This window comes from Lycorma delicatula, chromosome 3 (genome assembly GCF_047948215.1).
Source record: "Lycorma delicatula isolate Av1 chromosome 3, ASM4794821v1, whole genome shotgun sequence".
NCBI classification, from domain to species: Eukaryota; Metazoa; Arthropoda; class Insecta; order Hemiptera; family Fulgoridae; genus Lycorma; species Lycorma delicatula.
In genome coordinates this window covers 92,069,243-92,141,331 of record NC_134457.1, presented here as the reverse complement: position 1 = coordinate 92,141,331, position 72,089 = coordinate 92,069,243, and the positions used below count along the sequence as shown (strand labels likewise).

Here is a 72,089-nt window from a genome sequence, read left to right as displayed (position 1 = left end):
CTTTATCCAAAATATCTGTCCTGCATGAATTGTTAACTCAATGAATGCGTTTAGCACTATAGTAAACTTTGACTGAGATAGCGTATCCGATTTTATTTACTACGCTAGAAAATGTCATTTATGTTGAGTAAGCTTTACCAAAGCACCTTGGTGTTAACCATCTCTTGACTCAATTTCCTTTCTCAAGAAGGAAATAAGGTATTTCCTGAGCAGACTACATAGTTTTATATACATATATTATATATGGTGACCTGTGACTAGTTTTATTATAATATTAGTGTCTACTAGAATTTCAGGTTTGTCATAAACTCATAATGTGTGACTAGAATAGCATTTGAAAACATTGAATTAAAATCAACTTGCTAAGTGATTCAACAAGCTAAATTTTAAAATTCATATTATGTTGAACAAAGAGTTAAAGTAAGATTCTTTATTTATATTGGAATTATTTTTTTTAGGATTGGAAGAAGAAGATGTAGAGCTATGTGTTGACTGGATGCGTGCTTTTTGGGAAGTTCTACAGGAAGAATTTCCTGAGCAGCGTAAAAGTAAATCTTTACCTCCGGGGCCAAACAAAGGAAATGTCCTTAATGACGAACATAATCTATTAACACATTCTGTGACATTAGAAATGCTGGTTAGTTCTTTAGAAGGTTATTATTATTATTACTACTACTATTATTATTATTATCGCCAGATTGACTGTTGGGTTGTAGTAAAAATTTTAATGGTGTTTGAGAAATTATTGTAAACCAATGTAGGAGTTTCGTTTACCTAGTGCTCTTTATTTACATATGCTGTTTATTGGAAAGTTTATCATAATATCTTTTCCCAAAATTCCCTCTCAGTTTTGTGAGAAAAATTGCGATTGTCAGTTTTGTGACAAAATTGGTATAGAAACTTTTGTTGTGGGGGAGGAGGAGGGACTGAGACGTTACTTAAACTTGTTTGATTTAATTGCTTAACTGCCATTTTACTGTTTCTGATTATGCATTTTTCAAAATAGTGTGCTAGAGCACTGAGAAATAGCAAAGACTTTTGCCTAAAAGACTAAATTTATTCCCAAAGTCATTCTTAGTTGACTGTTTATAGATGGTAGCACCACTTGATTAGCAGGAACCATTTGTTTAAAATAATTGACTATTCTTTAATTAAATTTTGCAAATTCCTTTGATATTCTCAGCTATGATCCTGAAGAGATGAAATAATTTAATCTTTTCTGCCTTATAGCCGTTACATGGCAGTTTTGTATGTTCACCCTATTTAAAACAAGGAATTATCCTTGAGATGACCATTTGTACAATTATCCTAACAGAAAATTCTGTAATTACTCAGTGAAAAAATTGAGAGATCACGTGAATAGATTAAGGATACCTGTTTGATTACCAACGCATAGTATAAAGTTGTAGGTACAGCAATCTGTAATTGCAAAAACTTTATTCCAAATTTATTGTGTTTGTTAAATACTTTAAAACTAATTTTACCTTTAAAGGATATGGTACCTTCATCTATAGCAATACATGAGGATATGTTATAAAACAACTGGAATTTACTCTGAGTTTGTTCTAATAGTGGCTTTATTAGAAACATCTTACCAGATGGAGTAATTTTGTCAACATGATCCAGAATATTCATATAGAAACTCATCGCAACTAAAAACATCACAAAAAAAAGGCATACGATTCCTTTTTTTTTTAGAAAAGTAATCTGTGATGTCTGGTAGTGATACATGCCCATATTTATTATAACACCAAGGAATGCTTTAATTTCAAATAAAGATATGTCAGCTCGTTTATGTAGAATTCATTTTGGAGAGGTAATATTCAATTTTTTGTTTGTTTGTGTAAAGGTTTGTTTCTCTACATTTAAGTGACAATCTTATAAAAAAACAAAATATTTTAAAGGGCGAGTTTCATCATTAACCTGTGGGATAAGACAGGACCAGAATTGATAACATTAACAAGAATATCTGAAGGACCATCATCATGATTTGCTACATCTGCCCAGTCATCACCAAATGAAACATCACAAATTCCTTGTACTGTATCATCACTATCAGAGCAACTAAAATTATCTAGAATTATATCACTGTCTCTATCGTCTTCAGAATCATCACCTTCCAGATCATTTAGCAAAGACATTCTTGGCGTATCTCGTATAAGCTACCAGGACTCTTCATGTTTACATATCAATCAAACAGATGGCAATCAAATGCACCACTTGTAAAAATGATACTTGACAAGATAGCAAAGTGTACTAGAACACCCATAAAACAAAATTTTTCAGCTTGTTTAGAACAGAAGACGGTTGCAGTTATAACTGTAAATAGCTCGCTGAGCAAATCTGCGTTTACGGCTATAATTGTAAATAGCTGGGGAAGGGTTAATAGGGTAAGTCTAACTTATCTATTTACTATGTTTTGGTGGTTTATATATCATTTATTATTAAATTTTATTAGCACAGTAGTCAATATGCAAATGAATCATTTGAATTTTCATAAAATACATATTTATATATATATTTTACATTTTGTAATGCAGTTCTTTGAAAATGAAAAAGTGATTCATATTCTGCACCTTATCATCTGCGTTTATGTAAGATATAAATTTTTTTTCAAGATAGGAACATGAAGTTTATGTTTATGAAGAAGCAGTATGTGATGCTGTTGAGAGATTTTTTGTAACAAAAAATATCTCAACAGCACTATTAAAAGAGTAAAAGAACCATTGGTAACTAAAAGAGTTGAAAATAAAATTTCAGAAATGCAATTTTTTTATTCTTTCCAGGTATTTGAATAAAAAAAATTAATAGAGACCTTTCTTTTTTTTCTTTTATAGGAGGCAGGACAAGCTAAGTTATCATTACCTGAAAAATCTCAGCAGGAATTAAATCTTCTTACACCACCATCAAGTTCAAAAAAACAATCTCAGACAAGTCATTATACTTAGCATAGTTTTAAATATAGGTATACATAAATTAATTTGCATTCTCTTGTAGCAGTTTTATTATTAACCAATTTTTTGTTTAGTGGCTAAATTGAAAATACTGAGGTATATATTTTACTGTGGATGAAAAGAATTTAGTGACATTGTACAATTGATTGTACTGCATATATTATATTTCAGAAATATGATAAATAAGTTGCCAAAATCAATTATTTGTGTTTATTATTTACTATACATGTAAAATGTTTCAACCAGTTTGAAGTGTTTTTTTTTAATACTTACATGAAAATATATATTATTATTAATTACTTGGTTGAATTTTTTCTTCTTTATATTTGTTTTTTATTGATATAAAAAAATATGATATAACGTTTGTTAAATAACAGAAAATAGTTACTATACGCTTATTTTTATGTAAATAAAAAAATATTTTAATTTATACATAGATTATATTAATATATACATAAATGCCAGAATATAGGTAATATAAGATTTTATTTCTAAGTATGAGTAATTTTAATTAAATCTTTTAAATTAACTTTGTATCAAATGGTAATTTTAAATTGTTAAAAATTTTAAATGTTACGTGTAATAAAGTGTGTAAATATTTATTTTTTTCTTTTCCATGAGTTTTATATTATTTATAATATTCAACAATATATTCATTCAGTGCAGTAATAAATTTTAGAATAGGCTATATAATTTTATTTTTTCCAAAATTTTTATGATCAAGTAAAATCTTGATATAGTAAAAATCAGTGAAAAACATATTATTACATAAAATCAGTATTTCATGTTCATTAACACTCCCGGTGTGGCAAATTACAAGTTATTTATAAATAAATAAAAATAATTGTATTTTTTAAAAAATAATAAAATTTTTTATATAAGCTTCTTTATTTTGTTAAAAGAAACTAACACTAAATTGTATTTTTGCTGTAAAATTTAATAATGAAGTAGATGTAATGTAACCTTAACCATTTAATCAGTTTTGGACATATTGACTGGCATCCTATTGTGTTTATATTGATCAGTATTTTGTTATAATGTACACTAACTAGGAAAGAATTTAAGAGGTTCTACATCTTTACCTGTTATGGTAATGTTATATTCTTTCATTCGTAATACATTTTCAATATGACCTTTACACTTGATCATTCGTTCAGTTTATCATTAGTGATTTCATTATCCAAAAAAAATAGTTAAATGTGATAGGAAAACATTTTTGTACATTTAACAAAAAGTAAGAACAAAGCAACTAGACTGTGTTCAATATTCCACCATATGTTTATTGCATTAATCGGTATGAACATTTTTTCATAATTGGTTATAAAAATGAACTCATTTAAAATAAAATAAGTGGTTTCTATTTTCCAATAAGTTGTAGTATATTTCAAAAATATTTTTACAAATATATGATGGAACATTAAATTTCAGTTATAGTTGTATTTTTTATGACATTTAAAATTGAGTATATGTGGTCAAGTTGAATAAGAGATTTTAGTAGAAGTAAGAGCCTGCTGTTAATAGTTCAACTACTAATTTTTCTTAGTAAACTTCCAATTTCCCGGTCAGTAGAGCGATCAGTAAATTTTCTAAAAGTGTTTTTTGAACAGTGTATTAGATCTATAAGAATAGTTTGTAGGGAGTCTGTTCATGATCTAAAACAGTGTAGTTGTCCTGACTTGCTGACCACTAATTATTTATTTATAGTAAATTCTTTATTGTAATCTTTATTTACAGTAACATCTTACAGAAAACTAAGTATAAAATAAAATTAACTAAATTATTTTAAACAAATAATTAAAATAGTCATACTGGACATACAAAAATTTACTGAGAAAAAGTCTTATAAAAAATTGTTCGACATAAATGCCAACAATTCTTTTGGTCAGCTGACTGTTGGAGGAGTTAGTAGTTAATAATTAAACTCAAACCAAACCAAGGCTATATATCATATTTGACTTCCAGCTCATTCTTTATATTTATGCAAATTCATATTTGAAGTACAAAATTATATTAAAAAAAAGAGATTTATTCTGCTCTAGCCTTAAAAAGCTGATCTATCAACAAATTATTTATCATTATACAAATAATCTCTCTTACTACTCAATTCTTTGTTCATCAATCTAAAGTGACTTGTTTCATATTCATATTAATATCCTACAGACATTCTTTAATACAATTTACTTTCCATCGATATTAAAATTATTTAAATTGAATTAAATAAAAGATAGATCATACAGTTATCACAATCTCTTCCACTCTGAACCAAAATTTATCTTTACTGTTTATCCCAAAAAAAATGTTATTTTGCTATTGAAAATTTAGAGTAAATTTACTTTTGGTAACCCTTTTTCCAAAATCTTTACCTATGACAATACAGTTGTTAAATGTGCGACAAGGTATTTATAATGTTTTAACAACTTTTGTTTATTCTCATAAAGTAAGCATTTGTCATTCCATGCCGTCTTTCCATGATTCCTAAGCACAACAATTTTGAATTTATTAGGATTAACCTTTAATGATCATTTTATAATGTTTTGGAAATTATATATCATTCTCTGCAATAAGAGCTGTCTAAAGCAGGGACAATGTCATGAGCGTACACCTAAAAGTTTTAGAATTTTTCTACATGTTTTTATTTCTCCATCCAAATATTTAGCTCCATTGTTAATGAAAAGAGAGTATAACAACAAAAGCCTCAACAAACACCTTTGCTTCATTCCAGTGCATGTTTTAAGTTCTTCAAACAACACTTGAATAATCCATACTGCTTCAGATGAAAAATACAGATTTTTCAGTAGATTTATAATTTTCAACTATATTCCAAGTAAAGATAAAGCTTGAAAAACAAAGCAAGAATGATCAAAAGTTGAAGAAAAATCCATTTTTTGATGTTTCACGCTCAACCTTAACCTTATAATATTCAGAGTAAAAGATTACTTCTAATCCTGCTTGAAATTCTGTTCTTCAATGTACAATGTAATTGTACCCCTTTAACAGACCAGTGCAAAATATTTCTGTCATAATACCAAAGGAAATATCCATATAATTAATTACTTTATTGATAATTTACTTGATGGAAAATAAAATATTTTAAAACCAGCAGAAACTCCTCCTGCCCTAAATATTTTGTTATAAAATTTCATCAACTCTTCTAAAAGTACTTGTGAGGATTTATATGTTACTCATAGGGGGATTTTATTATTCCCACGTACCTTACTATATTTACAATATGTTATCCAAGTCTAAATAAAAATTCATTTTTGTCTAGAACAACATTTAACAGACATGTGGTTGTCATGACTGCTAACGTCATAGTCTTCATTGAGCAGAGTTGATGACGCGTGTTCAAATATTTGGATGCTGTGAAAAAGTATTTTCAAAAGTGACGATCATTCTTATCAGTGATGTTTAATCTACTGGTTAATTTATTTTGAATGGGCCTAAATTAACAAAACATTTTAACTAACTGACTGAAGTTCACTGCATTTAATGATTAATTTATTTTTTCCTGATGAGACCTATAGTTTTAAAAAAAGCAGTCATTGAGAGCTGATTTATGGACATGGATATTCCAAAAATTATATGGTTTTTTTTTTAATTGCCTCATCTTTGCCTTTTTTAAAAATAAATTTTACTAGTATGTTTGGCAAGCATATTCAATTAGGCCCTGCAAAGTTTGTTTAATACACCTGCATCAATTTAGTACTTCTTAAACAACTTTGTGTCACTTTAAATATTATTTAATAATATTATTTCCCCTAATCATTTTATGGGCGATTTTGATGGTTTTCAATTATGACACAGTATTTATTTTAATGTCAAATTTTAAAAATTCATATTTTTGTTTTATCGTTATGTAAGCTAATATTGTTAAAAAAACATTATTTTTCCTATCCCATAGCTTACTGATAGCTTAGTGTAATATTTTCATTTTATATTACTTAAGTACTAGAAAGTAAAATATATTAACTGTAATATGTATTTTAGTTTTTAGCTATTCTCTCATGTTTTGGTTAATGTTCTTGTAAATAATCTTGATATTCCTTTGTTAAGTATTACTATTTTAATTACTATTAATTACATTTTAAGTCCTAAAATAGTAATTTACTTAACAGTAAAATGAAAGTGACAAAAAATATTATCATAAGTAAAAAGCATACAGTTGATGATGAAATATAGCTTCCCTGATATGCTAAATATTACACATTTTTGCAATTAAATAAGGGATTTTGTTTAGAAATGTTTACATATTAAAAATAATTTGCAAGAGCCCTGGCTCGCTATATTTCTCTATAATCAATTTTTCTTAATTCTCCAAAGAATCCAATTCACCTAATGTACAAATTATAACAAATTTCATAAATATATGTTTTTCAGAGATATAAAGCAATAAGATTCAAAAATATTCAAGTGTAATTTTATTAAAGAAAAGTGCGTGTTGGTTTCTGCTATGTTGTATTTTTTAATTTTTAATTATATTTTATAATAAGCTGCTTACTTGCAAATGTATACTTTGAATTTCTGTATTTGTAGTTTAATTATAAAGAGCAGTTTCAGTTGATCGTTTGAAAAATAAACCATTAACTCTTTAATGACAATGCTAAATGTATATTAATGTAGTTGTTATATTTAATCTAGATCATTTTTACCCTCTCTGAGGTCATGCTTATTAAAAAGTACTGGGGTCATGCTTATTAAAAAGTACTAACTAGTGTTAGATTATAATTAGTCGTAACTTGAAAGTAATATCTTTTCTTAAAACTGATGACTTAAGAACAATATTTATGTACATTATGTTAAGATGCATAAAAAAATCTGTATGAATATGTTGTGTTTGTATTAAAAAAATTTTGTTCTATAATCCAAAACATTACTTATATTAGATTAGATTGTATTAGTAATTTCACTGAGTAGATACTATTATATTGCTATTAATTGATGAATTTAAACATATATTATTGTTTTTTTTTCTTTAATGATGTTTTATTGATAAAAGATTAATTTTAAATAATGTGAATGAAAAATTGTTTAATGAAACCAAAATAAAATTTGGTTTAGTGTAAATGACATATTACTTTTAAATAAGGTTTATTTATTTTTTAATAAAGATAAGAAAAATTAATGAATAGATTAATTGTATATACGTGAGCTTAAATAAATTATTTATAGAAATATTTTGTATTTTATTTATAAATTTTAATTTTTTAGTAATTACAACTAATGCAGAATTAACAAGAGATTATAACAGTAAGTTAATGACAAAATATTTCACATTATGCAAAAATTACTCTCTTTTGAAGTTTACATTACCCAAAAGAATATTTTACGTGTTTGAGACATCGATACACTGACTCATCACGTGACCCTTTAGATCGAGTGCAAGGCACTTGATCTAAATATGTGACATAGGTGACATAGGTGTCTCATGTGATCTAAAGGAATGTGACATAGAAAATGAGGCAGAAATGAGGCCACCAAGCAACAGATGACGTTTCTGCCATACACGTTGATTGTGGCAAAATGATTGATGAATGTTTTTTGTCTAAGTATTGTTTGTGCATTAAGGAACATCATGAAGAAAATTCTAAAGCTAACTACAACAAAAGTAGTGGAGGCATGGAGGTAGCTAATGTATCGGATTTTCAGACTTTCAGAACAAAAACATGATGTGCACTATGTCTGTTACTTAGGTGGTAGGAGGTAGCAACTCATAAATCAGTACTTGATAGTAAACCTTATAGCGATGTAACTGTCAAAAGGCTGGAGTGTTGCGCCACATGCAGAAGGTTATGGTGGCTAGATTATGAAGGAAAAAAATTAGAACAAAGGACATTTACAGAGGGATAATTTGCCTATGGGAGGAAAAATAGATCGACTGATGCTGAAATTGACAAGTTCCAAAATATACATTTTTCAATAGTACACGTCAAAGAATTAGAAATTTAACTAATGAGATCTATTGGAGTTTTATCTTTTTTTAGGATTGGAACAATATATGCTTTGTTTGGTGAATCTATTAGATCGTCTTCAGATTAACAGCATAATATGGAAACAAAGTTTGTAGGCTCGCAGATTACCTAAACTATCTTCCAAATGTCTGCTGTAGTAGTATTTACATTAGGGTACAACAAGTATTGTTGTCAGGGTCGTTTTCTAAGTCTTATAAATCTGAGAGTTAAATAAAACATTGGTTAAAGCATCGACATCATCAATAACTTCAGTTGTTTCAGGGAGTGAAGCTCATCCAATCTGCATTATCACACAGTTGCCTTTGGAGATGGAATACACTTTCATTGAAACTGTTTAAATTTTCACCAGAATGTGGTCAGTTCGATGGAAATTTCTAAAACCTTGAAAGTGTGTTTTGGTGTCACTGATGCAGTTGTAAATGTTAAATTTAACAGGAACATCAATCCGTATCTGGCATTTAAATTTTAAAAGGAACCTTTCCAATACTCCCAAATAAGGTTGTGTGCATTAAAGCCATCCATTAGTAGTATGTGTGGGGAAGCTGGTTAATTAATGGCATTATGTCAACCTCCTAATCAAAATTCGACAGATATGCTGCAGATAGTAATATGTAGCATTTAATCATACGTTAACGTTGTTTAAAATCTATAGTAATCGGATTAACGATGCCCCTGATGTATTAAGTGAATGTTTGTCTTATTTGTAAAGACTTACATGGAATAGGCAGCACCTTATATCTCGGAATGGATATTTGTGATACTAGGTGGCTTCAAACAACCACTATCTTGTCCTGGTGAGGGCATAACTGAATAAGACTGCATTAATTTATTTTAGTACAGCTAACTGAGTTGCACATATCTCTTGATTCATTATATATAACTACTTGATTTGATACAACAAATATCATTTTCCTTAAAATATTAATTGTAAATTTTAACCCATATCCTATTCGCTTTCTGTAGGTGTGGGGAAGGAGTAATAAACAAACAAACACGCAGTATTAACAGAAATACATTTATTGACAGTTAATACATTTATAAAATTACAGGTAATTTCTAATGTTCTCTTTAATAAACTACAAAACAGAAAATTAGTCACATTCAACAGATAACATTTCATACAGTATTAGATCAATTTACGCATCGGTACTTCCCGTTGCAGGAAGAGCTCCAAATCTCCGTGGTTTATAGCGAATAAGGCACCGCCAAGAACACCACCGTCAATTACATTTTAACACCATATTTTAGTATAATCTTTAATAATTTTCTCATTCATGAAATTATATCGCGCATCATATCGCAAGTGCATTTCGTTTTGAGCTGTAAACTATCGGGAACATCGAACGATCTGTAGTGCAAGGTATATACAACAAAATATTTTCTCAGTAGGAGTCTGAACGAAGCTTTGTCTAGCGACGAGTCGACGATCGATTTGAAACAATTAAGGGTTTGATGCATTCATCGTTTACACATCGAATATTGAAGGTCCCCTCTAAATCCCCCCTCTCTCTAGGGGATATTTCTCCCCTCTAAACTCTGTTATTGGATAGAGGTAGTACTTATCAACAAAATGTCTCAAGAAGACGTTGTTGTATCACGTTGTACCACCGCAACCGGAAGTGAACGTGGTTTTCCTGCCGAGCCTTGACATCGTCGTAGCAGTTTTCATTCTTGAAAAAATAGAACATCTCATTATTGATTTAACATCCCATAGCTTCCTTCACGTCTGCTCATATTCCGAAAAACAGGTTGGATATGAGGCCCGTCCTGGCCGTCGCGAAGATGCATTCGTTTACAGATTCGTAGTCCTCGTTACGGATGGGATAGTCTACCCGATGTACGTGCTTACGACCCGTTGATCTTAAAGGGTTGAGCGATGTTAAAGTGGGGACTCGCGTTCTTCGAAAAACCTCCGTACGTACAATCTTTTGCCCGCAAATATCAGATGTCTCCGTCGGGCAGCTGGCACAACGCGCCCGTTTCCCCAAACGGGCCAGCGAGAAATTTCAACCGGTCAGTGATCACCAGTGGTTTATTGTACTTTTTGTGACGTGATTTTTGTCGATCACTCGCAATGTCGATCACTCACAACAGTTTCTTGTAGACCACGCAGCTTCCCGTTGACCAGCAGATAGTGGACCTTACCCGCCTTCTTACTAGATTAGCATAGTCACGGATTTGACAATCTCTTAAAAAATTTTATTAATACTCATAGCTTTATCAGTATTCACATAGCCAGTTTTTGAATCAAACAGTCGGTTTCTCTACCTGCGTATTCGTTTTTATTCCAAGCGAACATCCTCTGATTGTACAGCGTACAGAACATGTTTCGATGAAAGTCAACAAATTTAAACGATAAATCTTAAACGATAAATTTCAAACGATAAATCTTATTAGGTTACCAAAACTATAAAATATAGTGCAAAAAAATTCAAATACGAAGACAAAATTGCAATGATAAAAAATAATTTTAGCCAGTGAAAATTCGTAACTTTTACACGAAGATTCGTCCTATCTAAAGACTGGATAGTCCATTTGGATCTGTAGTATGTGTTCGTGTATGCATTTACGATAACCTAGCAGTTTCGGTGAAAATCCATATAAAAATTCCAAAATTTGTTTTATTTTTTGTTCATATTTGAACAAAAGTTTATCAAATGTATTCTTACATTCACACATCGGCACACATAAAACTTTAGTATTTCAATTTTTGTAATTAAGGACTGAAAAATATCTCAGATTACAAAAGTATCGAAGGAATATATATATATATATATATATATATATATTTTTTATAAAGAGCAACGGGCGTACTAGAAATTCTTAAAAGTTGAATGAATGAGGTACTTGGATATAAATTCAAAAATGTGTTATATTTCATTGAGTTAATACGAGTGCACAATATGCACCTATTATGAGACTAATCTTATTAGTATGCGCCTAATGGCATCCTAGTTATTGGAGGATGCAGTGCACTCCCTTCGCCAAGGAAGTCGTACGTGCTAGCGATAAGCGGAAATAAGAATGGTCGTGAATTTAGGTTTTATCGACTCTTCTTCGCTCTCGCCATTTTCTTCGTTTTTCATCAGTCGCGTTAATATTCTTAAATTTTTAACAAAGTTTCTATAGCGTTTTTAGGTGCATTTTTCAGTTGTAGATAATATTGAAAATCATCTAAAAATTAAAATTTATTTTCAATTTATCTCAAAAATTAATGATGGTGTAAACTTTTACGAAGTGATGAAAAATGTGTCCAATAAAAGTGAATAGAAAAATACATTATTTAAAAAAATATATTTTTTCTGTGTGTAACATTTTTTTAAATAAATGATAGGGTCCGCATTTATAATTTTAAAATCTTCTTTCAATAGTAGTTACATCGACTGGATATTTATTATACGTAATCTTAACGTGAATAGTTAATAATCAATTCTAGATTTTTAGAAATTCGACCTTCAGATTGGTGAAGAAAGATAAAAAAAAATTGCAATTGCCTCCGGTTATTTGACTAAAAAATACAAATAAACTAAAAAACATTTTTTAAAATGAGAAACAAACAAACGAGAAACCTTCTGCTGATGTTTTTCGGGTTACGCAATGAACCGATAAAATACATTTCTACCCGTACGAAGGAGAGTATCCAGCTATAAGTAATGGTTTTAAGATGAAAGCGGACTATTTTGAAACCCGCATTATTAAGTTCACTCAAAGTTTCGGGTCCTGTACTAACCAAATTGTTGCTCAATAGAAATTAATATACACCGAGTTTTAATATTTGAGCATTTATTAAACCTTGACAAGTAATAATTTTTTACCAGATTGATGATTAAAAGTTTAAATGAAAAACAGTTTTTTTTTGTCCTCAGTCATTTGATTGATTTGATGCAGCTCTCCAAGATTCCCATCTAGTGTCAACCGTTTCACTTCGGTATACCACCGACATCCCTAAAAATTTGTTTTACATATAACAAACGTTGCCTGCCTGCACTATTTTTCCCTTCTACCTGTCCATCCAATATCAAAGCGACTATTCCAGGATGCCGTAAGATATGGCCAATTAAGTCTGTCTTTTAGCTATATTTTTCGAAATGTTTCTTCCTTCATCAATTTGCCGCAACACCTCTTCATTTGTCACTTTATCCACCCACCTGATTTTTAACATTCTCCTAAAGCACCTCATTTCAAAAGCTTCTAATCTTTTCTTCTCAGGTACTCTGATCGTCCAAGTTTCACTTCCATCTAAAGCTACGCTCCAAACATACTCTCAAAAATGCTTTCCTGACGTTTAAATTAACTTTTGATGAAAGCAAACTATATTTCTCACTGAATGCTCATTTCGCCTGTGCTATTCGTTATTTTATATCGCTCCTGCTTCGTCTATCTTTAGTAGTTCTACTTCTCAAATAACAAAATTCTACCTCCATAGTCTTTTCTCTTCCTATTTTTAAATTCAGTGATCCATCTACTTTATTTCTACTATGTTTCATTACTTTTATTTTGTTCTTGTTTTTTTTTTTTTTCATGTGGTAGTTCTTCAAAAGACTTTCTCCATGCCATTAATATATCAACAGAAAATTGTTACTATATCATCAGCAAATTTTAGTATTTTTATCTTTTCACCTTGCACTGTTAGTCTGGATCTAAATTGTTCTTTAACATCATTCAGGTAGTTTTATGTAAGAATTAAAAAATAGCGTGGATAGGGAACATCTTTGTCAGACTCCCTTTTATATTATTGATTTTTTCTTATATTCTTCGATTATTACTGTGCAGTTTGGTTCCTGTAAATGTTAGCATTAGTTCTATTCCTATACTTGAACCCTAAACGTTTTAAAATGCTAACATTTTATTCCAGTTTACATTATCAAATGCCTTTTCTAAGTCTATAAATGCCACGTATGTCGGTTTGTTTTTCGTTAATCTTCCTTTTACTATTAATCTGATCGCTAAAATTGCTTCCTTGTCCCTATTCTTTTCCTGATACCAAATCGGTCTTCTCCTAACAACAGTTCTTCCACTCTCCTCTCAATTCTTCTGTACAGAATTCTAGTTAGATATTTGATGCGTGAATAGTTCTACAAGATAATTGTTCTACATTCTTCACATTTTTCTGCACCTGCTTTCTTTGGTATCATGACAATAACACTCTTTTTGAAGTGTGATGGAACTTCCCCTTTTTTGTAAATATTGCACACAAATTGTATGAGTACAACATATTTGTCGCTTCCTCACCTATACTGCGCAGTAATTCTGCAGTATCCTGTTTACCGAAGGAGGCTTTCTTCCATTCAAATGTTTTACGCTCTATTAAATTCAGATCTCAGTATTTTAATTCCCTTTTCATCCTCTTCTTGCTGTATAATACCAGTTTCTAATTCATTTCCTCCGTATAACTCTTCATTATATTCCGCCTACCTATCAACCTTCTCTTTCATATTATAAATCGGTTTACGATCTCTATTTAACACTTTAGATTTTAACTTATGTACCACAAAATTCTACTTAATTTTCCTGTATGCTCCGTCTATTTTACCTATGATCATTTCTCTTTCCACATCTGAACACTTTTCTTCATTTCACTTTTCTTTCGCTAATTTGCACTTCCTGTTTATAATATTTCATAACTGTCGATAGTTCCTTCCATCATAACCAGCATTCTTATCCATTCGTTCATCCATTAGCTGCAATATATCCTCTGATATCCAAGGTTTTCTACCAGTTCTCTTTGTTCCGCCTAGGTTCGATTTTGCTGATTTAAGAATTTCCTTTTTTACATTCTCCCATTCTTCCATATTTTCTACCTCATCTTTTTTACTTAGACCTCTCGCGATGTCCTTCTCAAAAATCTTCTTTACCTCCTCTTCCTCAAACTTCTCTAAATTTCACCGATTCATCTGACACATTTTCTTTAGGATTTTAAATCTCAATCAACATTTCATTATCACTAAATTATGGTTGCTATCAATGTCTGATCCTGGATATGCTTTCTTTAAATTGGGTGTTGGCAATTAGTAAATTATACTTCGTGCAAAACTGAATCAGTCGGTCTCCTCCTTTATTCCTTTTGCCCATTCCGTATTCACCCACAATATTTTCATTCCTTGTCTTTTCCAATGCTTGCATTCAAATCTCCAACTATTACTAAATTTTAATTTCATTCTATGTGTTTAATTTCCTCGTCAATTTCTTCGTATACACACTACTTATTATTATGGGCAATTGTAGGCATGTAGATATTAATAATCGTTGTCGGCTTAGGTTATGATTTTATCCTGATTAGAATGATTCTATTGCTAAGCTTTTTGAAATACTCTGCTCTCTTCCCTATGTTCCTGTTCATTACAAAACCTACTTCTGTCTGCCCTTTATTTGACGCTGAGTTAATTATTCTAAAATAACCTGGCCATAAGTCGTTTCCTCTTCACACCGAAACTCGCTAATATATATAAAAGTTAATGTAGATATATTACATCTATGTCAATATAAATATGAATATAGATATATTTATAAAAGTTGTAAAAGGGGAAATATTACAGCAAAATACTAATGACATATAACAATTGTTTAGCATTTGAATACTCAAAACTTGATATCAAAGTTTTGATATTTCATAAAAAAACGATATTAAACATTTTAATATTTTTTTTTATAATATTTTTATTTTTTCAGGCTATAATTAAAAATAAAGTGTAAAATATATTTTACGTATAGAAATTTAAACTAAAACGGAAAGAGATTTGATTAAATCAGGTTCTTCTTTTTATATCTGTACTCTAATATTTTTTTATGTCCACATTTTGTTTTAATTTATTAAATGTGTCGAGGGTTCATACATATATAAATAAATAATATACGATATATATACATATATGAATGTTAAAATACCATCGAAACTTAACTGCAACGCTTCTTTTTTATTTACGTTTGTTCAATAAACTAAATACCATTTTTTTCTTAAGTCTATGATATGATATGATATATAAACCAGATATGATATATAGGTAATTTTTCACACCCAATGTGAAATTATTATTTACATATATACGGTATATGTAGAGACACATAATGATATCTAAAATGGAAACGATAAAGCGTTTCAACATTTAACTTTTCATTTGAATTTTTCCTTTTGTAACATGTTCATGAAAAATAGTACATTAATAACATTACTTTTTCCAAAATCAGTTGTTTTTGTTTTTCAGGCACTAATGATATTCTGTGTGATAAGCATAAATTAATTGAGACTGATTTGACTTAAGATTTATTTTAAAGTTGATATTTAAAAAACAAATCACTCTTAACTGAAGACAAACAAAGAAATATGCCAAATAATAATTAATTTTTTTTTGTAAAGTAGCTTATGACAGACAACCAACGTATCAACGATTATTATTATTTTTTATTAATATTTTTATTATTATTATTATTACAGTATACTGCTTTTAGAGCGAATTAGGCTTTGTCCATCATTTCCAAATACACACATATACTACCATTAATACCTGAAAAAACTAAAAGAAGTGATTTTGGTAAAATTAAGGCAACAACATGATGTTGCCAAGTTTTAAAGTTGTACCAACATATTAGATAGAAATATTTCTTTAAGAGATGAAATTAAAAGATATATTCAATATTAAAGATAATCAATTCAAGATATATATATATATTATTAATCATAATAATAATAATAACAATAAAAATTATATATTAATTATATATATATATATAGATTGCAAATAAGTGTTACGTACGAAGAATTTTGAGATCCTCGTAGGCTGAGTATGGAGACTTGACTGGACAGTTTCGCCACCAATCTTCATCCAGAACAATACCTCACCTAACGCGCACCGACCGATACCACACCTAACGTCCTTCCATCCAGAGGCCCTCATAGCGCCCGTCGGATGTGTACATCCATCATCCCAACGAAACTATCCCGTTCGACAGCGTTCCCCTCTCCATACCGCACATCTAGCAAACATTGGATGAGCCGCTTCCCCCACCCAACGCACCCCGACCGATACCTCTCCTAACACCCCCCCCCCCCCCGACTAATACCTCACCCAACGCCCTTACACCCAGCGGCCGCCTGGCGCCCGTCGGTTGTGTACATCCTTCATCCCAACGAAACTATCCCGCTCGAAAGCGTTCCCCTCTCACTACCCACATCTAGCACACTTTGGATGAGCCGTTTCTCCCACCCAACGCGCTCCGACCGATACCTCACCTAACACGCCCCGAATAACATCACACCCAACGCCCTTCCACCCAGTGGCCCTCCTGGCGCCCGTCGGATGTGTACATCCCTCATCCCAACGAAACTCCCCTATCCCTACCGCACATCTAGCACACTTTGGATGAGCCGCTTCCCCCACCCAACGCGCCCCGACCGATACACCACCTAACACCCCCCGACCAATACCACACCCAACGCCCTTCCCCCCAGCGGCCGCCTGGCGCCCGTCGGATGTGTACATACTTCATCCCAACAAAACTATCCCGTTCGACAGCGTTCCCCTCTCCCTACCACACATCTAGCACGTTTTGGAAGAGCCGCTTCCCCCATCCAACGCACCCCTTCCGATACCCCACGCAACGTGCCACGACCCATATACGACTCAAACCCTTCCACACAGCGACCCTCCTGGCGTCTGTCGGATGTGCACTATCTCCATCCCAACAACTCTCCAACCCGTTCCGTAAAGTTTCATCTCCGCTTACAGAACACGCTGATCTCCACTCCCTTTAGCGGCGTGTCATCTTCGCTGATAGAACTCGCTCAACTCTTTTCTTCGGCGTTTCCGCTGTTCTAATACAACTTCCTGAAAATAAACCATAAAAATACATGAAAGCTTTATATTCCGTTATCACAGGTACAAAAATTTTATCATATATTATTTTCAATTTTATCTTAAGTTTAAAATATAAAAGATTCGATGGTATTTTACATTTTCATATTTCATCTAATTACATTTTATTACACATATGTATATAATTATCGTTTGAAAAAGTTACGAAAAGTAGGTTTAAGAAAATGATTAATTTGTAATATAAAATAAAAATAAATATTCCTGTAAATTATTAATAATTGATTTCCAATTGTTATATGACAAGATTTTGCTGTAATATTTTATACCATTTCAACTATTATTAATGTTATATATATATTACAATAGATAATAAGAAATATTATATAATTATGTAATGATAATAAAATAATAATAATAATAATAATAATTATAATAAATAATATGGTTTTACAAATATAACATGACCAATGAAGTCAAACTGAATGAATTTTACGGCGTTGTATAAGGGTAAACTTGATAGTTTTTGTTTTTTTCTGAAAAAAATTGAATAAACCACCAGGTCCAAGAACTGTATTTTGTGAGGTTTCACATCCAACGTAAAACGAACATTCGGTGAAGAAAGACACTTTTTTAGGTTTAAGTGCAGCTTTGTTAAATGAGTAAAGTTTGTCACCATAACTTGTAGAGAATTCAATTATGAGAAAACTGTTGCAATAAAACCTGTGAAAAACAAAAAAGTCATCTTTTATTATTAAAAACAAAACCTAGCAGAAAAATGTTAACAAATGTTTAACAAATTCTTAACATGCTTAACAAATGTTAGCAGAAAAATTAAAAATAGTCGTTTTTTGTACTATAAATTTTGACCTTCGAAAAATTAAGTACTTTCAATCTACTGTTCAATACACATTGTGGTTTATACTGCATTAATTAACAATAAATGTTCGAAGATTCCACCATTGACAATCAATGCACTTTTCAATGCATTTCCTTACATTCTCTAATGTTTATGAATAACAATTAAACCGCTAACGTTTAATATTAAGTAATCATAATTTATAACAATGAATAATTTTCAAATTAATTTCAAAGCATACAATTATTTATAAAGTATATTTTTAAGCACATAAAACACACACACATGTACATTAGAATATATTATTTAGCAAATGCAAGCTTTATTACTGGTATGTATTCCTGGATTAGTAGTAATTCTAAGAAATGTTATGTTGAAAACATTGTATGTACATTATTTTATTCAGTTGCTTAAAACGTACTGTTAGCTGTACACCTAACATACTTCATTAGAGTCTTATATTTGGAAGATATATCCAATATAATAACTAAAGAATATCTGTATGTGAAATAATTATTTATATGTATAATAAAATATTTTTTTTAAAAATATTTATCGCTAAGAAATAACTGACGCAGTCGGTAGGACGTCTTCAAGGAGTTAATGGACATAATTTTTCATCGCTTTCCATAGTTCGTGAAATCAACAAACACAACGAGAATAAAATCATATTATTCTAAGGAGTGTAATGAATAAGTGTATATTATTCAAAATAATTTTATTTTTTTGTATGTTATATTTTTTATAAAGTAAATTTATTAAAAGGTGAAGGAAAAAATTAAATCGGTGTGAATCAGTAAAAATTGAAGTAGTAAAAAATAGTACACGATCGCAAAATAATTTTACGGTAAGTAGAAAACTAATATTACATTTAAATTCTATTATCAGTCGCTTTTAATTTGTGTAATTTTTATGCGAAAGAAGTCTTATTCAGATCAAATGACGAGAACAGTGTCGAGAAAGCCAATTTTTTGACGTGATTCCTGAATCCTAAGGAGATCCGACTTTATTAAATCGATTTATTATTTTTTGCAACAAATCTGTAACAAAATTTTATGTAAACGGTAAACACAGATTTTCAGAATGAACATTTGTTTTCAACAATTTGTCCAAAATAAAATCGCCTGTTTTAAAATTAGTTGAAATAGATACAAACGGGTCGATGTTAGAGACAAGTGATATTGGATGGTTGTTTAGGTAAACGTATTGTTTCAGATTAAATTTAGAAATGGCAAAATTAAAACAGGAAACGAACAAAACGCCTTTTAATTTTTATGAAAAGATCTAAAAATGATTAAATTTTCAAACAGAGAACCTGTAATAGCAAATGTTTTATGGGAATATGTTAAAAAAGTTAGCTTTAAGAGTCTTGAGGCATGTCAAACCTCATGAATAAAAAAAATAATAAAGCTAACATTGTATCTTGTATGTAACTTATATTCAATTGCATTAGATTTAATATAAGTAACGTTTTTTAACATTGTAACTTGTATTCAATTGTTTTAGATGTAATATAAGTAACTTTTTTTTTTTGACATTGTGTTAGTGTTTAAATGTTGACGTTCTCGGGCATGCGAGCTGGAACATAATAAGCTTTGTTGGAAGGGGAAGGTAATTATATTTTTTTCACCGGCCGGCTAGTAAGCGAGTATAAAGGGCACAAACTCTCTCGCTCAGGACTCGGAAGGAGACGGTCCAGCACTCTCTCTCTGGACTTGGAAGGAGCAGGATCCAGCCATTAAGATCGGCGACCGGTGATGCTGTGAACGGCGGAAGAGGAACAACGCAGTAGAAAGTCTAATACGTATAAAGATGACTACCCTTCATGATGTAGAGAGCGTCCGGCCGGCATCAAAGCGTGAATGAATCCCAAGATTAAAATTTTTATTTTTAAGGCAAATTACATTAATAAAATTGAAATCTATTCAAACATTCAAATTTCTTGCCGTATTTCAATTCATTTAATAAGATCCTTTAGAAAACCTAACAAAATTAAATTTCAGTAATCATTTTTACAAAGCATTTTCATTTTTCATTTTTTTTGTGTCGTTCTTGGCACGTCATCGGAGCAGGGGGAAGCGAGATAGGCCGATAACGGCGCAGTCTTTTATTAAGAGGTTTGCAGAACCGGTAGGTTCACTTATACTTATTGAAAATCGCAATTCACTTGAAGATGCTTTAAGAATGTTAACGAATGTTTTCCAATTTAAAATAAGTAAATGTAATTTTAATAACAATAATAATAATAATTTGTAAGAAAACGTACTCCAATCTGAAACCAAAATAATTTTAGATTTAACCGATGCCGAATCCCACAACATTTTAATTCAAATCAAATTACATTTCAAAAATTTCAATACCCAGAAATTACCTTATAGAAATCCCAATTCCTCTGCAAGATCGCAGTTTAAAAATTACAACCAAATTTCAATGGACGATTATTCTTTCAAAATACAACCCGAACCACAGACCTCAGGAAAAAAAGGACTCAGGACTCAGGAAATACCCATGAGTATTACAAAACCTAAATTATATCAAATGCCAGGAAATAATATTAATAACGCATGAGCAACGAATCTGCATCAAGCAGCGGAACAATATGCTGACCTTTTCCGAGAAATAATCAAAATGTACAAAAAAAGTTTAAAAAATAATAAAACAGTAGAAGAATTAGAAACCGATAATTTTTTTTTAGTAAATGAACTCAGGAACCGTTTTTCAATTGTGAATTTACATTCGGAAATTAATGATTGCCATAACATCGGTGCTCGAACTATATTTAGGCTATATAAATTTGTTCGTTTCAGAGAGTCTAGGTAAAGTCCCTTTCGAAGTAACCACGGCCATGGTTTGTCGAAAGAATAATTTTTTACTCTTATCATTAAGAAGTAACCGATAAATATAAATTTATAAATATTACTTTATAAATAAGTAATTAATAAATATTATTTTTATTTGATTTTCATAAAAATTTTGATTTGCTATTAGGACTAGATGATTTGAAGGAAATTAATATCAGTTTAAATTTTGTAAATAATAAATTAACGTGTAGAAAGATAGTAATGCCTATATATGTCTTATAGAAATATAAATGAACTTGAAATACCACAATGTATAATTATGATCAAGGACAACGTAGCCTACTATACAATAATAAATCCACGTTAGTAAACAAAAAATTAATATATTTAACCGATTTTAGCAGAACCGTTAAGTAACTATAATTGTGTACCGATAATAAATGAAAATTATAAATTTTAGGCTAATAATAAAAAGAGTAATAATTTTAATAAGATTAGTCGCGAAACGAAAAAAATAATTTTATCGACGATTAGAATCGATCATATGAATTCTGAAAAGAAGCAATATTAATTTTATAAAAAAAATTGATTGTATTTCACGTTTAAGGAAACAAATCAACGTTTACGAGCCAAATAAAACACAATTCGTACAACAGATGAGATACCAGTTTACACGCGAAATTACCGCTATGAAATGAACCCGAAAACCATAATTCAAAATATATCAAAAAATTATTCGATCCTCATATTCGCTCAGGAACTCTCCAGTTTGGATAGTTCTGAAAAACATTGTCTTGTGAAAACAAAAATTTAGATTAGCGACTGATTTTATAGAATTAAATTCATAAACAGTAGATGATAAATTTCCGCTTCCGAATATAACAAACATTTTAGACGAGCTAGGTAGTAAAAACCCAACATTTTAGTACGTTGGAACTCGCCACAGGATTTCATCAGGTAGAGGTGGATCCCAGTAGCATAGAGAAAACTGCGTACTCCACAAAAACAAGACACTATGAATTTTTAAGGATGCCATTTGAATTAAAAAATAGCTCACCAACCTTCCAACAAATTATGACTAATGTACTATGCGGAATTAAAAATTAAATTTGCCTTGTTTATCTTGATGGTATTATTTATTCGACTAGTTCAAAGGAACAAAAAATGTTTTTCTTAGATTTAGATAGACTAATTTCAAAATTCAATTGGATAAAACAGAAATTTTACGAAAAGCGGTGCCTATTTAGGACATCTTATGACAGCAGATGAAAATCAAATCCGGATGAGGTCAATATAATTAAACGTTATCCGATACCAAGGACCGCTAAAGAAATTAAAAAGGATTTTTAGGTTTATTAGGATATTATAGAAAATTTATAAAAAATTCTGCTAATATAACAAAATCACTTACTAAATGTTTAAAAAAGAACGTAAAATGTATATTGAGAATCCAAATTATATAAAATGTTTTGAAATGTCTAAAAATATTTTGTCAAATGAGCCGATATTTCAATGTATTTTATTAACCTCACCAGAGATGCCAACAATTTTGCTATCAGAACTGTTAATTAAGCCATAAAGACGGCACAGATCTATCCATCGCATATGCAAGTCGGACCCTCAGTGAAACTGAAATAAATTATTCCACAATAGAAAAGGAATACCGTAGTGTGGGCGACGAAATATTTTCCTCCACTTCTTTAAAATGTTAAATATTTACCAATCATAAATAGCAACGACTATTTTCTATTAAGGAACCAAAATCCAAACTTTTAAGGTGACGATTAAAATTAGAAGAATTTAACCAAAAAGTAGTTTACAAAAAAGGAAAGAAAAATCAAATTGCCAATTTACCAAGAATACAATTATTAATGAACTGTTAGTTTACATTTTCCAAAACTATGTGCAGATGACCGGTCGATGATTGTAAATGTAGATGACGGCGAAAATCACGCAGAAATTCAACCGATTGAAAATAGTCAGAAGAGTAAGGTCAAGTCGAGGAAGATAATGACCAGATAATGCGTTCAAATAACGAATATAACACGTGTGAAAATACCAATAATTAATTGATGAACCACTCAATTTTGGAAAAAATCACGTAACATTAAAATTAACAACATAACCCGCGTAAAATTAAAGTACAAAAATCGTTTGATAATAATAAATAACTAGATATACAGTGCTAGATACAGTACTAGATAAACAGTTATATTCTAGATTAACAGTGGAAATATCTGAAAATAAATTTGCTGGCGATATTATTTTTCTAGAATATCTGGTTCCTAGTATAAAATATAGTTTGTATTTTGAAAATTATTTTTACGAATGATTTGTACCGGTTTTCATTGAATATTTTGAGTTTCCAATATTACAATTAATAATATGTACAAATAAAATTTTAATATCTGTAATGAAGAAGAATTATAAGAAATAAATAATTATGTATGTAAAACTAATCGCAGACGAATACAAGTAACCTATCGACAAGTTAAACGAAAATATTATATTATACCTGGAATTTAAAGTACATATCCAAAATTATATAAATGTGAAATTCGTTTAAAACCAAAATATGAAAGAATCCCTTTAAATTTAGAGATTAATTTGACTCCTGCACCATCTAATCTACTGCAAATAGTCATATCGCAGTGCCTTTTTTGAAAAACATAAAGTTTTGTCAATTGTAGATAGTTTTTCTACGTATGCACTATCGTATACAGGATCGCAAGCGATCGAAGTAGCCGATAAATTATTAAATTAATTTACATATCGCAGAATCCTTGAAACAATTATTTCTAATAACGGTACCGAATTTAATAATACTATAATTAAAGTATTAATGCAGACATACAAAATTAAAATACATTTTACAAGCATACAACATCACCGTCTAATGGAACATGTGAAAGATTTCATTCTACACAAATAGAACATATTAGACTTTTTAATAACCAACCAGAATTTAAAAATATTATTAACATAGGCAGTTATCAGATACAACAGCAACATTCATTCCGTTATCAAAGATTAACACCGTTTGAATTTTTTTATGGACATATTAACCCAAATTCATTATTAGAAGCTCATATGTAGCAGTAGGTAATAAACGATTACGTTAATAATAAAGAAAAAGGTGAAAAAATTGTACGAACATGTAAAGGAAACTAATGAAAAATCAAAATTAAAAAGTCAAGAAAAAATAAAGCAGATTTACTGGAAATACCACCAGATGTTTATATCAGACTGTCCATAAACAAAGTAGAAAAAATAATAAATACGATAAAAAACGTCAGTTCAGTAAATAATGAAAAACAGCAGAAATAGAAGCGAGATCTATTACAAAAAGTAAAATACATTTGTCAAAAATGAAATGACCTCGAAAAATTAAACGGATATAAAAGAAAAAACCTTCCTCCATTACAGAAACTAAACCTTCATTTAAATTTTGTCTTTCCTGTTCCTAAAAGGAATTCATCCTGGAGCAGCTAAAATAAATAACTATTAATTAGGAAACAGTCCCGATATAGTTAGGTTCTGCCAAATTGGAAGCCTCTTACCGTACTTTTATTCATTATTACAGTTTAGATAAGTATTTAATCGTTTATAAAATTTTAATAATATTTATGAATATGTATTAAATCGTTTTAATAATTATAATTATACGATCGTATAATGTCAGTAAAAATGAAGATTTTGTGACATAATAGTCATTACTCTAGAGATGGAAGAAATTATTTTAAATTTATTAATCAAAAGAAAATGTTAATAAACGAAAAGTTAGAAGAAATAGTCTTGTTAAGTAATAAAGTAAAAAATAAAAGTGTAATTGTTAATGGCCTCGGTTCAGTTGTTAAATTCTTTACTAGTAATTTAGATGCACCTGATGGAGACAAACAAGAAAAATTGTTAGATAAAAAAAAAAAAATATTAACAAGAAGATATTGTAAATCAGATTAACGAACAGTACTCTGTTAGTACAAATATTATAAATGAGTTTCATAAAACGGTTAATATACATGAAGATAATTTTAAGAAATTACGCAGGAAGTTAATAATAAATAAAAATGTTAAAGATTTTTTTTTTTAATTAGAAAAATTAAGAGATTTCTTTAACGAGTTAAATATTTTGTATAATATTATTTTAAGTTTAGTTCAAGGTATTGACAATTCTATGACATTTTGTAAATTAGGAACGCTGCACCACAGCGTTATTAGAAAGTTATTTAATGAAATAGAAAAGGTTTCCGCATTACGTTAACCAACTGTGATCGGAACCAAGATTAGAAAATATAAGAGAATTCGAAAATTTATTAAAAGTTAGTTGTAAGATTGGATTTAGTGTATTTTCTTATGTTGCCGATTCGTAGTTTGTATAAAATGATTTCTGTTCGACTAAAAAACAATCACAATATATGACAATTATACCAAAAGTAGAAATTTATTACAACGAAAATTATAATTAGAAAAATACAAAAATTATAGGTTTAGATAGTAAATGCGGCGATAAAATGTACTCTAAATATTATTTATGTTTGTTTGAAATAATAACGCATCAAGAAATAAATTGTGAAAACATGTTGTTCAATCTAGTAATACAAATAATTGTAAATGTTTCTTCAGAAGTTAATGACAATTTTAATTAAACGAATACCAGCGATGCAATATTTTTTTGGCGATACCGCAGCAAAAAGAAAAAAGTAAAATTTTAAATTATAAGGAAACAGTAACGAAAATACTTCAAGGAATACACCTTATTAATCTTAACAGCAAAATTGTATATAGAAATAACCCTCTACAGTTAAGCAAGTGAATGTTGCCGGCATCCAAAATTTTTGGATAATAATGAATTAAATTTTGATGAGGCTCAACACAGAAATTTTTTGTAAACATAAAAACATTAGATTTTAATAAAAGTAATTTGAATAATTTGTCGTCTGTTTGTTACTAAAACTAACGATTGTTACAATCAGGTATCTCTCTGAATTTTATTATCGTATTTAATTTTAGTAATTATTATTGTTTATGTAATGTATTGTAAAACATTTAAACAAAGACAATCTGAGCCTGCTAATCTGCAGCCCCCGGAAGTTTTATTTGGGGAAGGAGGAGTTAGAATGTATTAGTGTATGTAAGCATTATTACTGGTATGTATTTCTGGAATAGCAGTTATTCAAAGAAATATTTTGTTGAAGTCTTTGTTTTTTATGTAATTTTTCTTTAGCCTTGGATACACTTCGTTAGAATGAAAATCTAACATTGTATTAAAGTTTTTAACTCACTCTGTTTGAACGCACATCTAACATTACTTACAATAAAGTCTTGAACTAGGTTGGTTGGATTCAAGTACTGTTGTACTCATTTTATTATGTAAAGAATATCTATATGTAAAATAATAATATATAAATAATATTTAAAATTTTTTAATTTAACACTAGATACCAGTGTTCTTTGGCGTAGGGCTTCAATTAACCATACAGCTCAGGAATGGTCGGTCTGAGGTTGTTCAAGACTATACATTTACTGGTACAGTTACACTGATAAGTTGCTGACTGCTAATTGTTGATGCGATTATAAATAAAAACAACTTAAAATATCTAAAGACAAATTTGAAAACTAAAATTAAGGGAATTTTAATATATATGTATATTTAATAAATTTAAATAAAAATATAGACAATCATGTCAAAGGTAGAATTTTTTTGTAAATTTATAAAGATTTAAATTTATATTTTCAATTTAACTTATTTTACGTCCAGTATCCAAAATATAAAATAATTATATACCTCTATCCACTGTTAACTAACTGTGTTTATTTTCAAAATTTCTCCAAATTATGTCCTCATGTCTTCTACTTTCAAAATTGTATAATTGTTAATTGAATATGAATGTTTATTTTTTAATCATAATTTCTGAATGGTTGCTATGAAACAGAAATCATTGTAAATAGTTTTAATGTTACTTTAATTTTTAACTTTGTATACTTCTTTAATTACCTATTTTTTATAATCGCCAATGATGTAATTTTTTCAAATAATGAAAATTTTGAACTAGATCAGACCCAAAAACGTTTTTAAATAACAATTTAAAAATGATTATTTTTTATATAAAAAAATGTTAAATGTCGATTTGGATACATTTTTCTAGATAAAGTACATCAAAGAAAATATCAAATTACTCTATCATTACAGAAAAGTAGATGACTATAAGTGATCTTTGATACCGAAAAAGATTTTTTTTAAAAATCTATCTCTAATGATACCTATTTTAAACAAATTCATTTGTACATATTGATTATACAATTAATGAATATACTATTAGCTTTTTTTGTGGCTAAATTACATTAAACTCTGCTATATTAACTTTTACTAAAAAATGTTAAAATTACGTATTTAATTTTTTGATCCATATTTAGTGTGATGCATATTTAATTGGATTTATTTTTCCAAAAGTGAAGAAGAAAAGTGATTAAGTAGTTTTAAAATCCGTACCGTTGTAAGGAGAATGTGAATTCATAAAAATTTACAAAATTTGTTTAATGATCGGTGTAGTGGTTAGCATGCTAGCTTGTAAATCAGTCAGTCTTAGGTTTAGTTCCTGGCCAGGGTCTGATATTTTTTCATGTATCATTTCATACATCTTATTTTTCTTATTAAAATATATGCGTTGCTTATCTTAATCATAATACAAAAAATAAATAAATAAAAATTAAAGTGCAATAAAATAACTTTTGAGGATTATTACTTAAATAGCCAAAGATGATAATGTCTATGTAGACACTTTTACTTTAAACATTTTTCAAAAATATTAATGTGTTTTCTATAAAATATATGCTTGTCGGATTACTTATTAGCTAGTTTTAGCCATTGTTCTTTTAGAAATTCATTGTTTCTATATATTTAAAGTTAATAATACCGGTTTTGGATTTAATAATCATAATATTTGACTATCAATGCCAAGAAAGTATAACAAATTTGTTGTCAGCTTTTTTCCCTCCCTCAAAACTCATATCAATTAGGTAGGAATTATTTTTGATTGATTATATTCTTTTACTTCATGTGTAACTGGTTTATGTCTTCTATTCATTGACATTACAGTTCTTCTTGGTCATATTTTATCCTCCATTATTTTTATGTATTTCTGTAATAGCTGTATTTCTGAACGTTCGGCTTTATGTAGCAGGCATTTCAGCAATTAGCCCATATTGTGATATCACTAAATATTACAGTCTACTTTACTTTTATTTACCTAAGTTTATGATTAAATTTTGTTCTTTGGGTGAAATTCTTTTTCATTATAAAAATTTTTTCAAAAAAAAATTTGCTTTTCACCAAAAAAAAATTTCAGTGTAAAAGTGTTAGTGATCTTCTTATCACCCCCCCAAAAAAAAAATTAGTTGAAAGTTGAATAGAGGCCCAAAAACCAATTGCTTGTCCTCACTAAGAGTGGGGAAATATCCTGCAAAAACAATTGTTTGACCCTTATATTTTTTGAGGGGTTTCATTAAAGATGTACCACCTTTGCCTGCTAACATTGTTGAGCTAAGCCTTCGAATTAAAGCCACAGTTGCAGAGGTAACGCCCCACCTCCAGGCCACAGTCTGGAATGAAATCGACTTTAGGTGGGATGTATATTACATTACAAATGTAAAACATATCAAATCAAAGTGAATGTTGGGTGACAAACTTGATGTGTATTTCTATGAAATGAGACCTCAACCGAATCTGTAAGTTATCTCAATAAACTTTTATATGCTTTTAAAGTTGTGAACCTTTGTGAATCACTCGATATTTTCAACGACTCTTTTGACACGGCATAAATGAAATTAAATGTGTGCTTGTCACTGTCTAAATGTTGAAACAGTAAAATATTCAGCGGTGCACTGGTGCCCGAGCACAGTTCTGGTACTGCTTTTTCACTTTTCTGCGTTTTTTGATTTCTCAGTTATTGTAAATAACTGAAATTAAAAACTGTCCTTTCACGTAAAATTTTTGTTTTAACTTATCGCGGATAAAAAATATAACCTAAATTACAAAAATCAGAGCACATGAAAATGGACCTTGCTTCTGGATATCCGTAGGTAAACGGGGACAAAATAAGTTGATAGAAATTTAATTCACGAAAAAAAATAAACATTTACCACGAAAAAGATACATTTTGGTTCTTATCAAAGTAAAAATTGAAATGAACGGGCATTTTCTTAACATTGTCATGTAGCAAGCTGCCTGTGGTTGTGGAACATATTCTTGTGTTCTGCTATAATACAAAATCAAACGTTATACCTGTGAACCAACACCGTCCTCGTACAAATCCCAAACAAAAGATTGAACCACAAGGACTTGGCTCTCCGTCAATTACCTGAACAAACCAGGTCCCTGATCGACGGCGCTTTTCAGAAAACCGGGACGTGACCCGGGTGATCAGCCCCTGCCACCAAGTGAAACATTCAAGCAAAACCTGTGTCTTCTTTGACACCAGCAGTGTTCTCCACCATAACTGAGGATTGTAAAACATCCTCAGGCCAGCCTCGAAGGATCAGACTTTCAAGGTCTCCATCATCAATATCATTGTCAATCACATGACGAAGCTCCACACCACTGATATTGGAAAATTTACAAATGTCCCCTTGACAGTCATAACAATCTGGTTTGATACGAGTACTTCACTGCAGATATACTGAGATGTGTTCGAATAGTTGGCTAAATTATCAGTTACTGCGAGGCATGTCACTATGAGGGTACAGGTTTAAGTAGACCTTTATTCGACTAAATAAAAATGCTGATGATGACATGGTGGCAGGGCAGGGACTCCAGAAGACAACTGGGAAACAGAGGTTACGTCTCCCCCCCCCCCCCCGGGTGTAGAGAAGAAATCCAAAGGTAGTAGTCGGCATTCCTTATCCCCCAGTGGCTTCTTGAATGGAGGAGGGGGATCAGGGAGTTGGTGATGGTAAGGATCTTAAGAGGTGTCTGAAATGATTGGCAAATAACACAGCGATTTTTTTACGTTACGTTAAAGAGTTGAGTTCTCTTGTTGAACCTGACCAGAAATTTGGAAATTAAAGCGTGTTCTTGTAACATGGATGGCATCAGTTGAATGGTAGATATGTTCCGGGATGCTCTTGATGTGGAGTGCCAGGAGAGGCTCTCAATGCAGCCAGAAAAGGAAAAAATATAAATTTTAAATTATAAGAAAACAATAATGAAAACACTTCAAGGAATTATCTTATCGTTTCCACTAATACTAAAATTATATATAGAAATAACCTACTACATAATTCAAGTAAAAGTCATAGGCATCCAAAATTTTTAGACATTAATGAATTAAATTTTCATAAGGCTCAATACTTAGAATTTTCTGTATACTTAAAACATCAGATTTAGGTAAAATTAACTTTAATAATGTCACCTGTTAGAAAACAAATAATTGTTAATAATCAAATATCTACATGGATTTTGTTATTGTATTTAATTTTGGTAATTGTTGTTAATTACATATTGTAAAATATTTAAAGAACCCCTGAGTCTGCTAATCGCAGCTCCCAGATGCGTTATTCAGGGAAGGAGAAGATAGAGTATAGTATTTAGGACGGCCTTGAATAATCATTAGATGGGATTTTCAGTAAAGCTTCTGTATTTAAATTTATTTTTTTCTTGAATTTTCGTTTTAATTTTTCCATTAGTTTCCTTTACATGTTCATACAATTTTTCCTTTTTTTCTTTGATTGTTAACATAATAATTTATTACCTGCTGCTGTATATCTGCTTTTAATAATGAATTTGGGTTGATATGTTGTAAAGCATTTCAAACGGTGTTAATTTTGTAATGGAATGAATAAGCATGGATAACCAATTAATTTATTTTATTTTCAATAGTTTCATTTTTGAATTCTGTTCACTAGTTAAAAATTGTAATGTGTTCAATTAGTGTAGAATGAAATCTTTCACATATTTCGTCACACGGTGGATGCGGTGTGCTAGTAAAATATATTTTAATTTTGTGTATTTGCATTAATTCTTTATTATAATATTATTAAATTCGGTAGCATTATCAAAAATAATTGTTTCAAGTATTGTGTGAAAGGTGAAAGGGACCTTTCACGACAACGCCAGGCTTTATAGCCATTAGCAATCGGGATAAGTTGGACAAAATTTACTGTGGAACCCTAAAACATCGCCTGTACGATCCAGATCTTCCTGAGATTAGTGCTTGTTTGGATTATTGAAAGAGGCACTGAGAGGACATAGATTCCCGAACAACGAAATTGAAGAGTTCGTGCGCAATTATACCGTGACACGCTCTCTAACTTCTAATGAAGAAGGGATCCACAAACTCCGCGCATGATGAATTAACACAGTATAATCTTTAATTGAAGTTTAATATCTCATTATAAAATGTTATGCGTTGTTCGATTTCATTGACAAAAAAAAAAAAGTCTGTAAGATAATATTATTATATCGTGAAATGTTTTTCACTATTTTAAGAGCAAAATCCAGTTTTCTTACTCGTTATTTATATTTTTCATTATATTGCTTTTTGAAGAATACAAAAAACTGAATATTTTTTAAAATAAAATTTTACATTGTTCTTTCAAAGATAAGTTATCTATAACTGAAGTGTTATTTTATCTTTCTCTGTGTGTGTGTGTGTGTGTGTGTGTGTGCATGTGCAAGTGCACGTGTGAGTGTATTAATTTCTTGTCATTCATGCAGAATTCGCGCACTGAATAAATTAAAATTAATAAACGCATTACTTAGGTAGAAATTTTGTCTAAAGGTAGAAGTCCCTTCTTCCTTTAGGGAGTCTCTTGACCGCTGTCCGGCCTGCGATGTGGAGGAAACGCCATACCATCTTCTGTTGTACAAGATTCCAGGATGCGCAGAGGTGCATGCTGGATGCTGCATACCCTGGGTCGGGTGGACATGTTCAGACCTGAGGATTTTCAGCAGCTAATGTTTCACGGTGTGAAGGATTGGATTATTATTGCAAATTATAATAGAAAAGTTTTAAAAAACTTAGAAACACAGGTGCTGCCTGCAAGGGAACGAGATGTCAGAGGGTGCTGGGTTGAACAGGTCTGTGGCTGCGTGCCTTGGGGGTCCTCTCGAACATGAGGGAGGGGCTTTGGTACAGTGAGGCTGTGGACACTCTGCTCCCAGTGCTTGAGGGTGTTGCTCATGTCTTTAGTGATTATGGCTGACGGTTGTGTGGGTAAGTAATAATTTGGTAAGTAATTGTGTGTATGTGTGTGTTAGATGGTGGGTGTGTGTTTGTGTACTCTGGGTGAAATTGTGGAAATTTAATTAACTGTTGAGTGTGCTTTGGTGGATAACTTATGTCTTGTGACCATGTCTTCATGATTGTTGTGCACTTGTCTTGTGTTGGCTTGATTGTATAAATGTGTTTGGTATGTCTTAGTACCTGTTAGGTGTGCTATGTTCCTGGATGTTTTCCTCCTTTAGGTATTTGTGGTGTGTAGTGTGTGCATGTAGTGGTTTGGTATGGATGATGTTTGCTTGTGGAGACCAAATGTGTGTGTGGGCGCTTACGCCCCTCCTGAAGTAATGCTTTGTTAGCGGTTTTCAGGAGGTAGAGTCGCCAGGAGTGGGGATTTAGTCGGTAGTGTGCAGGAATACAAACGCTTTTCTGTAACAGCTTGTGGAACCTATTAGCAAGTCCGACACTGCTTCGATGCCTGTAAATGGAGTTCCTCCACCTCTTAAAAAAAAAAAAGGAGAAGTCCTAAGATATAGCATGAAAACACACACTAACAAAGAAAACATTCATATTTAATAATTTCTTTCATAAATTCGATTTATGAAATAATAAGGTTTATTATTATTCTCAAATAATAATAATAATAATAATAATAATAAATACATGCCAGGTAACAGATGGCACTTATGTAGCTTGGTTATTTCAATCAACAGTTAGCTGTTAGCACAAATTTCTTGTCTTTTCATTTTCTTATATAATTTATATCCATCCATTTATATAAGTGCTACAATTTGTGATCCTGCCAAGGGTGAAGTACAAGGAGTAATCTGATTTTTGGCTGTTAACTCACAGGCAAATTTGTGATGTTTACAAGCTGAATGAGTATTTTGAATGACGTTAAAATAAGACAGTGGTAACATTCATAGGGAAATATCCTATCATTCACAGGGAAATATGCAGAACATTTCTGTCTTCTTGTAGAAAGTTTACTGTAAATATAAACTTACAAGTTCATTTAGAAACCCTTAGATGTATTATTTTTTTAAATATTCCCATCACTAGATAACAATATTCTAGTGAATTGTAAATTGTTTTTCTAATTAATTTAAAATTTGAAAATTACTATAAAAAATAACTCAAATTAACAAAATATGTAGTTTTATTTTGATTAATATTTTTTAAGATGCAGAATTGGTAAACAAGCCTCTATGAAGTACATTTTTTTGTTTTTCTTGCTGCTTTAAATCGACTCACAGGTCTTATATTTGACTGTTGTGAAGCACTTGGTACTGGAGATCGTTCAGTAACATCACCAATTGCCTGAAAACAATTAATAAATACATGAAACATTAGCATGCTATGTAAACCAGATATTAGGCATACATTTATGGAAAATGTAGAAAAGCTTTATTTTTTAAACAAAAACATATTCTAAAATATAAATTAGAAACATTAATAACCATATGAAATTGTATCTCATAGAAACCAAAAGATTCTGTTGGTACACAGGAGTTGGTAATATAGTAAAAAATTATTATAAATAGATAAATTTCAATCCAAATAAAAACAAGCCATTAAAATTATAGAATTATATCCAATTTATAATAATCAATTACTGTTTATTTATAAGTAAAGAAGAACAACAAAACCATATTTAATGCAACTGTAAATATAAAATGAGATAGGAAAAGATTAGACTAAAAAAAAAGATAGTCCATTTTCAAACAAGACAACCATAAATTTATTAAATAATTAAAATTTATTTTAATATTAAATAAAATATTTTTCCAAATTTATGTTATAATAATAAGAAGTAGTCTAGCCCTATCAGCATAAAATGCCTTTAAAAGTGATGTTCAGAATTTCTCTGGATGTACACATTACACTTTATTAACTATTATTGTCCTAAAATGTGAAAAATTCTGTATTTTTATAAATGATTGAATAACAATAGGGATTTTTCAAACAATGAGTTAATATATAGCACCCCAAAATCCCCCAAAAATATAACTTTGCTTCATTTACTTCACAGAAACTACTTATATATATTTACAAAAGTATTGGTCCAAGTACTGGTTATGGAACTACATACTCTAAACATTCTTAAAATGACTTGTCACTCCATTAACTCTCACAATCCAAATCCTATAACCAGATGTGATGTGAGTTTCATAGGATACTCTCCAATAAGCCAAACAATTCAAGTTATCCTTTTATTAAAAGAGAAATATCTATATATTCAAAACTGCCCCAAAAATCCCATTTTATCTTTCTTTTGTTATTAATGAGGTGGGGGAATACCATTTATGTATGCCCCTGAAGGAGCAGTATGGGACTTGTGACAGGTTCCGTTAGATGTTAGTAAAGTGCATATGCATACTTGTGCCTTACCAAATAAACCTAACCACTTCAACAATCCCCCTCCTGAAGCGCTAAGCAATTAAGCACTCCGGAGCCCCGGGAGGTGCCTTCAAGCTCAAGGGGATCCAGAGTCCCCATGCATTGTCATCGCCACTCATCTGCGCAAGCATGGCTGGGGGTCTGTCCTTCACCCCCTCTGCTCTAAGATCAGTATCACCTTGAGGTTGAGGGCTTTTTCAAGGCTACACTTTAGAATCCTCGTATCCTTCCTTTGGCGTCCTTACATCTCAGTATTTCCCTCAAAAACTGTTCCACCACTTTCCAGTTATTGGAAGAAGCTAACAAGTGTATGATCAGGTCGCCAGATATATATAGTATCCACGATACTATATCGTGGATACCGGTGTTCTTTGGTGGTTGGGTTTCAATTAACCACACATCTCAGGTATGGTCGAACTGAGAATGTACAAGACTACACTTCATTCACATCATCCTCATTCATCCTCTGAAGAATTATCTAAACGGTAGTTACCGGAGGCTAAACAGGAAAAAGAAAGAAAGGTCGCCAGATACCATACCTATGGTGCTTGCTTTGATTCGCTGGTTGTGCCACTCTAGCCAATGGAATAAAGTATGCTCTGCAGTCTTGGGCATAGCAAAACATAGTCTGGACATCTGGAAAAGGTGGAAATTTATGTACCCATGACTTCTGTACAGCCGTACCTCCAGATCAGATCAGGTATCAGTGTTCTCGTCCATTTCCCTTTGGAATGGTTCCTTCACTGTTCTGCCAAGCATATATGGTGACCCGTCTAGTATCTGAATTCGTCATGCCGGCAAACCTATCAGATCATTCCTGGATAAGGAGGTCGATCAGGGGAACCCCAGCCAGCACGCAAACAGCCTCATATGATACAGACCTGAATGCGGAAATTATGCCCAGAGAGTCTTCAATGAATCCCTTTTAAGTCTGGTACGGTTTCTCTGTCTGTTCACAGTGGATCCCAATGGGGCTGCATATAGCAGAATAGAGGTCACCGCCAACATGATAACCCTGCGTTTAGCTGCTCTAGGCGCAGCCTGAGACGAGAAGGGCTGACAAGGTCTGTTCTGCTCTGCAGCAGGTCTCCAAAACATGGTTGGAGAACCTACACACTCCGTCTATAATGCCCAGGTACTTGATCTGTCACTTACCCTGAATAGGATGGTGCTCCCTGATTTATAGTGAAATGGGTTCAACTATCCTCCTGCCCATCAAGGTGATGTATTCGCATTTGGATGGAGCCAATTCTAGCCCATGCTCTCATCCACCCTCTATTGCAGAGAGGGCTGCGTTACCCCTGCCCTGGATCTCCAACTTAGTCTTGTCGCTCACCAGTACCGCCAAGTCATCTGTGTATGTGATGGTGTCGAACCCTGCCGACAGACGAAGGTTTAAGACCCCGTCATACACTATGTTCCAGAGAAGAGGCCCCAGCACCGAACCCTGCAGAACTGGAATTGTAAACATTCCTACAATGTTTCTACCATCGCCCACCTGTCATTCAGATATTCTCTGATCTGTTTCTGTCATGATGGCGCGCCAGGGCAATGAGCCGAAAGTGTTTTGGACTTCTAATAATATCTTAATAGGAATTCATTGTATCCTCCAGGTACACCTCACATCCACAACCCAATTCACAAACCTCTTCCTGACGATCTGATACGCCTGCCCCACAGATCGTTATCCAAGTCAGCACACAGATACAGCCATCTCAGATGCTTGGAATTCTTTATTTCATAGTTCAGGGCGTTCGTACTAGTTTGGTACCGCTACACTGCTATCTCAAATCCTTCCCTGGCAGTACGACAGAGTCTTTGCATAGATCTCCTGTCGCGCTGGAGATCGCAGCGCATCTGCGCCATTTCAGGAGTTCATCAGTATACCAGATGGAATGCCCCGCACCTGACCGGCAGTCTAACCATCTCTTGTCGAACGATGTCCTGAAAAACCTCGAATCAATGGTATGTCGTTCTTAATTCTTGCCACGACATTACTGGTGACCGTATCTGCCTGCCGGTGGGTCTGGGGAACAATCCCCTGTCTCTTACCCTGAAAGCAGAGTCGCGGACCTCCAGCAATGTATCATAGTGGTCGCTGGCAGTATCATCTGCCAGCACACACTTCATGGTTCCATCTGTTAAAGAGGATTGTGAGGTCGAGTACAGAAGTGTGCCCTCTAGCCGCAAAAGTGGATGAACCGTCATTAATGCAGTAGAGGCCCAGTGCCTTCATCATCTCCATCAGGACCTCACCCCTGTGACTCATATAAGGACTTCCTGCAGCCAACACGTTGCATTTGAAGTCTCCAAGTAGGACAATCCTTCTGTTAGTTGTAACGAGTACTTCCTGTATACTTAAAACAAAATCCTCATATTCTGTGAGGTCACAGTTTGGAGAAATATATAACCTGATGATCATTGCCTCGGCCAATTCGACCAAGACCAGGTCTCTTCTCCTCTTGAACACTTTCCAGGGCAGTCTGCCACTGACATCCTTAATAGCCATGTCACCCCTGGCATTGATGCTCCAGCCACCCCTGGCAGTAACATGTCTGTTAGGCTCAGTCGTCACCAGAAAGTCTGCCCCATGCTACCTCACCGCTTTTCCCATAGATCGTGGGAGAGTGAGCTTCTGTTTGCGTTTGAAAGAATAATCTTAATCATGTTTCGTCGTACGACACGCTGAGCCTCCTGTGCGATGATCATCCCCTCCACAATCCAGACATTTTTTTGGTTCTTTACAACCAGCTACTTTATTGTCCCTGTCACCACAGTTATAGCAGAGGTCTGCTCTGTTGGGCCCACGGCATTCTGCTCTCATATGAGCGACGTCCCAACATTTGTAACAGCAGGACTCCACCTCTTGAATACTGGCCCGACAATGGATCCAGCCAATTCATATTTGTGCCTCTACCAACTTCCAGGCAGTCTGAAGAGAGGTAATTATAGTTATATTTTTTGTGTCCTCATACGCCAGTCTAATCAACGTGATTTTGAACTTCTCGTTGCTGCCCAGAGTGTGAGCTATGGCGTCTCTGACCTCCTGCTCTGTTGTGTCAGAGTCCACGTCCTACACAAAATTTTGATCTATTACTCACTTCTAAAGAAAAAAAATATATATATAATTACAGATTTTTAAAAAATGCCTATATTAATTGGTACATTGAAAATTGTATTTTAAAAACACTGGCAAAACAATTTTTTTCTGTTAGGAAAAATAATACTTGTTCAAACTTTTAAATTTTCTTGATATTATCTATCTCTACTACCACTATTCTTAAGAAATGTTTTGAAAAGCTGCTCAGTAATTTATTATTTATATTTAAAACTATAACATTAATGATAGGAATAAGAAACCAGTTTTAAAGGTCAATAAACCCAATAATAGGCACCTCAGCCACTAGTTGAGTTTTTTGAAGCAGCTCAGTGGACAGGAAGTAGACCAAAATGTTCAAGCAGTCTGTGAAACTCCCTGATGTTTCCATCTTTCTGGTCCAAATGAGCCACAGTAGAAAGTTACTCATCTCTATTTGAATAGTAACTATTCAGGAATGATGGGCCAAAAAAAAGAAGGAGCTATAATCAATCCACACAGGAACTGAAAAGTCCCTCAAAAAAATAGATTATTTACAGTATGTGTTATTTTTTTAATTATAGTGAACTGCAATAGCTAATGAAAGAATGGAATGACAATAAGGCAATTACACTTTCCAATTAACTTTAAGGGAAGCTGAAGAAAAATAAATTTACCTTCATGGCATAAATAGATCTTCAGAAGGAATATACAGTGGAGTAGAGAATAAAGCATTTTAAATAGTTGTAAACTAGGATCCAGAGTCAAAAAGAATTATTTATACTTACATAAATTTTGCACAGGTGGCTGTTCAAATTTGATACAAATTAAAAATTAATTATCAACATTCTGATAACCCTTAATTTTTGATATTACCTTCAAAACTTGAAATTTAAGAAAGAATAAAACATTTTTTTTTTAAATTTGTCATTTTATTATTATTTTTTTTTTAATAACAGTATGACTACAAAAAAATGCCAGATGAAAGAAAAAGCACTAGTAAGAATTGCAAAGGTCATAAACCTGCATCTTAATAAAAATAAAAAGGAGTGCAGAGAAACAATATCATATAACCACACTGAACTTGAGTTAAGACTGTCTATAATGTTGAAAGTTTCTTATCCTAAGTTATTAATTTTTTTTGGAGTTTCCAAGAGATATCAGAATGTATGGTGCAGAAAAATTAACTCTGATTTTTAATCTGTTATAATACCTATTGTATGAGGTGTACAATATTGATTTCAGAATAGAATTAAAAAGAAAAAAAGGACAGTTTTTATGCACATGGCCATAGGTTGAGTCCCTACCTTTTTTCTCGATAGCACCACTAGAAAAGATGTCAACTGCTGAACAAAAAGGCTTCTGTGTTTTGCAGTTTATTAAATGTGAATCTGTAGTTAAAATTAAATGGCATTCTGTTTAGTTTAATTGTGATCTTCCAAGAGACAATAACATTTTTCAACTGCAAATTCAATTTGAAATGAACGCATCAGGGATTCTTTCCTATGTAGCCCTTGAAAATCTGTTAGGAAGGCTGGCTGCAAACTTGAAGTGCTAGTGATGCAGTGCTGAATGTTTTAAAGAAACACTTACATATGCTTCCATACCATTTAGCTATTAAAGGCTACGAAGCAAACCAACTATGTTGTATTTGTCGATTTTGCAAACAAATGTTATGGCATGAAGATGACTTTCTTAACTGTATTGTTTTTAGAAAAAACATTTCATCTTAGGGGAAAAGTTAGCACACATAATTTATCTGGAGGTCTTAAAATCTCCATGAATTCTTACAATGCGAAAGAAACACATGAATGTTTTCTATGCAATATCCCTGACAGACCATTCCTTTTTGCTCAAGGAAACATAACAGGAGTTGCTTATTTGAATACGCTGACTACATGGTTCTTTCTTCTATTAAAAGATGGAGGAAATTTTATTTGGAAACAATAATCCTCTCACTGGCATAAGTCAGTAAGGGACTGGTTGTTCGATGTTTATCCCACCTGACAGAGAGAGCTTGTTTACAATGGCCTCCAAAAGTCACCCAATTTGACCTCATGTTATTTTTTTCCTTTGGAATTGTATAATGGATCTGGTGTATGTGCCTCCACAACCTACTGATCTACCTGATTTAAGGCACAGAATTGAGAAGCTGTCGCTTCATTACTCCAGACATGATGGTTAAAGTACGGAACAAACTCCCCTATGGACTGGATGTGTGCTGCTGACAAACGATGTTCACATTGAACACTTATAGCGAAAAACTGTAGGAGTTAATCCTTCATTTTATTTGTGATTCATTACTATAAGTCAAAGTTAAGAGATATTAAACAGGTTTAAAACTTTGATATTCTTTTTTGTATACTCTGTATTATATATTCTTTGAACATCAGAATGATATAAGAGAATTGATGAATATTATACCAACTTAGCACCATCAAACAAATTTTTCAAAATTATGCATGAACATATCATTTTTTGTTTAAGAAAGTTTTTCGCTTACGCTGTGTGAAAAAAATTTACAATGGGAGGGAGTATCAGAGGAACTTTCTCTAAAGAATAAAGAAAAAGATATAAAATCAATACTTTCAGGAGGAGTTAAGACTTGAACATAAATAAAGACAATTTATTTATGTTTAAAAATTAATAATTTTTTAATCTTATAACGGCAATAATAATCTATGTAGTAATTATTAAAACAAATATTTAGGCAAAGATAAGATTTAAATACTTTAAGCATTAAAACGACAAACCAAATCAAATTTGGTAGACTGTTGAAATTTTTGTTTATATTTTATCATGTTCAAATAAAATGTGATATTTTTTTTATACATAAACAAAACATCAAAGTTGTCAATGAGGTGGTGGAATTGTGTCTATGAATTATTAAATAGTGATTCACTTTGTCTTTGTTTAAAGTTGTATCCTGTTCAACCGATACAGAACACTGTAGTCTGTACAATTCAGTCCATCCACTCCAGCAACATTGCATTGTACAGTAATTGTGTTCTTTGTATAATGTATCATTTTTTTACTGTTCTGAAGGCTAAACTGTTAAAGAATTTTTTTTAAATTGTGTTCTAATTTCTTTGACTTTTTAGTTTATGTTAAACTGATTGTACTTTTTGTCTTTATCTATTTCATGTATCAATGAATTTGCTGTTATAAATGGATGTGTTAAGTATTTCATAGTGTTTATGGATAGTATTAATAATGGATCATAAGTTACTGCTGGTATTCTGTAAGTATAGTCAAGTTAAGAAAATTTGTTACCGTGTTCATAGTTTTCATTTTTTTTATATTTTTCTGGCCACAATAAGATAATGTCATCAATTTATCTTTATCAGTATATTTGTTGCCGGTATGTATCTGCGTTAGTTTTATGTATTGAAAAACAATTTCAGCCAAGATGGTGGAAACTGGAAAACACATAAAAAGACCATCAGATTGTGTTAAATATAGTAATTCTGTTTTATAACAATCTTTTAATATGTCTGTGATTTCTAAAATGTGTTTGTTGTCCTTTAATATGTTATCAGAATTGAAAGTGTTTCTGTTATAGGGATGATAAAGTAGTAATATTGAATTACATTAATTAACATCATTACTAACGTATCATCTCATTGATGATTTTTTTTTTTGAGGTCAGAATGTTTTGTTATCTAAGTTTTCATGATAAATAAAGTGTTTATTATGAAACCTTAAAACTAAACACCAGTAAATTAACAGAATTATAAGCCCAACAACTAATAAAACTGCTGTTTAACTAATTAATTATAGATACAGATTGATACTTACAATAAACTGTGGATTTGGTTCTGATCTTTTTCTTCTAATATTTTCTAAATCGGTTTCTTCTTTTTGTTTAAATAATTTATCTTCATCAAAAACTTTTTTATGTATATCAACTGGAGTAGAAATGGATTTCTTTAATATTGACTTTGGCCCACTTAATGATTGAGTAATACTCTTATAAATATCACTTGGGTTATTTACTTTTTGACTAGATTCACTTTTATTGAGTTTTGTTTCAGTTGAAGTTTTTGAATGTTTAAATTTTATACAAACTGGTTCAATTTTTTCTTCATCACAACCATTAACGGTAGTTTCATCAGCAAATGATACTTTAGAAATTTTACAATTAGGCAGTACTACTTTAGTATCTGACTCATTTTTATTTTCAGAAAAGCTGATTTCAGTTTTTGGTAATAATTGTTCTGAAGAATTGGTGTTATACTTCTTCCTATAATTTATATCTCCATTTTCTTCATAATCTTCATCATTTTTATTTTCTACATCATCTGCTGTCTCATCATCATTTTCATCTTCATAATTATCTCTCTCATCACTGTCATAACTATCCTCTGCTTCATCACCTTCAAGATCTTCATTATTATAATTAAACCTAAAAAATAAAAATGAATACGGAATCAATACTTCTTTTCAAGTTACAGATTTATGCAACTAATTACATAATCAATTATCCAATTTAAAACATTAGTATTTTAGAAACTCATACCTTCATAGAACAACAGTCACATTTTGTCAATTTTTTATGAGAACCATTTTTAAATTTCCTGTTCAGAAAAAAATATTTCTCTTTTTGAAGAGTGATGTTGATTAAAAAAAAAAATTACGTTTCATAAATTTTGAACATTTTAAAACATAACCTATAAAAATCTAATCACATTAAGTGCACAAAAAGTTTTTTCCCTTAAACAAACTTCAATATCCTACAAAAAGCTTATAAATCAATTCTTTTTCATATTTAAAAACAGAATGTTTAAAATTTCATAACAATTCAATATATTTATTATTTATAAAATTATTAGAATTATACCAGAAACAAAACAAAAAAAAAATTATTTTTGATTAAATCAAAAATTATATATGAATAATTCCTAGTAGTCTAAATGAAAGATATAATCTTAATTACCTGAAAAATAAAAATGACTACTGCATTTACATTACTGTATTTTGATGAGACAATTTTGCCACATAAAGGTTTTTTAAGATGTGGCCTCATTCCTGTGAAGGTACAAAATATAACTCAATGTAATAAAAAGTAGAAATAAATGGAAGAAAACCATACGTACAACAATGCCCTCCCTTTTTTTTTTCATTCACTTTCTTTGATAGATGATCTGGCTGTAACAGTATCTTTTGAAAATTACTTCACAGTTTTTTAATTTTATATGAATAAGTCTCCAGTCCCCTACAGTTAGGACATTTATTCCAAGATCTTGGCAATATCTTTAAACATTTCACCTTTATCAATGTCTTTTAATCTGTGCTTTTAATTTTACACTTAAAGGTACAGTGAAACAAGTTTTATCTTTGAAATCATTTTATATTAAATTACTACATAAAAAAAAAAAACAAAAAAATGTTGGGATTAAATTCACTGATACAATAAGTGCAGTATGCTATAAAACATTCACAAAAAGAAAGAACATATGCTAAATTGTGTTCCCACAATGATATAGCACTGTTATAGAAAAAGAACAATGAAGCATCATTACTCTCATGTCACTGACCAGATGCTGTAGTCATAAAATTATTAGGAAATTTCATTGGATCAGTATTTACAAAAGATTTTGTCGAATCATTTCTTGTAATGTATAGAGGCATACTGACATGAATTCTATTTAACTATAGCATATTCTATCATAGTCTTGCAATAAAATTCAATTTTAGTGTCTATGTACTGAAAAAGGAGTAAAACAAAATCCAGTTTGACAATAGACCTCAATTAAATATATCTTACAATATTAAAAAAAATAATTTTTCAATAGTTTACGAGCCAAATTTTTAAGAAATTCAGCTCTGATAATTGGTAACTAGGATAATCATGACTATAAACCTATTTAATATTTTTTTAATATTAAAAAAATATTCACCACCTTTATCTTTAGTTAAATATTAAGAAAATGTTATATCAGATTTTTTTAACTGAATTATTACCACTGATGGCTTGGACTGTTTAACCTAACTTAGAACAACTTTTTTTAGCTATACTAAAGAAAGAATAGATACATTGTACAGAATTAATACAGAGAAATTATTTAAAAGTATTCTTCTTAGAGCTTTAGTTATAATGTTAAATTGGAAAGAATAACATAAGAAACTTTTCCACATGCGAGGGGGGATTAAAAGAAGCAAAAAATTATTTACCTTTTTTTATTCTGAATAAAATTAAAAACCAAGTAGTAGGGAATTTTGAAATTAACGCTCTTAAAACATTTTGAGATATTTACAGAAAAACACATTTATTCCCTCTCTTCCACCTACTAATCATCTATAGATCATTCTATCAAACTGCACATCAAACCAAAAAAGCCAGTGGCCCTTAAGAATTTCCTTATACACATTTTTTTTTTTTTAAATATAGTATTAATAATTATTTAATTGTAAGTGGGATATTTTCTCTTTTTATTTCTGCAGACTTTATAAGGTAATAACTAATAACTTAATATGCTAACATTTAACAAATCATTATAGAGTTTAAAAAATGTTCACTTTTATAACTGTTGTATCCTCATTGGCCATTCTTGATCATCATTTATAATTAAATGAAGCAAAGATTTAGGAAATTCATATAGGAAATTATGTTATTTAACAAGTTGAATATTTGTATAAAATCTTGTACAGTTTCACCATTAATCGCATAACTTATGTATTTTTTTAGAATGTACATTCAATTTTTAAAATTTTATTTTAGTTCAACAGCAAAACAAATAAAAAAGTCCTTTGTTTAATTTCAAAGTAGAAGTGAATAAAGAATTAATACATACAATTTTCTGAAGAAAGGTATCTTTCATGGAAGTCAAATCCTAAGATACCTTATTTCTTTGTTGGAGATGGGGTCTTCATAAATGCATAATTTGATCGTATGGAGGCCATAGCATAACAATAAAACAAAGAATTTTCAATTACTGTCAGTACAGAGCTCACAGATAGAGCTCACATTCAGTATATTTGTAATAAATGGAAAATTTTTCATCGGTCTACAAAGAACTGAATTCCAATTTTGCTGTAGGCATTATAAAAGCATATGTATAGTCTTGTAAAATTTTATCCAGGAAAGAGATGGTAACGAGGTAGAGGATATACTTACTATAAATGGATTTAAAGATAATAGTAAACAAAACCCACGGCGTGGAGGAACTGCAACTAATGTGAGATACATCTTATGGGATTACTTTGAAAGATATTGGGTCTATAAAACTGCAATTGTCGAAAATATAATTTTTTTTACAGTATATAAACATTTATGGCTGTGTCTATACAAATTCCTCTGTGCAAAAAATATTATTCATAGTATATCATTTATTTCTATATATTTTAAAAATAAAAATAATATAACTTAGCAAAACTGTTCTTTTCATCATTTTCCAGATCTTCAAACACATTGCGGAGCAGTAAAAATGCTTCTTCCCAAGCTTTTTTGGTTTCAATCCATCATTATAAGACAGGATTGAAACCTGTTTTATAAAGACAGCACAATTAAATGTCCTATACAATTGGCCTTTGTTTAACTAGCATTATTAAATAATCCAAATGTAGATCATAACTTTTTTTGTACACCATTATTTTATGATAATTTAGTAACTACTGAAAATAAACACTTAACATTATAAAGTGTAGACTAACTCAGTATTTTAGAAAAGAAAGCATAATATTTAACAATGCACATGTAACAAATATACACAATACATGTGAAAGCCGCATAGTAAATATCATTCTTGGCACTGTTTAGACAGACCCATTTAAATGGGAGATCACATGACTGTGATCTCCCATTTAAATAGTGTTGTGAGTGTATAAAGGGCTCCGTCTGTTCATCCTTTTACTGTGGAAACAGCACCATGTTCAGGGTTGCCATGAGTGTGTGAAACAAGCCAAAAACTACATATGAAAAAGAATTGAACTGTAATTGAGATTTTCAAAAATGATCATTTTGAATAAAAACTTATTTTGACTCTTCCAACATTTGAGTAAACCAAAAATTTAAATCATGTGTTACACGTAGAATATGTGAATGCAATCTAAAATACAAATCAAAAGAGAAAAAACTGCATAATACCAATTACAAAAAACTGCATATGAAATGGGATCAAAACATTCTGAGACCATTCCATAACAAATATACAGACATAGCACAAGCATTCATACAAAAAGGCAGCAACCAATAACCCCCATGAGTCAATATGCACCTTGGCACATTATTCTATGTATACATTTTTATATATTTATATTTCTTTGAGGGTGAAAAAGACTTTCATGTTATCAATGCCCTGAACAAACATATCCTAAAAAAAAAAACAGACCAATATTAAATATTAAAAAAGAAAAACTTACAGTCAATATCACAGCTAAACTTATCACTAAAAACTAACTTAAAATTACTATCATAATAGCAAACAAAACATATAAAATTTAAATAAACTTAAAATTGAATGAAGTCTGAAAGGATTGTAAAGGGCTCCATTTCAGATAACATCAAGAAACTAAGATACAACTGGTTTCAGTACTGTAACAAAATATACACAAAATTAAACAAAAATTGAATAAAAAATGATAGTTGGTTTCAGATCGTAAAACAATATTAAACTCTGTTAAGCATGTTGATATTTTGTAGAAATAACAACACCCAGTCTAAAACTTCCTTATCATTGGCCAGGATTCAGTAAATGTTTCTTGGTGATTTAAATTTACAAGGCAAGGCTGCATAACATATGCAATCCACAAGGATGCCATATCCTTGTGGATACACAGTCGAACAGTAGTTACATTATAAGAGGTACGTATTCTGATCACATCAGATACCCATTGGTAGCTCTAATATATCCTAATCTCAATCACCAGATGACCACTTCCTCTTGGTGAATTTTTCTTCATGAAGAGTCCAATGGGAGCACAGTATCCTTGATGTGTCCGAGTTTATCTACTGCAGCAATCCAGTCACCTTGTCGCTTTGCTCGAAAAGTGCGTTTTACAAAATTAATAGAGTCGGCAGTAGTAACACGAGTGGTAAAAGACAGTTGACTACACACACATTTTAAGCACCAGAATCGCAAGTTCATTACCCTGAATTCCCACATAAGTAGGGATTCAACAGAAAGTACTTGTGTGAGTTGCAATGGTTCAACTGAACTATTGCATTATAGATTTTGCTGATGATACAATGTCTAAAATACAAATCTTCTAAAGCTTGTAGTGCACTAAATAAGTGACAATACTTTGGGTTAATGGTATTCAAAACTGGCCTATGTGGTGCAAGTGGCAGTGAGCGCCTTTCATCTGGAGGTCGTGGGTTCAAATCCCAGTCAGGCATGGTCATTTTCACACACTACTGTTATTCATCCCATCTTCTGATGTAATACTTAATGGTGATCACAGAGGTAAAAAAAAATGCAATTCAAAGCTTTACTGATGGCATATCGTTCGGCATTGAACATTTCTGATACTAGGTAGACCGAACGTAACCCACCAGGTTAGTCTAGTGGTGAAGCGTCTTGACAAATCAGGTGATTTTGAAGTCGAGAGTTCCAACATTCAAATCCTAGTAAAGGCATTTACTTTTATATGGATTTGAATACTAGATTATGGATACCGGTGTTCTTTGGTGTTGGGTTTAAATTAACCACACATCTAAGAAATTAACGACCTGAGAATGTACAACACTTCACTTCACTTACACTCATACACATTATCCTCATTCATCCTCTTAAGTAATACCCGACGGTGATTCCCAGAGGCTAAACATTAAAAAAATAAAAGGTAAATGAACATGGCCGGTCTCCATGATACAAATGGTAGCATCTCAGTCTTTCTTTCGGAGGTCCCAGGTTCAAATCCTGGTCAGGCATGGCATTTTCCAAGCTACAAAAATTATCAATCATCTCATCCTCTGAAGTAATACCTAACGGTGATCCTGTAGGTTAAAAAAAACAAAAAAGGTAGACTTGAATATAGATTCTGTTCTTAACAACAATTGCGCACCCAACAGTGTCATTCTGCTCCAATCCATATGTGTATACTATTGCATCTGGCTTTGCCTAGAATAGAAATTTGTAAAATACGAATTGCAAACAATATAAGAAAAAACCGTTTATTTTTATCATTAAAAAATTGTCTTTTTTAATTTTTTTTATTTTCCATTATTCGCTTCACCTTATGTAGTAAAACATTTGCTGAAAGATGATAGGTGTTGTTGATTTTTTATTATACATGGTAAGGTCAAAATTAAATTTTATGGGGTTGAATTTCCACAGAGGATATGAACAGTGATAGGTTGGGAAAATAGAAGGTGTATCAAAATTTAAAAAAGATACAGTAAACACTGGGTACAAAAACCCCTTCATACTGTATGACGTGAATGGTCTTCATATCGCTGTAAATGAGGATTCGCAAGAACTGCTTTAAAAACTAGGTGATTTGGTTGTCCTTTAAGATAGGCAGAATAAGATGCTAGCAGTTGGTCCCATCTCTATAGTGTGCTGAAGAGTAGGCGATGCAACTATAATCTAAACAGGACCAAACTAAAGAATAATAAAAATGCAATACACAGGATTGACATACACTTGGTGTTGCTAAGAACTCGCACCTTATCTAGAATTTTGAAAAATTTTGACTTTTGTTTTATGTGTTTGACCCATGTAAAACAAGCTTTCAAACTATAAATCTAAAAACTTAACATCAGGAAAGATAATTGGATCTCTGCTGAGAAAGACTTTTGGAATAAAAGGATCTCATAGGTGAGAGAAAGAAATAAATTTTGTTTTCTCAAACAAAAAGGTGAAACCGGTGACCTTCAACTAAGCTTCAAGGCAGGATATAGTAGTATTCTGCAGTACTCTTTCAACTGTGGCTGTTAACAGGATGCGATATGTGTAGCAAAATCATCAACAAATATCACCACAGGTCAGGGATGAAAGGTTGTACTCGAACCAACAGGTAACCTACTTTTATTTTCTCTGGTGTTACTCTTGGGGACGAAACCCATCTGCTATTTCAGTAACATCAATGTCTAGAAGGTCCCAGTAAAAACTTACTCCAAAGCTGGTATTTAAGGTTTGTGACATACTGCACTTTTGTTTATACTGCTCACGTTGGTGAAACAAAAAAGAGATTTAATTTGCTCATAATTAAACATTTCGATTAATATCAATCAGTTTCTTAATTTCTGGCTATTCTTTAGTGAATCACATGATCATGTTACTGCTTTGTTAATCAGGAAAGGTGAGACCTTATGAAGGGAACCTTCCTGATTATTTTGCAAAACTGCAAATCATAATATTTTTTTATTGTAGACTGAATGTTGTGTCACAATTTAAGTTACCTTCTATAGGACTGTTATCCTTGTCAGACAAGCTAATCAAGGCCTTTTCACAGACTGTTATTGGTATTTTTTTCAGATAGACCACCAATCAACATAGAATTTATTTGAGGACTAGAAATTTTGGTCCCATGAGTACCAGGGAAATACAGGATCACCTCTCCAGAGTCCACATGTGCAAAGGCTAAATACTACTGGATTCGCCCAGGTCCCCAGAGGACATCATTCAAGACTCACTATATAGAGTCATCCATCCATCAACATGATAGTTTCCATCTTGGGTTACGGTTGCATTTCATAAGGTGTCACAACACCAGAGAGTGTAAGTGTAAGAAGAAAAAGTATATGATGTGTTGCTGTGTAAGGGTATACGTTGTAAATTGCATAGTATTCTTTATATGTTTACAGTGTGAAGAGTTCAGTAGTTCAGTGTGTAGTAGGAAGAAAGGCTGACATGAAGATAAGTGTTACAAATGTTTTTGTAACAATATGCATATGCTAAAATGTAGTTTCTTTATGGAATGCAAAGGTCAGCAGAGAAAAATCAAATTCAAACTTAGCAAAACTGTAAAAAAGACATTTGAAATTATCCTCAAGGTCTACAGCAATGATTTTGTACCCCTGCAATGAAAATGATCTGGAAACAGTGTTTTCAATGTCATTCGTGCTTCCAGAGGTGCATTATTGCAGTATGAAAAAAGCTCCAAGCAACCCCATATGAGCATAACTCCAGAAAACAAGAATAAAATTAAGCCACTTCTGCATAAAATTGCTAGAATATCATAAATTAATTCTCTAACATCATCATTTTATTTAGAACAGTAGCTACTATATTCTGTTTTAAACATGCAACATATCACAACCAAATTTGCGCCCAGGGTCTTGATCCCAGAACAGAACAAGGATATTTTTTAATTCTGCCATGATCAATGTCAGCTAGCCTGGGATAATCCAAATATCACATCAAGGATTGTCATTAGTTACTACAGTTCAGAGTTCTCAAAACAACAGACTTCGCAATGAAAAACACACAATCTTCACAGCTAATAAGGAAAAACAAGTCAGAATTGCAATCAAGAGCATGGTCATCCTTTTCAATATTCATGGTGATGTGAACTTGGAATTTAACTCCAAGCTTTTGGCTACCAGTCTAGTTCCACAGTAAAATTTTGGGTAGAGATGGGAGGAAATCCACAAACAAAAATTGAACTTCAGTGAGGGTAAGTGGATACTCTATCACACGCATGGCCAACCCCACGTAATGAATTTATGTAGCTCACAAAAAATGTTTCTATTAGCTTTTTTTTATAAGCAATTGAATAATGGAAAATATGGAAATTTAAAAAACTTGCCAAGAAATATTTAGTAATCTTCAGCTCGACTTATATTTGTGAACAAACCTTTTCTTTAATGAATCTAAATAAAAGTACAACAAATTCCATGATAAAGTTTTGTTTACTTAAATGAATCATTTTTGTATTTAAGATTTTTTAATTTTAATATTTCATTCACCCTGTAAAAAAGGCTTTCTTTCCAATTCGGCCTGGAGGCAAAAACCTGCCCTATCATGACAATCTGCTATCATTTCGGCCTGCTCTATCATGACAATACTCAATTTTTTTTAGAAACATGATTGTTGCCAAAAAATCTGTTATCAGATTTGATCTCCCTGCAACATCTTCCTCTTCAACATGGTTTGACATGTGTAAAAAAACTGAACTCTCTCAAACATTCCAGGATTAGGAAAACTGCTGACAATAATATATACTGGAAAAGGGTACTGCTTCAAAATGAAGGAAGACAGACAAAATATAAAGGCTTTAAATAAGGTACTTTTTTATCAGCTACATCAGAGTTTTGTGATCACACTGATAAAGTACAATTGCATGATGTAAGAATATATAATAAATCCTGTCAGATGAGCCAAGTTTTCAAAACCAAAAATTATAATTAAAAAAACAGGGAACGATTTATACACTGCAGCAGAAATTTATGTGTTCTACTTTACCAATTTAATTAATTAAACTACAAACTGTCATATAAACCAATATTTTATTAAAACAAAAAGCAGCAGAAGATGAATAACTAGAAATTTTTTCATTAATGACTTAATTACATCTTCTAGTTTGAGTATTATGTCTTGTTCATTTTGGTGTAAATGGATGGGTAAAAAAACATGTAATAATAATCTACCTACTCAGTCAGTTTCTTGTATTTATCAAAGTTGTTATTTAATTAAGAAGGTTTTGTATTTCTTGTAAATTTTAGCTTAAATGAATTATCAAAATTTCATAAACACATAAGTATTAAGAATTAACAAAGATAAAAATGCCATTCTTTCTGTACATAGCTTATATAAGTAAAACCTAAATTAGCACAACCATTAAAATAAATTATAACATCAGTCTGGAGAACAGGAAGGTCCTTGGGTTGCACAATCTCAGGAATGTACAGTGTTGTATGTCTGTACGTAGTAATGTGATCAATATGAGTGTCACAATAATTGTTTTAACAAATTAATTCAGTAATTCCTCTGAAAAAATTAAGCTCATTGTTGTGTTTAGACCCACCTCCAAAAGAGTTCCATCTTTCGCTAAAAAAATGCTCTAATTGTGTCATGAGACTCTTGGTCAAATAACTCTATTCCCTCTGAGAAGGACTCTATTGTTTTGTAGTTCGTCTGAGGGTAAATAAACCTTTCTTAATCCTCACCTCTTATTTTTCCTTAGTCCATTATTTTCTATTTCTGATTCTATAAATGGGTCTGACTCTGCTAGATCTATCCAGAGTATACTAGGGATGCAGAGAAAATCATAAAGATAAGATATAGAGGGAAGACTGCCAATGGATCAGGTTAGTATACATGATTAATAGCCACAGTGCATTCTGAATTCCTCTTAAAATATAGCAACATCTTGGGAAAATATAAAAACATCAGAAGTAGGTGTACTTTATTTAAGTAATAAACTGCAAGCTTAGAATAAGATGGATGCATTTTAAATGAGTATTTGAAATTTTTATTACTTTTAGAAGGTTATACTGATACGTAAGCAATGATATAAAGAGTTTTAAATTAAAATTATAAACAGTTACTAAGAAGTAAATTTCAATTTATATGCTGCTAATATTGGAAAATTTCCTCAGAGAATCCAGAAAATTATAAGATTTATGTCAAATCAGAAACAATGGCTTCAATGTAAATAAAATTATAAATACTAAATAGTAATACTGTAATCAAATCAAGTATACTTTTTAAAATGTAATAACATTACCTATTTAAATTATCTTCTGCTTCATTTGGTAACTCCAAACATTTATTTAACTCATCTTCTGCTTCCTCCTGTAACTCCAAAGAATCTAGAAGTGCAGAAATATGTTTTACATCTTCTATTCTATGTTTTTGCATTCTTTTAGCTTCTATTTGTTTATATGCTTTAACTCGCTGTCTATGTTTTTCTGGGAAATAACAATATTAGTAGCATCTTATTAAATAAATGTTTCTTTATGTTGTATATAATTAATTTAATTACTTGTCAGTTTCTACTAAAATTAAAATTTTATAAATATAATATAATGTTATGTATAATATAATAATATATAAGCAATGTATTTATTATGATTATTTTTTTAATTTTTATTTAGCTAAATTTTAAGTGGCTGGCATAACAATTATACTCATTAGCCTCTAATAAGGATTATACTTAAAAACAATTACAATATAGTAAGTTAGCCCAACATAACAAAACTTCTATGCTTGCTATAATATACAAGTTTTAGCCACTATTCATCTCTATCATAAGCATACAGTATTGTACGCAAAAAATCATAGAAAGTGTTACTTATGAACTGTTTGAAGCCCAGAAATAATAACATTTAATCAGTAACTATGCATACAAGAAGAAAATAAGCATCTACAATAAAAATTGAATTTATAAATTCCAATACATCAAAAAATTTTCCATGACCCAAAAAGTGGAAAATTTTATGAAATCAACAAAATATTAAATTTGATTATTGAAGCAATTTTAAGAACTAAATCCAACAAATGTAGAAATACTAAAATATATACATTTGATAGGCCTATTATCAAACTGAGTTTTGATTTCCAAACTTTTTTCAAAAATTTGAAAAAAATTAACATAAGAGTTGCTTTTATTGAATAGCAGATTGCCACTGTGCAATTAAAATAGAAACAAAAAAAAATCATTGGATATCATTATTTCTTTTGAAGAGTCGGATATAAATGTTTGTGGAGTTCTACAGATTGAGCACTTCAGTACAAATATTACAAGGTTATGAAAATTCAACTGAAGAAGAAATTAAAGAATGGCAAAGAAAGAAATTATGAATGATGTAATAAGAATGGTGGACACAAGCAGCTAATCAAATAATGAGGAAGAAGAAATAAAGGTGACCAACAAAAAGTGACATACTTGGATGAAGACTTTTTTCTTTTTTTTTTTGGAAAACGCCAGTTACAGAGAACAACAGCATTAAGTGACTCCAAAGGATATTTTGTTTCTTAAAAGATGGAGTCATATTACAATAAAGAAACAATATTCTTCCAAAAAACAAACAAAGCGTGGAATTTTTAAAAACTTAGATACTCTTAAGTTCACAGTTTTATTTATGTAATTTAGAATAGACTACAATTATCAAACACATTAAAATATTGTTTAGTGCTACGCTAATTAAACCCACTTTTTGTATTATAGATAGCATAATAACTTTATTTTTTTACATTTTAACAATCAAAGTTTATCTATAATCCGAGAAACCTGCCATCCCCACTGACTCAGATTAGTGAGACTCTACCGTTATGGCTTAAAATGTAATTATTACACTATCTTACCTCTCCATTCTGCTTCAGCAATTTCATCATATGGTTCTATTATTTCATTAGTAGAAAACAAATCATGTTCTACAGGAAATGATTTACGTGATATGAGAAGATCTTTTTCGTTTCTAAGTTTTTTAAGCATTTCATCACAGCCTGAAATAAATAAAGTGATAGTATTAAAAACAATTATAGATTTTTAATATAAAGAAGTAAATATCCTTAGATAAAAAAAGTTTATGTCCATTAAGTAATACAATCACAAACAAGGCGGCTTATAACAGAGTTTATTTATGTACAGTGGTAGGGGGGTGTCTCCTTTAAATCCAAAATTGCAGTTTCCAACTAGACCACATTTCAGAGTAAACTCCATTTAAATATTTTATAATGGTTCAAATAGCTTATTTGCAGATCTGCAATTGCAGCAGCTGAGTGAAAAAGTGATCCAGACCCATCATGAGGTCACTGGTTTGAGTCTCCAAGCAGATTTTTAAACTTTTCTTTTTTCTTATATATTCACTAACACATAAGATTTTTTATAATACAGCACTTATAATTCTAATATTTATAAGAATCTAGAAAAAAAAACTATATGAAATTCACATTTAATAAGTATTTTATTTGAATATAAGAATTTATTATTAATATAAATTTTTTTATATTTTTTTGTGGCGGTCATGGGGGGGGGGGGGTGGAATGGAGGATTAATGAACAATTTATTCTATAAACTTGAAAAAATGTATATATATTAATTTATTTTTAATTTTCAAGTTGCTATTATAATCTGAAAATATCTATCCAAAAAAGATTACAATGAAATTGTAAGCCATATGGTAAGAGTCTAGCATATATTATTTCTTCCGCTCAAAAAACAAAAATTTATGTAATTTAAATAAAACTGTTTTTAACAAAATGATAGTGATATCATAAAAGGTAAGACTACATTTCTATTATCAAAATCTGTTATTAATTTAAAATTTTGTTTAAAAAAAAATACATGTTAAATATATGTAATAGACAATAGATATACAATAATAAATAATAAAACAATATTTAAGCATTTAAAAAACAGAAAAATTTGTTTCAATACTCTTACCAGCCCAATTTCATTTATTTAACAACGAATAATCATAAGAACTGTATTATTTCTGTAAATGTGATATCTATTACATATAAATGAAATTGGGACAGCAAGAGTTTTGAAACAAATTTTTCTATTTTTTGGTTATTATATGGAATGCTTAAACATTGTTAATTATCTATTATTGCATATCTATTGTCTATTAAATATAATATTTATGTATTTTTTTTAAACAAAAGTCTAAATTTTTAACAGATTTTGATGACAGAAATGTAGTGTCATTCCTTTTTTGATATCAGTATCGTTTTGTTAAAAACAGTTTTATTTATATTTCAGAAATTTTTGTTTTTTGGGCGGAAGAAATTTGTCTGAGAAACCTAATGTACAGTTTACAATTTCATTGTAATTTTTTTGGATATCGATGCGTTTTGTTAGATTATTCTTTTATTTTTTTATGAACTACTGATTGTTATCTTATGGATTTATTATTAAAATTTATTGCCTTTCTAGAACAAACAAATATACTTTTTTTGAATTTCATGGCAAATTTTTTTTTTGATAGTTATATTCACTTCATACCATTTTTCCTCTTTCCCCACAGCCAGCACCGTCCAGTTATTATAAAGGCAGGTATCCAAATTTCACTTGTATCCTCTGTACCCCGCCCTAGATGGAACTTCAAAAAGGCAAATTGGAAAAACTTTTTCTAGGGATCTGGATAAATGCTTAGGCTGGATACCACAAATCAGCAAAAACTATAGCAGATTTATTGGAGCAGTAAAAAGTACCGCTAAGAAGTGCTCCTTAGAGGGTTTCGCAGAGAATATATCCCAGGGTGATCCCAAAACAGTGAATTTCTCTACCGAAGCTTCCTTGAGACAGGCGATCAAGTGGTGGCAGACGAGCTTCTCCATAGCCTTGATGCTGCAGACAACAGAAATGGTTAGACGGTGGGAAGCCTGAACTTTCAGACCTCGAGTCGTCATGCATGGACTCTGCTAAGAAAATTAGGAAGCGGAGCTCCTATTCAGACAAAAAGCAAATGTCTCCCCAAACACTGTAGCATTCACACAGTGACAATGTCCAGAGCACCAAGAGACAGGGCGAACACAATTGAGATAAAACGTGAACTAAGAAACTTGAGGAGAGAGGCGGGAGAGACTGAGTACCCTTTTATGTTTGAAGAGATTGAATTGGCGTTCAAAGATGTCGCTCCAGGAATAGCACCAGGATTAGATGGCATCAAACTGGAATTTTTATTAAACTGTGGAAAATATGCAAAACTTTGGCTGGCCAGATTCTTCACTTATATAATGCAGATCGGTAGCATACCCAGAGAGTTCAAGCAATCGAAGTAGTAGCCATCTTAAAGCCAGGGAAACCAGCAAACTTACCTAAGAGCTACAGGCCTATAGCTTTGCTATCAGTAACATAAATTACTAGAAAGGCTAATCTACAACAGAATTTGTCAGAGAATATTTGATGTTATACCAATTGAACAAGCAGGCTTTAGGCCAAAACAAAGTTGAACCGACCAAGTTCTCTCACTCACAACGTACATTGAAGCATGGTTCCAAAGAAATCTTAAAACCTCTGCTGCATTCATTGAGTTATCACCTGCTTACGACACTGTCTGGGGAGAAGGCATGATTTGTAAGGTCCTCCGAGTAATCTTATGCAAATTAACAGCTCACCTCCTTAATAACATGTTTAATAACAGAATGTTCCAAGTTATCATGGGATATGATATAAGCTTACCAAGGAAACTCAAGAATGGCCTGCCACAAGGGTCAGTACTTGCACCTCTCCTTTTCTGCCTCTATATTGCAGACATGCCAGAGACAAGATCTAAATAACATGGCTATGCCGATGACTGGGTGCTAACAACAAAATGTAGATCATTTGAAGAGTTGGAGTAGGTCCTAATGGCCAACCTGGAGAAACTGGAAAGGTACTTCCAAAGATGGTGCCTCCAACCAAATGCTAGTAAAACAGAAATGTCATGCTTCCATCTAAGTAACAAGTTTGCTAAGTTTGGTATAAGTTAGCTAGTTTGCTAAGTTTAAAGGAGCTTAAAATTGTATTCGAGAATACGTGGCTCTTTCACCTAGGTGTGACACTTGACAGAATGTTTTCATTTGAGGAGCAACTAATGAAGAGTAATTGAAAGCAAGAAATTACATTATACATAAGCTCTGTGGATCAACATGGAGAGCATCGGCTTCCACTTTACACACATTGGCTCTGAACCTCGTCTTCTCAGCTGCAGAATAATGTGTGCTAGTGTGGCTTAACAGCCCTTATGTTCATATAATTGATGCTAAACTATAACACTATGAAAATGATTGCTGGGATTATCAGGTCTACTCCTGTGGAATGGCTCCTAGTATTGAGCCACATACCACCCCCAAATCTGCGCCTTACGAACGCTCTTATAAGAGAGTACAAGAAGATTATGGACAATCAAAACCTACTAATACATGAGGTCATTGAGGATGCCAATCATGGTTGCCTTCGATCTAGAAAGCCATCTATCAAAACAGCAATTGCTGCCATAATGGAAGGATTCAACCTAACTGATGCCTGGCATCAAGAATGGACCACAAAGCAGAATAACCACATTCCATGTATTACTCAAAAGCCACCGGGTTTTGACTTATTTTCTTTTAAATTTTATTATTTCAAGTACATTATCAAGTTTTTGTATGCTACCTAGTACTGTCAAGTACTGCTACCTAGTGCCGCGGTTCACAAAGTCACCTTTAAACAAGGAAAGGTGACATATTGGTGCCAGAGGACCCATGGCATGCTGAGTTTTGAGTTAACGCAATTCCTGGCGGGTCATGGGTGATTCAGGTCTTATTTGTATAGATTCAGGCACTAAAAAGAATTTAGAAGTAACTAAAAGGATCCTTTATTTAGAATAACAGGTTGGTTTACAATTTTTTTCTTTTTAATATAGACAACGGCACTTTCAAAAGCTCCTGTTCTATCAAGATTACCAGACCGGAAAAATAAATTATAGAAAAAAATACAGGCCCGAACAATGAAATTTTTATAAATCATTAATCAAAAGGGTAATTAGGTACTCATTCTGCAGGCTAGGAGGTAATAAATATTGCTGGGGAATTGTGGACAAGGCTAATAGTTTTGCAAGTCTGAGTTTGGAGCAGCATGCAATAACAGTAAGTATACGTAACACTGCAAGTGTGTCAAGAGTGTTCCTTCCATTTTGGGAGGTGGTTGAAAACAAGAAGTTGTTCAGTGAATTATTTGTGAACAGGAGTGAAAGTGACAGTATTTTATTCAATCATAAAGTATAAGGTATCTTTCGTAAACAGCAAAAGTAATAATACTAGCAGAAAGTGAATTGTATGAATTTTACATTTTTTATTGTGATATTATAAATTATTCTATCAGTCAATAAAATATTTTTTTAAATTGGACTGTATTTTGGTATTTATAATAGTCATTAACAATTCTGTATTTCATTTTATCAATTTTTGTATTTTTTATTTGCATACTATTTTGTATGTTGTATATATTTAATATATATACAAAATAAATATAAAATAAATAAATAAAATAATAAATATAAATAAATATATATATATATATTTATTTATTATTATTATTTTATATTTGTTAGTCTCTCAATATCCTTGTCGAACTGCAAACATGCGACAATATTATAAATGCATCTGACAATTTTACCTCACCACGTTGTCTTTACAATATTATATTTTAAATCAAATTTTCAGCACTTACAAAACACAAAGTTTATAAATAATAGGAATTAAAAGCTAATTCATTAATGAAAGTACAACTGGACAAAACTTGAATATATATTAATTGTAATAGAGTAAAACATGTTTCATTGAATTCTATGTATTATATAATTAGTGATAAGCTTGATGAAATGTATTAACTTTTTATTTAAATAACTGTAAAAAATAATATTTTCTCTACCTATATAGAAAGTTAAATGGCTATCTGGAGAAGTTTTTGAGAAATTATGTATCTCCTCCATAGATAATATTGCATATAGTACTGTTTTGGTAGTGCAAATTTTTTGTTTAATTGGTTAGACAATCTTTTAGAAAATTATTGATATATTCATCTGTTATGGTTTTTTCAACTAAAGAATTTTCATATTTTTTGAGTAGATTGAGTGTGCATTCATTCTCACCAAAGTAATATTTTAAGTAGTCTTTACTGTTCAATTTTTAGTTTTTTTTTAGTGATAATATATATATATATATATATATATATATATAATATATTATTGTCTATTTTTTAGAAAGTAAATGATATTGCAATGAACACTTTATGTAAAATACAGAATGAAATTAAATAAACAAAAGCAAATATTTAATTCTCTTTTTTTTCTTTTTCTGTTTAGCCTCTGGTATTGCTTCAGAGGATGAGTTAGCATGATATATATGAATGTAAATGAAGTGTGGTCTTGTACACTCTCAGGTCGGTCATCTCTGAGATGGTGGTTAATTGAAACCCAACCACCGAAGAACACCAGTATCTATGATCTAGTAATCAAATCCATATAAAAGTAACTGGCTTTACTATGATTTGAATCTTAGAACTCTCAACTCCAAAATCAGCTGATTTGCAATGATGAGTTTAACCACTAGACCAACCTGGTGGGTTACTTGAACAGCACTATCAATATTTTCAAGAAACAGGGTGTGTTGTTTGCAAAACCACTAACAAAATACACAATCGCATGAAAAGACTAACAAAACATATGCTGATAGTCTCATAACCAGGAGTATGTAAATTAAATTGTTGTGACTACATACTATCAATCAGATGTAGTTACCCACGGCCATAAAAAACAAACATGAACATTATAAGACATTAACAACAATAACCTTATACAGACTAGGCATACACACAACACACGATACTCATTACTTTACATATACATTTTTTACCCTAAGTAAATAAAAACCAATAATTTCATACATTTTGTTAACTCAGGTTTCATTTCCTACTTTTTTCTTACTCTTTATAAATTTTCACTCTTTCTTTTACTCTTTATAAATTCTCACTTTTTTGTTACTGTTATTAAATGAATTTGTCTAATGCTCTATTGTTAATCAATCTTGTTCCATCTTTCAAAGACCCAACATGTGTTTATTAAGAATATATAATTAATTAATACCATAATGTTATATATATGGATTACAAGTTCAAAGATTATAATAAAAATAATTTATATTATAAATGAAATAGAGACTTTTATTTATTTGAATGAACCAACGGATAATAAAATATTTAGAATAATTAAACCTAACTGAGGTATTGAACCAAGACAGCATATTATTTGACACATTTGAACCATAAATTTTACATACTGAGTAAATTTCACTAAGGCAACATAATAATAATAATAAACAAACTTAACACATATCATATATACTATATCAACCACAAATTACAGGCATATCCTAATCACTTAAGGTAGATGGCACTAACTGCAGTGCCGCATGGAATATTACCAAGAAAGGAGGTGAATAAAAGTTCCAAAAATATCTTCTGGAAGTAAATTTCCATGCTGCTAATTATGCTACATTGAAGTACATCCTAGTAGCAGGAAAAGTTTAGTATATTTAACAAGTTAAAATATGATTTTAATATAATAGCGAGAATGTGCTGAATTTCTCTGAAGTGTATTAAACTAAAGATTACTTAAAAAATAGATGCTTACAAGATAATTTCCAAACACATATAACTAACTAATCCACACTTAATAAATAATATGTGTTAGTTTAAACATAATCACTGATGTGCTCATTCTTCTGTCAATTATCACCATTAAATGTTTACATATAATGAATTTAAAAAAAAAAATCTTTTAACACAGGAAAACCTCATAAATCCAACTAATCATAACTGAGATTTGGTTGCATTATCAGAACCACAATTAACCATGTTATGTATAATAGAAAATCTGCTGGCATTTTAATATTGTTATTTTCATTCACTTCTTTCTACTTGTCCTCTTGTATTTATTTTCATTAATTAATTTTAATAGTTAATTGAGAAGCTAGCCCTTACAGTTTTTAAATAAGATTTTTTCTCAACTCCATAATATTAATAAAAACTATTAATTTTTAAAATTATTACAAACAATAAATGACATTTTCAAATTACATGAAGGTTGTTCTTGCAGAGGAATAAGACAGGCTGTAGTTTTATAAAATGATTCTGTGTTTTATTGCACTGCCATACATTTTTAGCATTTGACACAGGTAAATGGCATACTTTTGAATATGTTACTACTTAGAATATATGGCAAAATAAAAAAAATACATGTATGTAATAACAGAAAATACGTAATGCTAAAATTATTGTTTGGTAGCTAACATTTTCAGGGAAAATGATTGTTGACTTGAACAATGATTGTTGAAAAAAAGAAAACATACAGACATATTTACAGAACACAGTGAACTGTGCAAACAACTTTTATTACTTTCTTATCTATCTGAATCAGAACTAATTTTTATGTTTTATTAATTACATGATAAATTTACGTAGAGTAGAAATTATAATACGATACCAGGTGTGTGAATATGAAACCAGAATTTGCCCATAGATGGCCTAGCTGTCGATGTTGTTACCATCAAACCGCATCATTGACACCATTTTCTTTCTTTGACCACTGACAAAGATTTTCAACTCACAATAACATCAATTTCATACAACAGCATAATTTTAATTAATGTTGAACATGTTGAACCTTGCACCTACAAACTATGATTTGCAGACAGCATTGATTTTCTGTTACCATTTAAAGAATCGTGCTGCAGAATCACACTGAATGCTTGTCAAAGCTTATGGTGAGCATGCTCTGGGTAAATCACAATGCTTTGAGTGGTTAAAAAAAAAATTCAAAAGTGGCTATTTTGACATGAGAAATGAAGAACGTGGAAGAACACCGAAAAAGTTTGAAGACAGTGAATTGCAAGCATTGTTGGATGAGGATGACACTCAAATGCAAAAACAACTCGCAGATCAATTAAATGTAACACAAGAGGCCGTCTCCAAACATTTGAAAGCCATGGGAAAGATCCATAAGATGGGAAAATGGGTTCCACATGAACTGAATGAAAGACAGCAAGAAAACTGAAAAACCACTTGCGAAATGCTGCTTGTCAGGTATAAAAGAAAGTTATTTCTCCATCGAATTGTGACAGGTGATGAAAAGTGGATATATTTTGAGAATTCTAAGCGTAAAAAACATGGGTAACTCCACGCAAACCATCAACATTGATTTCAAGGCCAAATCGCTATGGAAAGAAGACAATGCTCTGTGTTTGGTGGCATCAGAAGGGTGTGGTCTATTATGAGCTGCTAAAACCTGGCAAAACCGTTACGCTACAGACAACAAATGATCGATTTGAATCAAGCATTGCATGAAAAACGACCAGAATATCAAAAAAGGAAACACAAAGTGATTTTGCTTCACGATAATGCACCATCACACACAGCAAAACTGATCAAGGAAACAGTTGAGACGTTCAGTTGGGAAATACATGCGGCTCACTCAACAGATCTGGCTCCATCCGACTACTATTTATTTGCATCGATGGGACACGCACTTGTTGAGCAGCACTTCACTTCTTATGAAAATGACTTGATGACTGGTTTACATCAAAAGAGCAACAGTTTTTTTGGTGTAGCATTCATAAACTGACAGAGAGATGAGGAAAATGTATAGCTAGCGATGGACAATATTTCAAAAAATAATATTTTTTATCATTTTCATACAATAAACGTGTATTTTCTATAAAAAAATTCCGGTTTCATATTTACACACCTGGTATAATTAATTACATATTCTGATATTCACTGAGAAGGGATGAATTTTACAATACTGTGAATTATTTTACCAAAATGATTAGTATTTTAGAACAATTTTAGCATATAAATATAATCAAGATGATCGAACCTTTTATAGGTGCTAAAACAATATGAAAGCACTGATGACTATATAAATACTACTAGTCAAATAATAGATTTGTACTTTTAATACTTTCTACTTATGGAGGAGAACGTTTTATATACTACTTTATACAGCTTTAGATGAACAAAATATAACAAGTATTAACAAAAAGTTTATCCATTTTATCTAATTTTAATAATAATGCCTACTAATGGAAAAGTTCTGAATTCTATATTTTTCGTGATAATTAAATATTAACATATTTAATGAAATTTAAGTATATTTTTTAGCCTGCTATTTTTTCCATGTAATTGTTCAGTCCAACAAATGCAATATGAAGAATCTTCACCTCGTACAGAAACTAAAAATAAATAAATAAAAAGGAATTATCTCTTTAACATAGTGTAAGGATCTTAATCCATTAATTTGTGTTTCTATTTGTAAACTGAATGTAAAGTGAAAGAGTTTTATTTCCGAAAAGAGCAGAGCAAGCCGTTGCGAACAGGAATTTACAAAACATTATTATGAGATTGCTGAATTACCTGCTTTCTCAGATAAACCATGTTTTAATAAAATTAAATTATTTAAAATTTTTAATTAAATTTCTGCTGTACATTCAACCTTTTATTCTACGTTTAGAAAGTTCCACAGCTTCTGTAGAAGATTGCTTCGTAAACCAACCATCTCCCAGGCTTACAAGTATTTCATTAGTATGAACTAATTTTCCTTTCATTAATGCTAATCTTCCAATCGGCACCATTATATCGTGTTTCAGTTTATTCTGCATTGATAATAATCTTGAATTAAGAGCTTCATGTTCCTCTTTAAAATTTCTCCATCGTGCTGTAAAAATCTCATTTTGTAAAAGTGCCTGAAAATGAAAAATAATTGCATATAAAGTAAAAAGATAAGTGAGCAACTGTAAAAGCTTCCTTAGAAAAATTAACTTTTAAAGTACTCACAATTTACAGTCAACTTTCGTAACTAACAATTCAAAAAGCTAACAGTAATTTAAAAAGGCAAATTATGCCTGTTTATTTCAGAATGACTAAAAGAAATTAAAATGTTAAAACTCTACAATTTTTATGCAAAAATAGAACTGATAATTTAATTTGAGATAATCACCTCCTAAACAAATAAAATAAAGTAACCTTCATTAGAGAATGCAGAATTGTAGGAAAGATGGTAAATCAAATGCTTTAAAATTTGGGTTGTTTACAGGAGTAACAGAACGTAATTTATCAAAAGATTTTAATTATAAATCCCACAAATTAATGCTTAAGATGTTAGCCATACATGTTCTAAATACATTAGCAACAGAGTTAATAAAATTTTATTTGAAGGAAAGACAAGAAGCAGATGACGTAAGTGGTGCAATAGCTAGGAGATAAAGATAAAAGCATACATGCTGCAGAGTTCAGTGTTAGAACACTGCTGTTTGTGTTTATTAATGACATTGAAAAAATAAACCAGAAACGGGAAAAATTAACCTATATGCCAGCGTTTCTCAATCAGGAGACCACAATGACAAGAAAGGGGGTTGTGAAATTAGCCTAAAATGTTATACGGAAACAATAATAAAATCCTTTTATGAAAAAAAAATTATTTATTATGAACATTTTACTTACATTCATAAGTATACCTGTAAAGAAAATAAATTAATGAGATGGTTATGTTTTTTTTTAATTTTTTAATTTTTTTTTTAATCAAATTTTTTTTTTTTCATCTCCATACGTAGATGATTAAGAGAAGCACGGTGAAAGAGATTAATATTTTCAATGCTTCTGTGACTAAATTTCCATATTTGCTTCAAAAAGCAAGCCACAAAGTATCTAAATCTTCAGATGTGAACTGTAGTTGTAACATTTTATTAGCAGACACATCAATGAGCTGGTCTTAAATCTCAACAGGTAACTTAACAGCTGCAACAACATTTTTATGATATTAGTTGTAAGATTTATCCATCTTTTAGATTAGTTTTATTTTCTTTTATTTTTTTATTAAAAAAATTACGGGTGATGATAACGCGCAGGTGTTTTTCGCCCCTAAAAAAAAAAAAACATTTTTACGAAATGGATTCAGTATCCATCTCCTCAACAAATCATTTATATCTTCAAGGAAATACTCCACCAACTGAATTTTTAGCTCACGCAAATGCATCTTCATGCTATCCAAACTGTGGAGAATAATGTGTCTTCTTCATCCAAATTTTTCTTAATATAATTGGAAGCATGTGGAACTACCAAAATTTTTGCTTTAAAGGCAACTAATTTTAAGTTTGCAAAATATCAAGTTAAATGAAGGCAAATAATATCAAGTTTGTTAATGAAAGCATGAACTTTGTCACTAATAAAATGTTTTATCACATCCTTGATTTACATTCAAGTTGTTTAAATGCAAAAATACATCAGCTAAATAAGCCAGCACCAATAAATATTCATTATTCTGGAAAAATAAGGAGAATGGCATTTTTTTATCCTGAAAAAATATTATTAATTTACCACACAATTCCAATAAATGGGTTAACATTTTTCCTTGCAATAACCATCTGACTTCTGTATAGAAAAGAAGAGATTTTTTTCTTTTCACTCATTTCGCCGAACAGTTTAGCAAATAGTCTATTCAGTAATTATCAACTTTAATAAAATTAACTACTTTTACAGATTTACAAAGAATTTGTTTGACATTTTCCAGCATATTTTTTGTGGCAAGAGCATGTCTGTGAAAGAAGCGTGTGTCCATTCTGCCCTTGCTATAAGACGATCTTTTAATTTTTTCAGAAATCCACTGTTCTTTCCTGTTATGATCTTTATACCATCACTACATACTGCGATAGATTATGTCCAATCTATGTTTTGGTTTTTAGTAGCTTCATAAAAACATCAAAAAGACATTGTCTTGTTGCATGACCAGGTTTACACGACAACCAATCCATTTGAACAACAACATATTTTCTTGGACTGATCTGTTCCTACTACATTCATATCTCAGAAAACATAAGAACTGATAAATATTTGCCACATCCGTTGATTCATAAAATTGAATACTAAAAAATCCACTTGCTAAATTATCTGATCATGAACATAAGCAGCCATGTCATTGATTCGCCTTGATACTGTGTTGTTAGAAAGCAACTTTTAACATTTTTTTTTGCTTTTTCCTTGCCCGTTAAAACACTGATCATATCAATTGCAACAGGCAATATGAGGTTTCCTGAAATTGTGTGGGTTGTGGAGCCAAAAAGTTGGAGAATCACTGCTATTCACAGACAACAAAACAGTAAGAGCCCAGAACTGCTGATTGGGCAAATTAGCAAGAAGAATAAGCACAATGAAACAGACGGGTTAAATGGCTTAGATGTAACAAACTGAATGTAAACCACCTAAAACCCAGAATATCAGCCAAGATATTTTAAGTGAAATTGGTTGTCAAACTTTTAGGATTTAGCTAGACTAGAAATTGATTTTGATTACACATAGTAATACAGTGTGTAAAAAGCTTACAGAATAAACTTCCTGTTGTGAAGAGAGCATGGTAATCTTCCAAACAAATGTATGTTATTTATTGATGGACTCTTTCACAACTTTTTAACCCATAGGTTAGACAACTATGCCTCTGTATAATGTACTGATCTGATAGGAGGAAGTAGTGTAAATTGTTACTGGTTTTGATTCTTTGGAACACTACAGTTACCTTTACAAAGTTCAAAAACTTGACTATAATAAGTGAATTCATTTTCGGTTGTCTCATCACGTTCCATAGAAATAAAATGAACTGTGAAAAAGTTCTAATATCCACAAATATCTGTTCAAAAAGCAGATTAAATTTGGGTAATTCTGAGCAATTACTTGATGAACTTCAGTTTTGTTCATACTTCAACATAAAATAATAGATATGTTTAGGATCAGGAAACACAAGATGTAAATGTCAGAAAGCAGGTATGGACCCATGCAAGGTCAAAGTCCATGTGATGTTATCAGTAATCTGGTCAACTATCAGTTATCGAGACCTGTTTAGATGCTAATCCATTCTGTGTAGAAAAGCTAGTGTTGGAGTTAAGATTAAATTTTTGTGGAGGGAGGTAAGGGATAAATTACCAAAGTATGACAATACTTATCACCATTTTGTAGGAAACTTGGCTGAATTTATGTTTAAAAATGGAAATAAAGTTACTACAGAGAAAGATTATAACACATGTTCCATGCTATTAGTCAAGTGCAGGATGGATTATTACCTTACAAATGTACCATCAGTCATCTTCAACTGCTCAATACAAGTATGACTCCTGACGATTATTAAGATTAGTTTATGGTTTGTTCCTTTCTTCACAAAATTCTAACCTTAATCATAACCCTAACCTTTCTCCATAGAATATAATGGTTACTATATATAATAGTATTAATGAACAATATCTGGAATGCAGAAAGGGGTAGACCAAAACCAAAAGTACATACAGTGAAACAGTTAATTTTAACAAAATACAATTGCCAAATGATATAATCAGAATTTTATGATAAAATTAAAGGGGACAGAGCTTTTTTGAATAGCTGTATCTCAAGTGAAAAGTACAAGAAATCTGATGATAAATTAGATGAGAGATATACAGTTACTGGACCTAGTACAAGCAAAGAGAAGATTTAATTTAATAATACAAATTTGTGTTTCTTTTTTTACACTCTTACATACACAGGTATGTTCTTATCCACTGTTTATTTTTTATTCAATTGTATATTATTACTGTTTATATTTAATAAGTAAATTCAATTCACATATTTAATACTAAAAAATTAATTTCAAAAGAATTATTTGGAAAACTTTTATTATGCTAACATAACAAAGTCAACATCAAACCTCACTTTTGGCGGTCTGTCGGCTTTTTTTCAAACATCGGTAACACTTGAAAATCATGGTAAGCCTGTCCATCACCTAGTATCAATAGTAAATTATTTGAATATAACAAATCAATAGAGAAGTAGGCATAATGTCTATAGTTGAAAAACAATACTTAACTACACAAGAATTTTAATGTCGGAAATTAACAAAAGTTAAAAAACACATAAAGATATCATAAAAACAATTACGTTTCGTAAAACTACTTTGAAAACATGACCAGTGAAACAGGATCTGATTATTTTAGCACATTTTACTAACCTCATCATAAGTTGATTGAAAAAAATGTTCTTTACTACTCTTAGTGATATTTTCCATCCTATACGTTTTTTTAAGCTTATATTTTTCACCAGATTGTACACATAACCTCAAAATACCGCCACAGTATTGAAATTTAAAGTAGCGTCCAGATCAGCTGATTTCCTTTTCATGTTCGTAGTTTTAAAATTGGATTGACATTTACTATAATTTTTAACGCTTCAATTGGGTTTCTGATGTACTAAATTTAATCAGCTAGAGTTCAAAGTGTAATATATTTAGTTATAAGGATAAAATATAATTAAAATAAGTAATATTGTAATACATTTCACTTGTTAGTGAATATATTAATTTTCACAATTACTAGTTATGCAATAGATTGCCTTTCTGAATTAAATATATGTGTTATAAAACTTAACAGATAATTAACCTAACACATACATTTACTTTTCAGCAATAAAATTATGCATTCCATAATTGTATTCCTAGATAAAAAAATGTCACAACAGAATAACTAAGTAAATAACAAATATTTTATTCCAATCGGTACATAATACATTTGACACTTTCAATATAGACCAACACTAGGTAGACACTTTCAATAGGTAGGTATGCCACACCATGAATAAAAACGGCATGACTTTTTTTGGATGGATCAACGAAACTGTGTAAAACCTTTAATCAGCATCACAATTTACACGATTAATAATAAAACAAAAAAATAAAAATGTAAAAGAGATATTATTTAAAATATTCATGTTAAAGTAAACAGTGAAAATATACCGGGTGGTACATTTAAATTGAGACATCTCTATATCTCAAAAACTACACATTTCAGGAAAAAATGTTTCCTGTTAAAGTTTTTCAATTTCCAAAGAGAAATACTTTAATAATCTATGTTAGACCATAATAAGGTCAAACAAAGGTCATTTCAAGGTCAAATTATTTTTTTTAAAAATAGGAACCTATATTCTTTATTGCAGAATCAAATTCTTTGCAAAAAAATTCATTTCGTACTTTTTTTTTAAAAATTGATAGTTTTTTAGTTATTAATTTTCAAAGATTCTGTAGACCTATAAACTGGTGCTTTTAGTTTCATTAGGTCTCGCCCAGCTATTCAGTTACATCCAGCTGATGTTAAATTTTAAATAAAATAAAATTTTAAATGAAAAACAATCAATTAAAGTATTAACCTAAATAAAATCCATTTACATCTTAATGCATTTTTTAAATCAAATAGTATATAACGGTATGCTGCACAGCCTATATGTGTTGCACACGCTTTGGTCAGTTAAGTTACGTCTTCTCTATGAAAATATTTGGTTTAATGAATTGCTGATACTTTTTTAATGCTCTTTATCTAAAATAATTACAAAAACTTACTATACATAAATTATAGCAACAAATGTTCTAAGTGGTGTCCTACTTCTATGAATTTTTCGATACGTTTTAAAAACGACCCATGAACATTTAATAGAGTTTTTCACCTGATATCTCTACAGACATTGCTATACGCTCTTTCATATATTCAGGGGTAGTTGGTACTTTTAGGTAAACCTTTCTTTAAGGTAACGCCATAAAAAAAAGTCTGCTGGAGTAATGTCGAGGAAACGAGCAGGTCAATGAACTGGACCAGCTCGACCAGTCCAACGATCATTGTATTCACGGTCGAAAATTACTCTGGTAATAACTGAATAATGTACAGGAGAGCCATTATGATGAAACCAAATCATTCTTCTCTTCTCCAAGGGTAGTTCATCAAGCAGTAAAGGCAACTGATTTTCTATCGATATTTTAAATAATATCTATCGGGGAATCGTACAGCATACAAAGCTACTGTCTGATCAATATTTTGGTGACATTCCCCGTAAAGCAAAATTACGTCAGTTTTTTCTTGGCCGACCTCTATGGCGTGAGCTTTAGTAGCTTCTCGGCCTTTCATCCAGGTTCGAATCCCGGTCAGGCATGGCATTTTCACACACGCTACAAATCATTCATCTCATCCTCTTAAGTAATACTTAAAGGAGGTCCCGGAGGTTAAAAAAAAGAAGTTTTTTTCTCTAATTGTAAATTGTTCCATAATTTACAATAAATAAAAACCAAATTTAATATTTATTAATAGTTGGCGAGTAACAAAGTAATAAAAGAATTAATTGAAGACAGATAATACGTTCACTTAGATAAATGTCATTGCAATTTGAACTTCACTTTTAGGCAATTTTAAAAAGTTCGCTGATGTTTATATGCTTGACTTCGTTTTCTTCTTCTTCTTCTTCATTATTGTTAGCATAGATTGGTTTTTATTTAAAATGTTATTTTATTTTAATTTAAAATTTAATATCAGCTGGATGTAAATCGTCAGCCTGGCCAGACTTAATGAAACTAAAATCACCAATTTATAGGCCTACAGCATTTTTGAAGATAAATAACTAAAAAACTATACATTTTAGATAAAAAAAGTTTGAAATGAAATTTTAATTTTTTTTGCAAAGAATTCGATTCTGCAATAAAAAATATAGGTTCCTATTTTTAAAAAAATTAATTTGACCTTTAAATGACCTTTATTTGACCTTATCATGGACAACATAGCTTGTGAACGTTTTCTCCCTGGAAAAACTTTAATAGGAAATATTTTTTACTAAAATGTGTAGTGTTTAAGATATAGACGTGTCTCAATTTAAATGGACACCCGGTATAATGTATTAATGAAAATTATTTGATCACGTATTTATGTATACATCGAGTACAACGAAAAAAATTCATGTTTTTTTAAAAAAAAAACTATATGAAAGTAATAGTTGCCTGATTTGATACAAGTGGATACTGTTAATTTATAAGAATAAGTGAATTTATTTTTTTTAAATAAAGATTGCACTATTACAAATATAAACATACGGATAATTTAACATTTTCAGTTTGTTAAATTCTGGTCTGCATGATTTATTTTCATTTTTGTACCAACTTACTCTGATTTTTAAGGGAGCTCCAAATGATTACACTAAAAACGAGGATTTATGTATGCCTAATAAATACTTAACGACGATGACAAATTTTGCGTTTCATTAAGGTGCATCTAAGCAAAGAAGTACAAAATTTATCATCTAATAAAACATCCAAACATTTCGTTCTATGAGCAACAGAAATACTATTGTTATTAATGGGAGTTCTATTCATGAAATTGTTACTTCTCCCTGAGAAGCATAACACAACATATATATAATGTAAGATAGTTAATTAATCCAGTAAATATTTTTTTGATTTACTAACGTATAATGCTCAAATCCTTTTAAATAATTATCCTTGGATGTAGATAGTTATGTCGTATGCGAGGAGGATATCAATGAATGATTTTGAGACAAGATCATCAATAAACGGTAATAAAAGTAACGGATTAAGAACACTTTGTGACATTCCGCATTCTACATCTTGAAGTGATGTAAATTTTATGTGTGTTTTCTTATCAAAAGTCGAAACGAAATGTCGACTGCCTGTTTACGGTTAAAAACCATAGGCGGTTGAACCGTAGGCGCTCGTCAACGTTAACTGTTGTTTAACCGTAAGAGGTTAAATAGGCGCTTTCAACTGTAACAGTTGAGAAAGTATCTTTGATTGAGAAGGTATGATTAAACCAACT

General features: G+C 30.9%; 1 protein-coding gene across 1 annotated transcript; it reads right to left on the bottom strand.

Moving 5' to 3' along the window:
• Window positions 1–33,747: 33,747 nt before the first annotated feature.
• On the bottom strand, window positions 33,748–68,615 carry uri (unconventional prefoldin RPB5 interactor). Its single transcript, XM_075360189.1, has 6 exons — window positions 68,459–68,615; window positions 63,929–64,178; window positions 54,276–54,416; window positions 52,696–52,879; window positions 41,881–42,487; window positions 33,748–33,926 (listed from the first exon to the last, which is right to left on the bottom strand). Exons 1-6 carry the CDS (start codon window positions 68,513–68,515, stop codon window positions 33,813–33,815), a joined length of 1,353 nt encoding a protein of 450 aa, XP_075216304.1. The 5' UTR covers window positions 68,516–68,615; the 3' UTR covers window positions 33,748–33,812.
• Window positions 68,616–72,089: the final 3,474 nt, after the last annotated feature.

What these genes read in the sequence shown, in the direction of transcription:
- uri (XM_075360189.1), bottom strand. Translation starts at nt 68,515, where the DNA reads ATGGAAAATATCACTAAGAGTAGTAAAGAACATTTTTTTCAATCAACT. An exon ending in TTCAATCAACTTATGATGAG is followed by an intron (nt 64,179 to 68,458) that starts GTTAGTAAAATG and finishes TTTCATTTTCAG; the next exon opens with GCACTTTTACAAAATGAGAT. An exon ending in TGCTGAAGCAGAATGGAGAG is followed by an intron (nt 52,880 to 54,275) that starts GTAAGATAGTGT and finishes GTTATTTCCCAG; the next exon opens with AAAAACATAGACAGCGAGTT.